This window comes from Salvelinus namaycush, chromosome 8 (genome assembly GCF_016432855.1).
Source record: "Salvelinus namaycush isolate Seneca chromosome 8, SaNama_1.0, whole genome shotgun sequence".
Taxonomy (NCBI): Eukaryota; Metazoa; Chordata; class Actinopteri; order Salmoniformes; family Salmonidae; genus Salvelinus; species Salvelinus namaycush.
This window is the reverse complement of record NC_052314.1, coordinates 13,861,875-13,924,415: the sequence shown is the minus strand read 5'-3', so window position 1 is coordinate 13,924,415 and position 62,541 is coordinate 13,861,875. Positions and strand designations below refer to the sequence as shown.

General features: G+C 42.9%; 1 pseudogene; it reads right to left on the bottom strand.

Moving 5' to 3' along the window:
• Positions 1-2,304: 2,304 nt before the first annotated feature.
• LOC120052020 lies at positions 2,305-14,061 on the bottom strand (annotated as a pseudogene).
• Positions 14,062-62,541: the final 48,480 nt, after the last annotated feature.

The following is a 62,541-nucleotide window of genomic DNA, read 5'->3' as shown; positions in this document are numbered from 1 at the left end:
GCCTCAGACAAGCACCAGTTCAACTGACCACCACCCCGTAGCCCTGGTTAGAAGCAGGGCAGGATGCCCAGCAACACCATCGCACCCCAGAGCTCTACTCAGGGCACGATTCATCATCACATCCACCCCCTCCTCCACCGTAATGCTCACCTTGGGGACCTATGCCCCCACCACAGCTGCCCCTACATCACCCAGACCAAACATGCCTATTCAGGGGTGGTCTGAAAAGACCGGGGACCATTAGTGGTGTAGATAGTCCTGCAACTTATTTTCATGTAACTGTATCGCTAACTATATTTGTGTTCTTGGTGAGATGAGCTGCATGGAGAATGAATTGAAGCACATGTCAAAACTGTAAGATCAAATTTGCTGTGAGGATTGTGGTTACCGTTGTGAGGTAATAGCTTGAGACTTGGAGTAACTGCTGATGCATTTTGAGGTCACTTGCCTCAAGATTTTAATTTGATTAAAAAAAAAAAATGGCAGATTGTTGAATGCGTCCTTTCAGTAGGGTGCTTCTCTTTCTCTCCCTTAGCCAGAGGGGAGAAGGGGATGGGGTTGAAGCCACGAAGGAGGGGAAGGGGGGCTGGTTGGTAATACAGTAAAAATCTGTTCAATGATCTAAAAAGCACTTGTTTAAATAACATTAAGAACTTAGCCCAAATTTCCAAACTTGACAAAAAGAACGCTTTTCATTTGTTTTACATTGGATAATAGCATAACATGTATTGGATAATTGTATTACAGAAATATTAAGAGGTCAATTTGTCAAATATTTCACAAAAGACAGTTACAGGCATCAAATGCTGTGTGGTGAAATCAGAGAGGTTGGTCTCTTTGCACCAGTCAACATCAGGGTGTAGAAATGACATTCTGGTCTTTGTACTACACTACCTTTAACTACACTGTCCCACGATTGGACCTGAAGTGATAACGCTTCAAAACTGTTCACATGGTGAGAAGGTGGCTGTGCTTAAAACAGTCAGTTGCTTAAACTATGCTTAACACAACCACGTGATGTCTTCCTGAGCCAGAGAGGGGGGTTTAGGTGTCCCGAATATTGAGTGGATTTACACTGCTACCAGACTGACTCACCTGTTGAACATTCTCAATATAGTGACGATGTGACAGTTAGGGAGTTAGCCAGAGTCTCCCTACTTCTGGACCTATGGAGGTTCCACTGGCCAGGGACACAGGACAACTTCCTGGGCTTAAGGATTAAGGCCAATGGAAAATTGAACACTCGTGATGTGGGTTTTGTAGTCTGGTCCGACTGGCTGGACCTCAACGACCTGTGGAACTGGACTGGAGTTCAGGTGGACACGGACTGATATGCAAACTAAGCCAGTGACTTCCTCTGATGCAGTTGTGGTAGATTGCGGTGTTGATGTGGAGGCTTCTGTCACCCATGATGGAACATCTCATCCTACATCCAGGACAACACTCCTCGGTATTAGACGGATGCAGCTACTGTAACACTGGACTGGCCTGAGGCTGCAGGGGAAACTCACTGCTCTGGACTCTGCTAATCACCGTCTCCCATTCCATGTACCAGAATGCTGCCATTGGCGAGGACATTCTCACCTTTACTGTTAAGGCTGCAAGTTCTACCAACAAAATATAATCTAGCATTCTGGTACCCTGCAAACCATGAGCCATTTTGTATTCTACATGAGTCAAATGTAATGGAGTCCATTGTTGTTGTGAAGGGCTGTTGTTCATACAAGGATTTGTACAATGCTTGACATGACACGCCTTGTTGACCTGATAGCCAGCGAGGTGAGACAGTCTCACCAACAGCACACATGCAGAAACATTGTTGTGTAAGGGGGAAGCTGGTTTGATGTTGATGTGTTTTCATGTGTGCCAACTACTCCAGATATTGTTGTTGTGGGGAGGAGACGCTCATTTTGGAAGTGGGCTGCTCATTTGACGGCTACATGGAGCAGACCTTTGCTGAGAAGCTTGCTTAAATACCAGTCCCTCGTGGCACACCGGGACAGCCTCGGGTGGAGGTGCATGCTGGTTGCACTGATATTTGGCAATCTCGGCCACGTACACAGGCTTGCAGTGCGGGGCCTCCAGATTGAGGGCCTGACAAAAACTAAGGCAAAGCAATTGGCTAAGTACTGCTCTGTTTCAGCTGTTGTGGGCAGCCTAGCTGTATGGAGAAGGAGGTGCTTTCTGTACCTTTGAGTGCCATGCATACAGGGACCTTTGAAATGTTTGGATCTTTTTTTAATAAATTTGATTGGTGGATTCAAATAAAGTATTTAGTGTGTGTGTGTGTGTGTATTAGACATATTAGAGGTTCAGTAGTTTCTTCACAGCTTCTCTGTACTGGAGCACGCTGCCCTCACTCTCTCCCTCGTTCTTCAGTCTGGTCACAGAGTCCCTGTACCTCTGGCTTTCCCAGCAGTTCCTCCCTCACCGCCTCTCCCTCCCCTGCTAACCTCATGCGGACCAACGTGGACAGGGCGTTCTTCTGAGAGGGGCGGTTCTCCCAGCTGTACCCCTCCATGTCTGCCACAGTCTTCTCAGACTCCCAGGCCTCCACTTTCTAGACAGAGTAAGTGGAACAGCACAACATTGTCCGCTACATAAGCTCAAACAAAATGCTAACCAGGATTCATCAGTTTATGACGAAACATTAAGATAAGGGTCTGTGATTGCTCTGTCCCCAAACCCACAATCCCAAGAGGGGCAGTGTGGAACCCCTTGAGTGCCCTGGTCAGTTCTGCTCTCCTCTCAAAGAGATAGGGTTTCTCCATACGTGGTGCGGAGTTCCTCCATCACAGCCTGTCTCTCTCCGATCACATTCCCCAGAGGACAATAGGCCCGTTGTGTGGGAGCTTAAAGCAGGGGCAGTCACAGCCTCATCAGATCCCCTGCAGCCCTGGTGTTTGGGGTTGACCCTCATTACATCTATATGGTTCCTAATATCCAGGCAGGCTGAGGGCCAACCCCTCCAGCGGACAGGGTGGTAGGATGGGGATGGCTGGAGAAGAGAGTCTCTCCTCTTTAGCCTGACTGTCAGGGTCATTACACCATCTTCACAGGGTCAACTAGTGTTGCAGTCCCTTTCAATCACATCGATTCAGTTAGTTTGCTTTAGAATCTAAGCCATTTGATTCAGCATACAGTAGTTCACGTTTTAATCAATCCTAGTTAAAACAGGTAGGTGACCATTGGTCCGACAGACTCCATATCTCCTATTGCTTTCGTCTCCACAGGGTGTAGCCCAGTGAATGAGACGAGGGTGATGACAGGGCGGCAGGTAGCCTAGCGGTTAGAGCGTTGTGCCAGTAAGGTTGCTGGGTCGAATACCCAAGCCAACAAGGTGAAACATCTCCCGATGTGCCATTGAGCAAGGCATTTAACCCTAATTTGCTCCAGGGATGCAATACTACTATGGCTAACCCTGTAAAACAAGACATTTCACTGCACCTATCCAGTGTATCTGACACATTTTTTACTATTTTTTTTAGACAGTGATGTTAACAGATTAACAGACACCTGTTTTACAGGAGGACATTTGTGGGTTTTATTAATGGAGTGGAGCACAGAGTACTGGAGCACTCAAATAAGAGATGGACAGATGAAATAGTCTCTTGGGGATTGGAGTGCCTCTAGTGCCCAGCAGGGGAGATGGTCCACTACCTGCTGTGCTGTGGTGGAGGACTGTGCTCTGTCACAGTGGAGCACCGGTTTGGGTCAACAGCCCACAGAGGAATTAGCAACAGGCCCAGAGAGTCCGTCTCACTGAGTGAATAGACAGAATCACCCAAGCGGTGGCTAACAAGCGGCCTCTTTGTGGGCTAGCGTTACTACCTGAGCACAGCTTCCCCCGACCGGCGGGCTGCACTGTGCCTTCCATTGTGTATGCAAAGGGCAGCGGACAGTGTTCCGCTTCCTGGCTTGTACGCCATTTCCCAGAGAGACAAAAAGCCAAGGCTTTTTAACCAGCTAAACCCTGCTGCCTTGGTGAGAGAACTCCCAATGGCACAACAGGGAGAGCCATTAAGTCCCTTGTGGCTGTACTCATGTGAAAACAGCCTGTGCTGGTGACCCTGACAGTGGATTTCTCAGGTGTTGGTTGGAGTGCTGTGAATAAGTGGCAGGGTCAGCATCAGATACTGGAGTCTGTTTTCTCCTTTTTAGAGGGGAAACGCCAGTGGTGACAATGCTGCTGTATGCCATCCCTCTGCCTATTCTCCTCATGCATCATGCCTCCCTTATGGCCTTACTCTTTCACACGAAGGGGAGAAAGGATGATTCACTTGAATAGTGAATCCCTGAAATTACTTGGATGAAAGGCAACAAAAGCCTGTAACGCTCTTTCTATTTACAAAGCCCTAATGTATATCCAAGCCCTTTACCTGTAGGGATGGTTTAAGGTATCATGCATCTCTTTCCTAGTCCATTAGGGGTCTCTGATGCTTTGCACAGTGATGGCCCTGGCTGCCTGACCATCTGTCCACTCATAGCAGATGGGCTGGCTGGGTGGTGAGGTTAGGCGGAGGATCATGACTACTCAAGCTCTTTGGTACTGACCAGGGTCGCGTTTGGGAGCATGCAACATACTGAACGGAGCAGCTAGACATGTCATGAATAGAGCTGGGAATATATTGTACATCTGACCTTTCCATATTCTGCCCTGCTGAGCACGTCTCTGGACTTGACTAGTCAGAGTAGTAGAATTAGACACTTACCCACGACTCGTGATAGAGGACAGTCAGGAGGTACATGGCATAGTCATAATTCTGCTGTCTCACAGGGCAGCTGAAGTAGCAAAGGGGAGAAAAAGAAAAACATTTATCAGAAAAGTGTTAGTTGAAATAAAGCCTCCATTTAAAAGATATTACTGTAAAGCAACTGTAGTGAACACCTTATTGGTAACAGCACATTGAACAACAGGGGTGCTGCTTACCTGTCAGTGGTGATGGTGAGTGTGTCTCTTTGCAGTACCTCTCTCCTACCAGTTTAACCATCTTCTTCCTGGCATGGTCGTCCAAGTTCAGACTGGAGAGCTTCACCTGAGTGGACAAAGACACATAAATCTGACATTATAATACTGAAACTTATTGGCTTTGGCAAATTGATTCAAATAAAACCATAAACAATAGATGCAGTCATCCCTCAATCTGAAATAATATGCACTGTGCCACACTAAATGTTGAAACTCTGCAGCGGTAAGTCAGTTAATGTTTAAACTCAAAGTCTACTGAATGGAATTTAAATCATGAAAAATGACAAGCAGATATGGTTCATGCTGCAGAAAACATTCTTCCCCCTTACAGCTTTGTGACAGCTGAAGTTCATGGAAGAGAAGAAGTGAATAATGAGACGTGAAGAGGCTTTTCAGGAGAAGGATTATAGGCTGTTCTCTCACATTGTTCCAGCACAATGTCAACCAAAACAAAACCTTAAAAAGGTCACATTTCTCATTATTGAGACTAAGACCCTTACCCCCATTGGTCAAATCCCCTTACTTTCATCAGATTAGTCACATAGTTATTCAAAGAGAGGCCATGCTACTGAGTGATCAGTAAGCCCTTTGCAGATTGGGTGGAAAACAAAAGATTACTGCAGGTCTTAACGGACATCGCGCTGCTTGCTTAGCAAGTACCACTTCCTTCTGATTTGGCTCATACGGACACTCAAACACAGGACCTCTGCCTTGCAAACACATGTAACCACCCTCCTGAAGTGTCTTACAATCAATGTCATGCGTTTTCTAAAGCCCTTTTTACAGCAGTTGTCACAAAGTGAAATACAGATACCGAGCCTAAAACCCCAAAGCAATGCATAAGCAGTGGCTAGGAAAAACTCCCTAGAAAGGCAGGAACCTAGGAAGAAACCAGAGAATTTTCACGCCTCGGAGAAGCTAGCTATTCGGCAGCGCAAGTGGGAACACTTCAGGCTTAGGAATGGGTTTCACACATACATGTACCTCACATGGGAGAGTTTATACACAAGGCTCGCCATATCACATAACAAGTATATTATAGAAATGTTACATGTACACACGTGTGCATGTTCTACAACTGTATGTGAGAGAGAGAACCGGTTATCACGTGTGTTGACAGGAAATGCGTGTACATACAGTGCCTTGAAAAAGTATTCAGATCCCTTGGATTTCTTCACATTTTACTGTGTTATAAAGTGAGATTCAAATTGATTTATCATTTTGTCAACAATTTACACAAAATACTCTGTCAAAGTGGAAGAATGCACTTTTGTTTTTAACATGAACAGAAATGAATTAACTAAAATAGTCATTGCATAAGTATTTCGCTTCCTGAGTCAATACATGTTAGAAATGCCTTTGGCATTGTTTACAGCTGTAAATTTTCATGGGTAAGTCTATAAGAACTTTGCACACCTGGATTGTGCAATATGTTCCCATTATTCTTTTTTTTTTAAACTCAAGAATTTACTGTCTACTTGGTAAGCACCTCCAGTGTAGATTTGACCTTTCGTTGTAGGTTATTGTCCTGCTGAAAGGTGAATTCCTCTCCCGGTCTCTGTTGTAAAGCAGATTGAAGCAGGTTTTCCTCTAGGATTATGCTTTTTAATCCTTAAACAATCCCCAGTATTTGATGATGTTAAGCATACCCATACCATGATGGTACCAACAGGCTTGAAAATTAGGAAGTTACTCAGTGATGTGTTGGATTTACCCCAAACATAAGGCTTTGCATTTAGGCTGTGTATTTTTTGTAGAATTACTTTAGTGCCTTGTTGCATACAACATGCAAGTTCTGTAATATTTATCATCTGTATATTTGTATTCTTTTCACTGTGTAATAAATTAAAATGTGAAGAAATCCAAGGGGTCCGAATACTTTTGCAAGGCAATGTATATACAGTGCATTCGGAAAGTATTCAGACCCCTTGACTTTTCCCACATTTTGTTACATTTTAGAATGAGGCTGTAACGTATTAAAATTGTCCCCCCAATCTATACACAATACATCAGAATGACAAAGCAAAAACTGTTTAGAAAATTTGGCAAACTGAAATATCACATTTACACACACTACCGTTCAAAAGTTTGGGGTAACTTAGAAATTTCCTTGTTTGAAAGAAAAGCACATTTTTTGTCCATTAAAATAACATCAAATTGATCAGAAATAGTGTAGACATTGTTAATGACTATTGTAGCTGGAAACGGCAGATTTAAAAAAAAAAATGGAATATCTACATAGGCGTACAGAGGCCCATTATCAGCAACCATCACTCCTGTGTTCCAATGGCACGTTGTGTTAGCTAATCCAAGTTGATAATTTTAAAAGGCTAATTGATCATTAGAAAACCCTTTTGCAATTATGTTAGCACAGCTGAAAACTGTTGCTCTGATTACAGAAGCAATAAAACTGGCCTTCTTTAGACTAGTTGAGTATCTGGAGCATCAGCCTTTGTGGGTTCGATTACAGGCTCAAAATTGCCAGAAACAAATAACTTTCTTCTTGTTCTGAGAAATGAAGGCTATTCCATGGGAGAAATTGCCAAGAAACTGAAGATCTCATACAACGATGTGTACTACTCCCTTCACAGAACACCACAAACTGTCTAACCAGAATAGAAAGAGTGGGAGGCCCCAGGCAACAACTGAGCGAGAGGACAAGTACATTAGAGTGTCTAGTTTGAGAAACAGACGCCTCACAAGTCCTCAACTGGAAGCTTCATTAAATAGTACCTGCATAACACCAGTCTCAACGGCAACAGTGAAGAGGCGACTCCGGGATGCTGGCCTTCTAGGCAGAGTTCCTCTGTCCAGTCTGTGTTCTTTTGCCCATCTTAATCTTTTCTTTTTATTGGCCAGTCTGAGATATTGCTTTTTCTTTGCAACTCTGCCTAGAAGGCCAGCATTCCGGAGTCGCCTCTTCACTGTTGACGTTGAAACTGGTGTTTTGAAGGTACTATTTAAATGAAGCTAACAGTTGAGGACTTCTGTTTCTCAAAAACAAGAACATTTCTAAGTGACCCCAAACTTCTGAACAGTAGTGTAAGTATTCAGACCCTTGACTCAGTACATTGTTGAAGCACCTTTGGCAGCGATTACAGCCTCGAGTCTTCTTGGGTATGATGCTACAAACTTGGCACGCCTGTATTTGGGGAGTTTCTCCCATTCTTCTCTGCAGATCAGGTTGGATGGGGAGCATCGCTGCACAGCTATTGTCAGGTCTCTCCAGAGATGTTTGATCAAGTTCAAGTCCGGGCTCTGGCTGGGCCACAACTCCTGCATTGTCTTGGCTATGCGCTTAGGGTCATTGTCCTGTTGGAAGGTGAACCTTCGCCCCCAGTCTGAGGTACTGAGCGCCCTGGAGCAGCTTTTCATCAAGGATCTCTGTACTCTGCTCCGTTCATCTTTACCTCGATCCTGACTAGTCTCCCAGTCCCTGCCGCTGAAAAACAACCCCATAACATAATGCTGCCAACACAGTTCACTGAAGGGATGGTGCCAGGTTTCCTGCAGACGTGACGCTTGGCATTTAGGCAGAGTGTTTAATCTTGGTTTCATCAGACCAGAGAATCTTGTTTCTCAGGGTCTGAGTCCATTAGATGCCTTTTGGCAAACTCCAAGCGGGCTGTCATGTGCCTTTTATTGAGGAGTTGCTTCCGTCTGGCCACTCTACCATAAAGACCTGATTGGTGGAGTGCTGCAGAGATGGTTGTCCTTCTGGAAGGTCTTCCATTTCCACAGAGGAACTCTGGAGCTCTGTCAGTGACCATCGGATTTTTGGTCACCTCCCTGACCAAGGCACTTCTCCCCTGATTGCCCAGTTTGGCCGGGAGGCCAGCTCTAGGAAGAGTCTTGGTGGTCCCAAATTTATTCCATTTATAAAATGGAGGCCACTGTGTTCTTGGGGACCTTCAATGCAGCAGAAATGTTTTGGTACCCTTCCCCAGATCTGTGCCTCGAAACAATCTTGTCTCTGAGCTCCATAGACAATTCCTTTGACCTCATGGCTTGGTTTCTGCTCTGACATGCCCTGTCAACTGTGGGACATTATATAGATGGGCATGTGCCTTTCCAAATCATGTCCAATCAATTGAATTTACCACAGGTGGACTCCAATCAAGTTGTAGAACACTCAAGGATGACCAATGGAAACAGGATGCAGCTGAGAGTCTCATAGTAAAGAGTCGGAATACTTAGTTGGATAGCAACTAAGAGGGATGCAAGAGTATTATCTTTTCATTCAGATTATATCATAAAACTGGGAGTTGTGTGGCAAGGCTGAGAACAGTGGGCTGAAATGGTATCAGTCTTTCGGCTGTATCCTGTATCCTGCTTATCCTGCAATCTAGCTTTGATTCTCATGCTAATCCAGGGGGATTAATGGCTAAATAATTCCTGTGTCGAGGTCGTAATCTAAGGGAAAAGTGTCAGTGGAGCAGATGGCTGGCGATTAATCACAAATCTTCTAGGCATAACTGTCAATTGTTTTTAGGTTCCATGCCTATTGCCGTTCTCTATTTGTGACAAGTATGTTCATATGATGGAATATTGCAATCATACAGCGCTATGAAAAAGGTATGCATTGTAGAAGTATCTTAGAGCAGCGTTTCATAGGCTTAAAGGAAAGATTCACCCATTTTGAATGTTATTGCTTTTATGCATCTGAGTAATGTCCTATCGATTCCCTAGGTCATTTCATGTTTATCGGAGGTATTGGCCTTCAAGCAGGCAGAAATTTGGCCGGTATGAAGTAGCATTACGATAAAGCCACTCTCACTACACTGGAAGTTAATAGAAATAAGACTTTTAGATTGTGAAATTGTCTATCATACATGTCAGATTTCAATACTGGCCAATGTCAACTCGCAAGGTTGTCTTCTCTCGAATGAGCCATTGATCATATTCTTGCGTTATTCCAACCTCAAGAACTGTGTAATTTAACAGAGGATCTAGCACATTTCTCCTATGTCTGCCTCTTCAGTCCAGGGTGCATTGCATGGTGTCATTGCAAATTTCAGAGTCCACTCTGTGGCACATCGATCTGCAAGTTGAACATGGATGCTGGGCAGAGTTGCAAAGAAAAAGCCATCTCTCAGACTTGCCAATAAAAAGAAAAGATGGGCAAAAGAACAGACACTGGACAGAGAAACTCTGCCTAGAAGGCCAGCATCCCGGAGTCGCCTCATCACTGTTGACGTTGAGACTGGTGTTTGCGGGTACTATTTAATGAAGCTGCCAGTTGAGGACTTGAGGCATCTGTTTCTCAAACTAGACACTAATGTACTTGTCCTCTTGCTCAGTTGTGCACCAGGACCTCCCACTTTTTTTTAAAGAGCCAGTTTGTGCTGTTCTCTGAACGGAGTAGTTCACAGTGTTGTACAAGATCTTCAGTTTCTTGGCAATTTCTCACATGGAATAGCCTTCATTTCTCAGAACAAGAAGAAAGTTCTTTGTTTCTGGCCATTTTGAGCCTGTAATCGAACCCACAAATGCTGATGCTCCAGATACTCAACTAGTCTAAAGGCCAGTTTTATTGCTTCTTTAATAAGCAAAACAGTTTTCAGCTGTGCTAACATAATTGCAAAAGGTGTTTCTAATGATCAATTAGCCTTTTAAAACGATAAACTTGGATTAGCTAACACAACGTGCTGTGCTATTGGAACACAGGAGTGATGGTTGCTGATAATAGGCCTCTGTACGCTTATGTAGATATACCATTAAAGATTAGATGTATTTATAAAGCCCTTTTTACATCAGCTGATGTCACAAAGTGCTGTACAGAAACTCAGCCTAAAACCCCAACAGCAAGCAATGCAGAAGTAGAAGCACGGTGGCTAGGGAAAAAATTAATCTACCGTTTCCAGCTACAATAGTCATTTACAACATTAACAATGTCTGCACTATATTTCTGATCAATTTGATGTTATTTTAATGGATGCATTTTTTAAAACTTTTCGAACACAAGGACATTTCTAAGTGACCCCAAACTTTTGAATGGTAGTGTATAAAAATGATGCCGATTCATGAGGCGCAGGTAGCCTGGTGGTTAGAGCGTTGGACTAGTAACCAAAAGGTTGCAAGATTGAATCCCCGAGCTGACAAGGTAAAGAAAATCTGTTGTTCTGTCCCTGAAAAAGGCAGTTAACCCACTGTTTCTAGGCCGTCATTGAAAATAAGAATTTGTTCTTAACTGACTTGCCTAGTTCATTAAAAGGAAAAATAAAAAATGATTTCGACTGGCTGAGAATCTGCTGTCTGTCGTCCTGACACAATCAGAACTACAGGACAGCTGGAGGTCGAATTTCAATATTGAAACAATGTTGCAAATGTTGGAGACAAAGTTAATACAAATCTCCGCTGTTGAAAACCAAACGCTAGTCTAAAAAAAAAAAAGTGAGATAATATCTCGATGCTTTTCTACAGTGGAGATCTAGTATATAACATGCCTGGCTGGGCTGATGAGACAGTGGATTGCGCAGTCAGATGGAATAGTGAATAGGCATTTCAACTTCATACCCTTAGCCGGTGGTATCTTGTGTAATAGACACCGGCTGGAACGCGGTTTTAACCAAATCAACATCCAGGATTAGACCCACCCGTTGTATAATTGTTAATTAAATACTACCACTCAATAAGCACTTTGTGACTTACGCTTTAGAGCTTCGCAGTGTTTCTTTATGGCTGCTGGAGTTAAATGCAAAAAGTTTGGAATCTGAAACAGACAAGAGTTTTCATAAATGCCTGTATGATCTGACAGCACAATACAATATGCCTTAAATGGTACAAATTATTTCCATCCCAATGCATAATCAAAAGCTCTGACATGGCAGGTTGGAGGTGAGGAACTGACCTTGATGAGCTCTAGGTTGCCCTTCTTCTCCGGAGGAACCCCTCTCTTCACTGGGAAGCCCATGCGGACAGGCAGGGGCACAGAGCCCTGTCTGAAGGGGGCAGCGGTCGGGTACACTGCTGTCCAGTCCTGGTCTACAGGCATCCTATCTGTCCTGGGGTCACCCGCCTGACACACCATGGAGACAGGGAACAGAGAAAAAGACGACTAATTAGAGATGTCACAACAACTTCAAAATATAGCTTTATTTCTGTCAATATACAGCTTCGTCTAAACTTGATAATACATTCCTCAGAATTAGTTTTATTGGTAAATTATCTGGGCTGATTTCATGACGTGAGCCTCTACCCAGGGACCATAATGTGCTGTAGCCAGAAAGAGTCATGTTGGCGTGCTTGTTGGGTTGTGTAGTCTATATATTTTTAATGTCTTTGTATATTTCCACTTAATTTGTACACTAGAGGGCACTATGTTGGGTCATGGGTCACTGTTTACTTCAGCACACAGGTAGCAATGATGGCTTGTGAGACTAGCACACAAGTGACAAGAAAATTGTGGATGCCGCCCAGGTATGGAGTGCAAACAATTCTCACCATTTACACCTTGGAACTATGATAACGTTATTCACTTATGGTAATTAGCTAACTTGTACGGCTACGTCTGCCAGTATGTAATGTTTTTAATCTTTACTGCTATAAAATGGGCAAATGACCCAACCAAAAATCTACATTTGGATTAGTTAAGATTGTAACGAGCTAATGTGAAAGTGGTACTGTTTGGCGTTGCACAGAGAATGTTCGACCAACATTAATTTGGCGATACACCTTCGTTCTTGATTTGGCCAAACGTACAGTATCTTCAAAAACATGTCCCTGTCTAGTTGCAGGTGGTTCGTCAGACTTTTGAAAATGCTCAGTTATTATTATGTTATCTGTAACATTACAAGTAAAAGTCTAAATTGTTAATATACATTTAAAATGTCTAGTTGCGGGACGAAGCTATCGCTCTTTAAGGTTGCTCAAACATTTTCTGTGGTACACCAAACAGACCGCGGTAGACAGTTTCAGGTTGGATATTCGACGGATATTCGCGCTTTCAAACCTCAATAGCTTCCAAACCACTTGAGCCACAGACTCCAAATAAAGTGTCATGATACCGGAAAAATTGCGCACAACATTGCACAGGTATTATTTTCACGATTTTGACATTAATTAGCTTTCCAAAGCGAATAAACATGTGGAAATGTGAGCAGCATTTTGTATTCCTAGTTGAATTAGTTAGGGAGCGTAAACAAAGTACAAACTTTTTTTTTTTTTTACATTCGAATTTCAATAGTTCATTGGCTCAAACAAGGTTCAGAATGTCCACTGACTACCCTTTTATATTGCACACCCTTTGGTTTGTCCATTTTCATCTCACACATTTTTACATACATTTTTCAAACTTTCTAATTTCAATAGCTCCTTAGTAATATGACCTACTGGACTCAAACAAGATTCAGAATGTCCACGGACTGGCGGAGATGGGCGCCGCGAGGCATCCAGTGTGGTAACGCGACCGATCCCGGAGAAGCTGACGGGAGCCCCGGGGAGAGTTCTCTTTTCTTTGTGAAGGGCAGGGCACCCTGGAATGGGTTCGCCCCGAGAGAGGGGCCCAAGCCCTGGAAAGTGTTGTAGTTTCGGCGCCGTCCGGTGAGCTCTCCCTGGCCCTTGAAAATCAGAGCGAGAGGTTTTAAATCTCATGCCGGGCCGTACACATATCCGCAGCAGGTCTCCAAGGTGAACAGCCTCTGGCATGTTATAACAATGTAGGTAAGGGAAGTTGGCAAAAGAGATTCGTAACTTCGGGATAAAGATTGGCTCTAAGGGCTGGGTCGGTCAGGCTGGGGTGCGAAGTGGGGCTGGGCTCGAGCCGCCTCTAGGGGAGCAGTCGCTCCGTCGCCCTCCTCTCACCACCATTGGAAGCTCGTTGTGCGGCCCATCTCGTGGTCTCTCGTGTGTGGTCTCACAAGGGGCTGCGTGCGAGAGTTCGTCGGGGTGGTGTCAGTCAGTGGGCCGAAGGCAGACCGGTGGGGGATTGGGTCCGGCAGCGGCAACTCTAGACGCTCGCCAGGCCCTTCTCGTGGATCTCCCCAGCCCCACACATTGTAGGTGGGGAGGTCTCCTCTACGCTCACTAGACTTGAGGCGGATACTAAACCCATTGGCCCCGCAATGATAGGGCATTGCATGGATCTGGCTCATGCCCTACGAAGTGGGAAGAGGTATCGCCAGCTTATCTGGGGAGGGAGGCCTACATCTGATGTGGGTAGTACCATCCACACCCATTGATTTGCTACGGAACCATAAAACAGATGGAAGAAGCCTAGGTTCCCACTGGGCACGGATCCCTGAATGTCAACTTGATGAAATTCAAAGGAGCGTACCCACCTGTCGTGGTCACACTCAAAATCACCCGTGGGGTGACTGTGACCCCCCCCCTCATGTCAAAGTGAGGAATATCAATGAAGCGCTGGTAAAGGTGGTTCCTATGGTTCTGTCCCGGAGGGCTGACTGGGCAAGCAATTGATTGAAAGGGGATGATTATTATTTTCTGTTGCCGCTAGATACTGTGAGGGGTATTTGGTTCTCAAGCCTATAAGTATTGCACTGGCACTTCACGCAGATTGGGTGTAAAAAATAAACAGTTCAAGTCTGCTGAAGGTTAGTAGTGGCAACTGATGTCCAGTTTGTAAGACAGAAAAGCCTCCGATGATACCACTGGGCGTTACTCAGGGGCCGGGCGCAGTACTCAGGCTGTGGAGGTTGGGGACTTAGTCTATGAGCGGATAAAAGCGTGCGGGTCACCAGGTGCACAGAGCTTGTTTCAGGTTACTAGGTGCACAAGGAGGCCTCCATCAAGGCGGGTGGCACTGAGTCCAAGCAGGGGTGGCCGGACTCAGGGGCAGCACTCAGGCCATGGAGGTTGGAGTGGGGACTTAGTCTGTGAGCAGAAAAAAGTGGGCGGGTCACCAGGCGCACGTGGTTCCTGACAGTGGGACTATAGATTTCTTAGTAATTCCAGGGAGTAAGCTATACTCTAAGGCCAGGGGAGAGGGGTGCTGACCAGGTAGGGAGAGTAGGTGTGGAGGCCTGGAGGTCTGTAGTAGAGGTCGACCGATTATGATTTTTCAATGCCGATACCAATACCGATTATTGGAGGACAAAAAAAGCCGATCAGCTGATTTAGATTTTTTTTTTTTTAAATGTTTTTAATATATATATATATATATCATACACACACACATTTTTGTAATAATGACAATTGCAACAATACTGAATGCACAATGAACACTTTTATTTTAACTTAATGTAATACATAAATACACACACAGCTCTGAAGTGACAATGATACTGAAGAGTCTGCTTAGGAGACAAATACTCTCAACTGTTTGAATAAAAATAGAGTTTAAGTTACCTGTGATGAATGTTGAAAACAAAAACTTTAATTTCTATATGTAGGAAATCCTATTTTAATAATGGGCATGGTAAGAATTGACAACCAAAGTGCGAGTCATAATTCCCATGACACCTTCTAGCAAAATCTGAAAAGCGGTTCCTTCATTTATTTCATAGGATATTTTTTAGATTAACTTAAAATAAGGTCTGTGTTTCGTGTAGGCTTACACCACCGTGCCAATTTTATAACTGTGTAGATATCCATAGGACAAGGTAACTCTGATCAATATTGGCTAAATATAAGCGAAGATAAAAAAAAATTGTAGAGTGGATTTATGAAAATATGTTGACAAACGTTACCCATGTAAATCTCACTAGGATAAGGTAACGTTTGTCAACATATTTTCATAAATCCACTCTACAAAAAAATGTATCTTCGCTTATATTTAGCCAATATTGATCAGAGTTACCTTGTCCTATGGATATCTACACAGTTATAAAATTGGCACGGTGGTGTAAGCCTACACGAAACACAGACCTTATTTGAAGTAGATCAAGACATTCTCTATGGAAGACATGAACGGTAAAATAACGAAGGAACCCCTTTTAAATTCAGCCGCAAGTTATTACAGGATTTATAACGCGTCGACTATTTCTCTCTAAACCATATACCTTTGACTAATCCGGAAACTACCACCTCGAAAACAAAACGTTTATTCCGTTCCGTATTTTATCTAACGGGTGGCATCCATGAGTCTAAATATTCCTGTTACATTGCACAACCTTCAATGTTGTCATAATTACGTAAAATTCTGGCAAATTAGTTCGCAGAGCCAGGCGGCCCAAACTGTTGCATATACCCTGACTCTGCGTGCAATGAACGCAAGAGAAATGACTATTTCACCTGGTTAATATTGCTTGCTAACCTGGATTTCTTTTAGCTAAATATGCAGGTTTAAAAATCTATACTTGTGTATTGATTTTAAGAAAGGCATTGATGTTTATGGTTAAGTACACATTGGAGCAATGACAGTCATTGATTGATTGTTTTTTATAAGATAAGTTTAATGCTAGCTAGCAACTTACCTTAGCTTACTGCATTCGCTAACAGGCAGGCTCCTCGTGGAGTGCAATGTAATCAGGTGTTAGAGCATTGGACTAGTTAACTGTAAGATTGCAAGATTGGATCCCCCGAGCTGACAAGGTTAAAAATCTGTTCCTAGGCAGTCATTGAAAATAAGAATGTGTTCTTAACTGACTTGCCTAGTTAAATAAAGATTAAATAAAGGTGTAAAAAAAATATTTAAAAAAATAGGCAAATCGGGCCCAAAAATACCGATTTCCGATTGTTATGAAAACTTGAAATCGGTCGACCTCTAGTCTGTAGTTCCAGGGAGTAAGCTACACACTCTCAGGCCCAGGGCAGGCAGGCGGGCAGGGAGTGTAGGCCTAGAGGCCAGGAGTCAGAGGTCACCAGGTCAATGTGGGCCTACCTGGAGGTCAGGAAGGCCCCAGGGAGAAGGCCCAAGTGAACAAGTGTGTGAGTGACACTGTCCTTCAGTGGGGCAGAGTAGGCAAATTCATGTAAAATCGTGTGATATGAAAATGGACACACTAAAGGATGTGCAATGTGTAGGCCCACTGAGTAGACATTCTGAACCATGTTTGAAGTCAGTATGTCACATGACCAAGGAGCTATTGAAATGTAACATTTTGAATAATTAATGTAAAATCGTGTGAGATGAAAATGGACAAACTAAAGGGTGTGCAATATAGAAGGGTAGTCAGTGGACATTCTGAACCTTGTTTGTGGTCAGTAGGTCACATGACCAAGAAGCTATTGATATTAGAAACATTGCAAAACATGGAAAATTGCATGAGATGAAAATGGACAAACTAAAGGGTGTGCAACGTGTAGGTCCGCTGAGTGTACATTCTGACCCTTGTTTTAAGTCAGTAGGTCACATGACCAAAGAGCTATTAAATTTTAAATGTAAATAAATAATTTAAAATAGTGTGAGATGTAAATCGACAAAAAAAAACGTGTGCGCAATGTGGTTGCCACCGGGTTAGCTAGAACCAGTTTTGAACGTTTTAGGAATAATGGTTAAAGAGCTATTGAAATGTGAAAAATGTGATGTGTCACTATGTTGACGGTCCCTAACTGCTGTTGGTGGACGCAAGGAAAACTACAGGTGAATATCCAACCTGAAACTGTCTTTACCTCCGTACCAAACAGCACCTATCCTGTAACTGCTAATGGAGCATCCATCACATTAGCCCGTTACAATCCGCTAGCTACGCTTGGATTGGAAAATATTTGTTTTGCACACGTTTATAAACATTTGCAATCCCACCTGTGTTCGAGTGAGTATCATGAACGTTGACTCGTTACAACAAACATTACTTGTTCCTCACCTCTCTCCGTGGGCTTCTGTTAGGAAAGTCTAAAATTGATATTGATTGTGTCAGAAAAACATATCCAATTTCATTGGGCTCCCGAGTAGCGCATCGGTCTAAGGCACTGCATTTCAGTGCTGGAGACATCACTACAAACACACTGGTTCGATTCCAGGCTGTATCACAACCGGCCGTGATTGTAAATAAGAATTTGTTCTTAACGGCCTAGTAAAATAAAGGTTACATTAAAAAAAGTTTTTAAATGAAGCTAACCATGTTGTCTAATTTTCTTAGGAAACAATTAGACAATCGGGACCATGTTAGCAGGTTCCTCGTCGTGACAGCATATTGCATGTAAACTCACCTTTATTCTGACGAGAATTATTAGTAGACAAGGCCGTCGCGCATGTAGCCCTATTTAACGGGTTAAGCACATGAATTCCATAAATGAGACCATTTATTTGTCCTAAGGACAAAATGGATTTGTTCATTGTGTGTGCAGCCATGTTTGACCATGTAATGTCAACCTATGGCAAGTCGAGAGGGACCGTTTTTTTAGCGAAACAGAACGCGCAGACAAGATTGGTATCAGTGCCCCCCTTTGATATAGATAATGAACTGCAATTTGCGAACAGGTGAAAGCATTTAGCCAACAAAGGTTTACTGTATTATGTATTTCGTAAAATGTATGCCTATTTTAGAATTTCCGAATTTCTTTATCTGTTAGACTACATTTTAAGAGCTCATATAACATTTAATTGTGTTTATGTAGTTTGAGTACCAGTCTCCTCAGCTAACATTCCACTCTTGTTCATGCCACTCCTTACCAAAGATACTGGCCTTTCAGCAATCTCAATGTTCAATATGTGCTGGATTTGAATTGCTCATTGGTTGTTGGATATAACATGACTATTTTCCATGACAACATGTCAAGCCTAGAAAATATAATTAGAATGTATAACAACGTCAAAAACAAACATTTACCAGTTAGCTAGGCAAGTTGTTGTATTTCGAGACTTAAAATCAAACCTAAGACGTTTTCTGGTTGGAATTGCAGTATGTATTTAGTTTGAGAATTTAGACATGAGTTAGCAACTTTTGACAGACTGGTTTCATCTCTGGACAAACAGAAAATGGTTGCTATAGCAACCGGATACCAACGTGTTCTGTGAAGAAAAAAAGGGTGTTCCAATATTTGCATAATCGTTGTGATTGGAGGATAGGTGTGAGGTTTATCGAATAGGATTAATATTTAATCAGAATATTCATATTTGAAGTTGGCAGACTAAAGTCAGTTTCTTTGGCACATGACATGGAGTACAGGGAGTGGATTAGCTAAAGAGACTGGTACCCAGGCTAGTGTTTATGGACTATTTAGGCCATTCAACTGTTAAACTTGGGATATCCTAGCTCTCATGATCATTATCTAAAAAAGTACGCTAGTGTTTCTGATTGTATTCATAATCTTACTTGGCTCATCCTTGGTAGACAATACAATTTATTTGCGCCGCTGAGGTCACGTGCGTCAGGTGGATAATGTTGAGCACAAGATGAAAGGTTCCAGTGTATTTCAGCAGCATCCCTGCCGCCGTGCGCGTACTGCCACCAGCTGTTGCTTTTAGCAAGCACAACACTATCCAGTTTGTGACAGACGCACTTCAGAGACAAGCTGCGAAAGGATAGAAACAACTACCTGATTTCTGTATTCTAATGTTCCCTTTTTCCATGGTGTCCACTGTAATTTACGCACAAACACGTCTTACATCTGGGTACCACTTTGAAGGGAACTGAATGTCCTCAGCTGAAAGGTAAGTTCACTTTTATTTTTATTTTAACATTAAATTAATTTGGGCTATCTGAAATGATTACTTTTTTACAATAAAATATGTTAAGAGTTATATCCCTATAGGACATTTGAAATAACTAATAGCTGAAATGGAAACATCCTAATATTCCATTGCAAATATTTCTGTATTTTGTGTTGTCTGGCAGATACATGTTTTTGAAAGCTCATCCAACACATCTGATCTGTTAGTTTGATGGCTCAAAACATACATTTATAGGTCGGTTGTCAGTTTCTTATACAGGTAAAGAGAAACAGATTTACAGATTTGCTCTAATCATCATTGTTACAGTGGCTCAAATAGCTTCTAATTCACTTCCAAGACCATTTTCAACAAACGTGTTTTGCATAAACCATGTTTGGTCCTAAATATTTGAATATTCAAAGTAATAAGATGCTACTGTAAGGTTAAGAAGATGATAACTGAAGGTAACTCCTATGCCCAAGGACTCCAATGCCTGACAGAGTTTTTGTGTGTTTGATGGTTGTCCAGCGTAGCAGAGAAACTCAATCTATGGCCTGGTGACAGCAGCAGTGTTTGTGAGAACAGACTGTCATCACATTATCTGCTGTGGAGGACAGGCACGGTGGAGGGTTGCTAGCTCCTGTTACGTTCTAGCCTCACACCACAAAGACTTGTTTCCGACGGATTTAGTGACCATGATCCGTTCACTTTTCAGACCCAGGTCAATTTCCTTAAGGAAAAGGTTTTGACACCTACTGAATAGTGGCCATGATTTTTATGGTGGATGATGCTGGTCTATAGAGAATAAGAAGGAAAGGGAGAGAGAGGGGGTAGAGGAGCTTGGACATGATGGACTATGGCCTAAATTCAGTCAATGCTATCAGGGTGGTATTTCACCTGAGGTAAAGCTCTTGTGTGACCCTCTATAAATGTGTTGTAGACCTTGTGTGTGGTGACCTCTGGTCTTTACCATTGGCTAAGGAATCTATCATGCAGGGTGACACACACACACACACACACACACACACACACACACACACACACACACGTTATCTGTTACCAAGATGGTCTAATGCCTCTCAACTTTGGACCGCTTGACATCCATCATCATTACCAGTTTGAGATAAGTTACCAGTATTGTGTCTGTTGGTTGTGTTGATGTAAACAGATCACATGTGAAAGGAGATAGCTATAATGATGACGCATAGAGATGACACACTTCTCCAAATCCATAGTCACAATGGTAATCCCCTGTCCGTCCTCATCCCCTTGCAACATTAATGGACCAGAATCCTCTGTGTGAGCTCTCAGGGCTCAGGCCTGGGATGTGACTTCTACTTAAGTACAGGCACAAGTCGTCAGATTCATATTTGAACTTTGGACAAAAACAGAACATTCTGAGATTCTGAGACCTGGAAGTGTTAATGTCTGATTTCCCATTGTAAACAAGTGAGTTATAGCAACGGCACATATGAAGGATGAATACAAGGTAAGATATGCCATCTCAGGCATAGTCTATCATATCCAAGCTCCTTTACCCTCTGTCTCTCCATCTCCTTCTCTAGCATCATCCACCAGAAAAGGAAAATGCACTAATTACACTGAACAAAAATTAACGCAACATGCAACAATTTCAAAGATTTTACTGAATTACAGTTCATATAAGAAAATCTGTCAATTGAAATGAATTCATTAGGCCCTAATCTATGGATTTCACATCACTGGGAATACAGATATGCATATGTTGGTCATAGATACCTTTAAAAGAAAGTAGTGGCGTGGATCAGAAAACCAGTCAGTATCTGTTGGGACCACCATTTACCTCAAGCAGCGTGACACATCACCTTCGCATTGAGTTGATCAGGCTGTTGATTGTGTCCTGTGGAATGTTGTCCCACTCCTCTTCAATGGCTGTGCGAAGTTGCTGGATATTGGCGGGAACTGGAACATGCAGTCGTACACGTCGATCAAGAGCATCCCAAACTTGTGTACAGATCCTTGTGACATGGGGCTGTGCATTATCATGCTGAAACATGAAGTCGATAAAATGCAATTGTGTTCGTTGTCCGTAGCTTATGCCTGCACATACCATAACCCCACCACTACCATGGGGCACTCTGTTCAAAACATTGACATCAGAAAACCGCTCGCCCACACGACGCCATACATGCTGTCTGCCATCTTCCCGGTACAGTTGAAATCGGGATTAATCCGTGAAGAGCACACTTCTCGGTTACGACGCCGAACTGCATTTAGGTCAAGACCTTGGTGAGGACGACGAGCATGCAGATGAGCTTCCATGAGACGGTTTCTGACAGTTTGTGCAGAAATTCCTGGTTGTGCAAACCCACAGTTTCATCAGCTGTCCAGGTGGCTGGTCTCAGATGATCCCACAGGTGAAGAAGCCAGATGTGGAGTTCCTGGGCTGGCGTGGTTACACGTGGTCTGTGTTTTTGAGGCCGGTTGAACGTGCTGACAAATTCTCTAAAATGACTTTGGGGGCGGATTATGGTAGAGAAATTAACATTCAATGCTCTAGTAACAGCTCTGGTGGACATTCCTGCAGTCAGCATGCCAATTGCACGCTCCCTCAACTTGAGACATCTGTGGCATTGTGTTGTGTGACAAAACTGCACATTTTAGAGTGGCCTTTTATTGTCCCTAGCACAAGGTGCACCTGTGTAATGACCATGCTGTTTAATCGGCTTCTTGATATGCCACACCTGTCAGGTGGCTAGATTATCTTGGCAAAGGAGAAATGCTGACTAACAGGGATGTAAACAAATTTGTGCACAACATTTGAGAGAAATAACCTTTTTGTCCCTATGCAACATTTCTGGGATCTTTTATTTCAGCTCATGGAACATGGGACCAATACTTTACATGTTGCGTTTATATTATTGTTCAGTATAGTAGGGGTAATACCTTTTCCTTAAGGAGACTGACCTGGGTCTTAAAAGTGGGGAACAGATTATGGAAACAAGTCCTTGTCGTCGGAGGCTGAAAGGCTGTTCCTGGAGAGCTACATGTTGTGGCTGTCAGCTTTTGCTTCAGTGCAGCACAAACACCCTATTTCATCTAATCAAGGTCTTAATGATTATTTCATTAGTTGCTGTTTAGGGTTTAAGTGTCGGGCTTGGTCAGAACCAAAGCATGCAAAGTGCCAACCATCTCAGAGGGTTGGTGACTGGTACTGTACTGTGTTACAGGGTTCAACTGTCACTGTGATCACCCTGCCCATTAGATCTAACCTATTTGATCTCCTCTTCTCCTCTGCAGTTCTGTAGCCTAACAAAGAGCGCTTTAGCCTCTGGGGTGGACGTGCCTCGTCATTAGCTGTTTATCTCCTCCCACCTGGACCTGTCTGACCTTTAACCCAGCCCCCTGCTCCTTTGAACCGGACTGTTCTCTTTGACAGTATGAGCGAGAAGAGAGGATGTCCCTTTCAACTGCTGAACCGTGCGCACAGAGACTACGGTGGTAGTGGTGGTGGAGGATCCAAGACCTTCGGGCCAAATTGTCATGCCACCACCAGCCTTACCAACCCGGGACCGAGCCCCATGGGTAGGAGCCAAGGCATGGGCACCATGGACAGTGACAGGTCCCTGGCCCTGGATGAGGCTGCCGCTGCTGCTGCTGACAGTACACGCTACTCTCCTGTTTCACTGAAACTGGAGCCTACAGCGGTGAATAATGGATCAAACACTCCCTGCAGCGGGCAGACGGACACAAAGGACCCACCGCTGCAGATCGACGGCCGGCCCCCTGCCTACTGCCCTAACTCTCCTCTCCCTCCAGCCAGCCGGCTGCGCTCCACCATACACTCCCAGAGCCCCTACGTCACCAAGACTAGCATGCAGGGGGATGTCTACAACTTCCTAGAGAGACCCGCTGGATTGAGATGCTTCCTCTACCACTTCTTGGTGTGAGTACCTACAGTACATTTTCATCCTTTGCTGGTCACTTTAACATACATGTAGGCAGCTAAAGGGCTACCCACTTGGCACACACTGGTTGAATCAACATTGTTTCCACGTCATTTCAATGAAATTACATTGAACCAACGTGGAATAGATGTTGAATTGACGTCTGTGCCCAGTGTGTAGACAGCTTCTCTAGCTCAGTGGTTTTCAACTGGTGTGCCTTGAGGAACTCTCAGGTGTGCCGTACATTTTTTGCTACTCTTGATAAAAAAAAATGTATCTCACAAATGTGACCTGTGGAATGTACATGTCATTTTGACTTGGGAGCACCAGTGCCGCTCAGATAATACATTTTACGGCGCATGGTTACATCTGTATCATTGTTTCAGGTCTGTTGTGCTCAGGCTGTTACATTTGAATCATCTGAGGGGGGCGCATCAAGAGCAAAGTAATTTGTATAATTTTACGTCACCTGTGAGAATCATTAGCATATGCAAGTCTGACTAGGTTTAGCTATACTACAGTCTCTGCCATAGATAAAAAACAGAGCATGGCCTTGTGTCCGTGGTTGCACCTTTTACAATGCAGAAAACCTTTCATCTCTAGCTCAAACTGTTCAAAACTGAAGACATATTTTAACAGAGCTAAAAGAAAATCTTTCTGGTGTGGATTGCAGGACACTCTTAAAGGGGTACACACAAATTAATCACCATGAGTAAGGAACTATGCAAACTATTAAAATAGTTCAAATAAACACTATTTCATCTATTAAAAGTTTGTCACAGAAAATAGATAATTTGCAGTATGCTTCAGATGAGATGGAGGTCATTACCACAAAATAAATTAATAAGGACATTTTAGGTGTGCCGCAGAATATTCTATATCAAGGTGTGTCATGGTTCAAAAAAGTTTGGGAACCACTGCCCTAAAAAACACAAATTCCTAAACATAACATGAAATATATCTTTATGAATAATATTAACATTTACATTTTCTGCAAAGTTTGAAAGCCACACATTTTCTATTTGAACCCCCCTCCACATTTGCATAGGGAGTGACGTGTCACATTTTCTGGCCTATCCAGACAAAGGAACAATTTCCTGTGCCTGTGACACTCACAGCTGCGCTTGCAATAGCGCATATGAAACAGTCTTGACATGAAAAAATACTTAATCATTTAATAGAATTGAAACAAGATCCATTTCTCTTGGTCACAGATGGACGAAATCACTTTGTGCTTAAAGCTGAAGTTGTAACGAGTCTGCACACATTTGAATGGGGTCTCTGAGTTGCTCAGTGGATGTTGTCGTCAGTTATATGAAATAGTGTCAATATTGTACTGTCACTAAGTATGATCATATTTGTTTTACAGTTATGACAAAGGTGAAATCTTATAGTAAGTATTTTATAATTTGATTGTTAATACATTTAGAGGGCGTTTCAGTAATTAAAATTCCTATTTCCCCACATTTGTTGAATAGTAAAAAAATTATGTATGATTTTTCATATTTTTGTAATATTTGTACTATGTACTTGAGCTTGTGTCCTCAAAAGTGAGTGCACCTTAACAATCTTTAGAACTATTTTTCTCAGAAAGGTGAGTTCCAGACCTTTCTAAAACTAGGCAACTTTACCAATTATTGTTGATGGCCATCTCATGAAAAATATTTACATTTGGGTATGTCTATTTAGGCGGGATCCTAATTGTTGCCCTATCATTCAAGAGGTTGGACAATACCACTTCTACTGTTTATTGACTTAAACAAGTGGGTGTTGAACTTGAGGTTAAAACCTCTACAGGATCGGTGTCCCCCCCGCGGGACGGTTGAGCTAACGTGCGCGCAGGTAGCCTAGTGATTAGAGCGTTGGGCCAGTAACCGGAAGGTTGCTGGATCGAATCCCCGAGCTGACAAGGTAAAAATCTGTCATTCTGGCCCTGGGCAAGGCAGTTAACCCACTGTTCCCCGGGCGCCGCTCCACTCCTCTCCACTCTGCTCCGCTCCATCAGGCCTTCCAGGACACACACGAGAGGAGAAAAAAGAAGGATGTGTAAAGGGCTGTGTACAGCAACCATGACAGGCTAATAGGCCTGCTCTTCATTATGATGACACAGATAGATAGGCAGGCAGAGAGGGAGAAGGGTGAGTGGTTCTGTACCTGGCTGACAGTGTTTCCAGCCCTATCCATCACTCCTCTTGTCTGGCTGGTCAAGACCAGAGTCAGGGACAGGCACTACGTAGTGAGAAGGAGAAGAAACAGACTGAACCCATGCCACGTTATCAGCTCAGAAATGACATCCGCCTCCGGGCCACACACGGACATGGACTCACATGCACGCACATAGTGACAGGTACAAAGACATGTCTCTGTATCTCTCTCACACACACAAACACACAGATAAATATAGTCTAGTACGGAAGAAATCCCTTGGGCTACCCACAGCGTACTCGGACAGGGTCCATAAATCCCCTGGGCTCCCGAGTGGCGCAGCAGTCTAAGGCACTGCATCTCAGTGCAAGAGGCGTCACTACAGTCCCTGGTTTGAATCCAGGCTGAATCACATCCCACCATGATTAGGAGTCCCATAGGGTGGAGCACAATTGTCCCAGCGTCGTTCGGGTTTGGCCGGGGTAGGCCGTCATTGTAAATAAGAATTTGCTCTTAACTGACTTGCCTAGTTAAATAAAAAAATAAAAAAGAATAAAGAGTGTTATGCAGTGCTGTCAGCAGGTGCTACAGGCTCACCAGAGAACAGACACCCTGGATCTCTGACGAACATGTCTTGTACCCAGTAGATTAGAGTTTTTTATATAACATTATCTGGGGATAAGGCATGTGTTACCTCAGCCTCACTCAGTTCCTCAGACAACAGGCTCCTTTGATCCGTGGCTTGCCAAGCCTCACACTTTCCTCAATGGCAGGGGACTGACGTAGCCCCCAATGGGGAAATGCAATCAGTGGTAGAAAAAGTACCCAATTGTCATACTTGAGTAAAAGTAAAGATACCTTAATAGAAAATGACTCAAGTAAAAGTAAATATACTTAGGCATCAAAAGTAAATGTAATTGCAAAAATATACTTAAGAATCAGAAGTAAAAGTATAAATAATTTCAAATTGCTTCTATTAAGCAAACCCGACAGCACAATTTAGTATTTTAATTTTAATTTACAGATAGCCAGGGGCACACTACAACACGCAAACATCCTTTACAAATGAAACATTTGTGTTTAATGAGTCCGCCAGATCAGAGGCAGGGGATGCCCAGGGATGTTCTCTTGATAACTGTGTGAATTGGGCCATTTTCCTGTCCTGCTAAGCATTCAAAATGTAACGAGTACTTTTGGGTGTCAAGGAAAATGAATGGAGTAAAAAGTACATTATTTTCTATAGGAATGTGGTGAAGTAAAAGTAAAGTAGTCAAAAATATAAATAGTAAAGTAAAGTACAGCTACTGCAACAAACGACTTAAGTAGTATTTTCTAAATATTTTTACTTAAGTACTTTACACCACTGAATGCAGTTTACTGACTAAAGTCAGACAGCTTTACTGATTTTATATTCTGTTAATATTCCACCATACACAGCAGATACAACCACACACAGCTGATACAACCACACACAGCTGATACAACCACACACAGCTGATACAACCACACACAGCTGATACAACCACACACAGCTGATACAACCACACACAGCTGATACAACCACACACAGCTGATACAACCACACACAGCTGATACAACCACACACAGCAGATACAACCACACACAGCTGATACAACCACACACAGCTGATACAACCACACACAGCTGATACAACCACACACAGCAGATACAACCACACACAGCTGATACAACCACACACAGCTGATACAACCACACACAGCTGATACAACCACACACAGCTAATTATTGTTTTTTACCTATGAGGTTGGCTGGCTGTGAACCGTGATGCTGCTTATCTCTGATGATCTTTCCATCTATTCATCTTCAGCTACATAACTAAGCGAGGAGGATTCTTCTGTTGCTGTGGACACTGAGGTATCCTGCCTAAACCCATGGTGGATGGGTGAGGGCCTGTCAGAGCAGGCTGCTGGTCAGATGTTATGATCACAATAGGCATACACTATTTCATAGTCAGCTTGCAGGTTTGAACCTGAGTAATGTTAGGCAAAACACACACAGACACTCTGTAGAACATTGTTTCAGTTGAGTAATATGGTATTTCTATAAACTAGGGTAGCATTGAGGATTTCCTACACTGGGCAACTTGTTACAGCTGTTGATAAGTAATTGATAGTAATCTGCAAAAAAATGTAATGTCATTACATTTAGGTATAAGAGGGGACCATAGCTACTATATATTCAGTAAAATTCATGAGTTGATTTAAAACCTGGATCGTCTCAGACCAGCCACCCGGACAGCTGATGAAACTGTAGGTTTGCACAACCAAAGAATTTCTGAAACCGGCTCATCTGCGTGTTCGTCGTCTGCGTGTTCGTTGTCCTCGCCAGGGTCTTGACCTGACTGCAGTTCGGTGTCGTAACCAAAGACCTTGAAGCTCTCAACCCATTCTACTACAGCCCCATTGATGTGAATGAGGGCGTGCTCAGCCCTGCATTTCCTGTAGTTGTCACTGGTCTAGAGAGGAGTAGGCAGGAGGCAGTCGCAGGTTTAGAACTACTGAATTTATTTAAGCACCAGAGATCAAAACGTAACGAAACCCAAACGCTGTGGTGATCAAAAAGTATATCTCCATAAACAAAAAGGCCACTAGCCTGAGGAGAGATACATGAAATGAGGGTGAGATACGGTAATTGACGGGAGCTGTAGTCACCTCATTGACTCTCCTCAGGACTTTGAGCGGCCCCACAAACTGCGGGCTCAGCTTCCAGCAGGGCAGGCGGAGGGGCAGGTCCTTCGTAGAAAGCCAGACCCTGTCAACGGGGTGAAAGACCGGGGCCACACTGCTGTGACGATCGGACGTTGCGTTGGAGGCGGGTATGCGCGGTGTTCCATACCTCCTCGGCGCGCCGAAAGCAATCGTCCACTGCAGGAGCTTCGATCTGACTCCGGTGCCAGGGTGCCACACTGAAAGGGAGGTTAGTGGAGGAGTGATGGAGGGAGTTTTGTGCATATTCTGCCCAAGGCAGAAATGCAGCCCACTCCCCCGGCCGGTCCTGACAGTAACTACGAAGGTACCTACCCAGTTCCTGATTTACCCTTTCCACCTGCCCATTTGATTGGGGACGGTACCCAGAGGTGAGTCTGACCGTGATCCCCAGTCGTTCCATGAAGGCCTTCCAGACACGGGTGAACTGAGGACAACGGTCAGACACAATGTCCTCCGGGATCCCGTAGTGCCAGTGAAGACACTTGCCAGCTGACCTAGCATTATCTTATTGTATCTCAGTATCTTTTCAGTTACATAAGCTGATTCATAATTTGACACTTTGATTAAGAAATCCTCATTTGGAAAAAGCTGTAATTTATTAGGGAGATAGCCGTTGATGGATGTCCCTAATAATCTATTGCTCAGATGCAATAGGCTACATTTATTACTAGGGCTGTGACGGTCTTGGCATTTGAGGTTGTACACGGTCACCGACATAACCGTTCAATAAAGGGGAGGTCACAATTCTGTTTGTACACTTGTTTACATGGATATTTGAAACAAGCCATTACACTTCATTATTATCATGGCATTTCATTATTATTATTATTCAGGTTATTACTTAGAAATATTTATCAACAAATGAAGAAATGCCAGGTTGGAGAGGATCTCCCATATTCGTATTGACACATTAACGGAGTCAAAATAAATATATATTTCTACCTTGTCTTTGTCTGTTGGCTTTTCTGCATAATAAAAAAAAAATACAGATCCTATTTCAAAGCACAAAACCATTCGAATGAAGTCTGATGGGTTTTCACCCATTTTTCCTGAAATATTTGCAAATCTTCACAAACCCTGCTGCGGTCATTCAATGGCAGTGGCATTGGCATTATGTTCTTCAAAGAGAGGACTCCGCAATGAGAGAAGTAATGTAGCCTAAGCTACTGAAAATAGTCATTTTACAAGATTAAATCATGATCGGAACATTTGATTCTTATTAAAGACAGGCTACTTTAGGAAACTTTCTGAATTACTTTTCGATTTTTAAACAACTAATTGTTCAATTAGTTATTTTTTTAGCTCAATGCGCACATTGCACAGTTTCTCTAGAGATAAATCAGACCCAGCCTGATGCTTTGCCCAGGTATCTCTACCTGAAAATACATGATCTAAATTATTGATATTTGGTGTTCAGCAGTCATAAAAGTATGCCTTATTTACTTTGAAGAAATACAAAATAGTGATTTTGTCAGACAGCATAGGCAGCAGCCCTATAGAGATGAGATGATGACTTGGAATGAAATAATAAAGTCATCAAATAAAAATGTAATATAGGCTACACAACAACTGCAATATTTTATTAAAGTAAAGTAATGTGAATAAATGATGGTTAATAAGTGATAAGCAGTAATGGGCAGTCACTACCATCACGGGACCTATATCAATTGTTTTATTCTGTGTTGCATAGTGCATTTAATGTTTTTTTTAAATGATTAATTATCAGAAAACCGTGATTATTTTTCAACAAACCGACCTCAAAAAGCAATAATTGCCTAGCACTACTTTTTCTACATATGGTTGTGTTGCAGCCTGCATTTAACATGGATTCCATTTAGATGTTTCTATACCTGGCCTACACACAATACCCCATAATGTCAAAGCGGAATGATCTTTTTTGAAATGTTTACAAATTAATACAAAATGAAAAGCTGAAATGTCTTGAGTCAATAAGTATTGAACCCCTTTGTTATGGCAAGCCCAGTAGTAAAAATGAGCTTAACAAGTCACATAATGAGTTGCATGGATTCACTCTGTGTGCAATAATAGTTTAACATGTTTTTTTATGACTACCTCATCTCTGTACCCCACACATACAATTATCTGTAAGGTCCCTTAGTCAAGCAGTGAATTTCAAACAAAGATTCAACCACAAAGACCAGTGATGTTTTCCAAAGCCTTGCAAAGAAAGGCACCTATTGGTAGATGGGTAAAAAAATAAATAAGTAGACACCGAATATCCCTTAGAACATGGTGAAGTTATTCATTCAAGTTTGGATGGTTTTTCAATACACTAAGTCACTCCAAAAATACAGGCGTCCTTCTTAACTTAGTTGCCAGAGAGGAAGGAAACCGCTCAGAGGGCAATGGTGATTTTAAAACAGAAAACTGAGGATGGATCAACAACATTGTAGTTACTCCACAATACTAACCTAATTGACAGAGTGAAAAGAAAGAAGCCTGTACAGAATAAAAACATTACAAAACAGGCATCCTATTTGCAACAATTAACATTTTGTCCTGAATACAAAGTGTTATATTTGGGGCAAATCCAATACAACACATTACTGAGTACAACTCTCCATATTTTCAAGCATAGTGGTGGCTGCATCATGTTATGGGTATTTGTCTCGCCCTGACCTTAGAGAGCCTTTTTATGTCTCTATTTGGTTTGGTCAGGGTGTGATTTGGGGTGGGCATTCTATGCTTTGTTTTCTATGTTTCTTTATTTCTATGTTTTGGCCAGGTATGGTTCTCAATCAGGGACAGCTGTCTATTGTTGTCTCTGATTGGGATTCATACTTAGGTAGCCCTTTTTCCCTCCTTTCAGTGTGGGTAGTTAACTTTGTTTGTGGCACTATAGCCCTGTAAGCTTCACGGTTGTTTCTTTCGTTTGTTGTTTTGTTGGCGACATTTTAAATAAAAAGGTAAAATATACGCTCACCACGCTGCACCTTGGTCCACTTCTTTCAACGGCCGTGACAGTATGCTTGTAATTGTTAAGGACTGGAGAGTTTTTCAGGATATAAAATAAATGGAATGGAGTTAAGCACAGGCAAAATCCTAGAGGAAAACCTGGTTCAGTCTGCTTTCCACCTGACACTGGGAGATTAATTCATCTTTCAGCAGGACAATAACCTAAAACACAAGGCCAAATCTACACTGGAGTGACTTACCAAGAAGACAGTGAATGTTCATGAGTGGCTGAGTTACAGATTTGAAAATCTATGGCAAGACCTGAAAATGGTTGTCTAGCAATGATCAACAACAATTTGACAGAGCTCGAAGAATTTTGAAAAGATTACTGGGCAAATGTTGCACAATCCAGCTGTGGAAAGCTCTTTAATATGGCTGGGGGGCAGTATTGAGTAGCTTGGATGAATAAGGTGCCCAGAGTAAACTGCCTGCTACTCAGGCCCAGAAGCTAAGATATGCATATTATTAGTAGATTCAGATAGAAAACACTCTGAAGTTTCTAAAACTGTTTGAATGATGTCTGTGAGTATAACAGAACTCATATGGCAGGCAAAAACCTGAGAAAAAATCCAACCAGGAAGTGGGAAATCTGAGGTTTGTAGTTTTTCAACTCTTTACCTATCCAAGATACAGTGTAAATTTGGTCCGAATGCACTTCCTAAGGCTTCCACTAGATGTCAACAGTCTTTAGAACCTTGTCTGATGCTTCTACTGTGAAGGGGGAGAGAATGAGAGCTGTTTCAACCAGAGGTCTGGCAGAGTGCCATGAGCTCAGTCTCGCGCACGCCCGTGAGAGTTAGCTGCGTTCCATTGCATTCCTTTCTACAAAGGAATTTTCCGGTTGAAACATTATTGAAAATTTATGTTAAAAACATCCTAAAGATTGATTCCATACATCATTTGACATGTTTCTACAAACTGTAACGGAACATTTAGACTTTTCGTCTGGACCTAGTGCTCGCGCCTCATGAATATGGATTTGTGACCTAAACGCAAGGTATTTGGACATAAATGATGGACTTTATCGAACAAAACAAACATTTATTGTGGAACTGGGATTCCTGGGAGTGCATTCTGATGAAGATCATCAAAGGTAAGTGAATATTTATAATGCTATTTCTGACTTCTGTTGACTCCACAACATGGCGGGTACCTGTATGGCTTGTTTTTGTGTCTGAGCGCTGTACTCAGATTATTGCATGTGCGTGTGCTTTTTCCGTAAAGTTTTTTGAAATCTGACACAGCAGTTGCGTTAAGGAGAAGTGGATCTATAATTCCATGTATAACACTTGTATTTTCATCCACATTTATGATAAGTATTTCTGTAAATTGATGTGACTCTCTGCAAAATCACTGGATGTTTTGGAAGCAAAACATTACTGACCATAACGCGCCAATGTAAACTGAGATTTTTGGATATAAATATGAACTTTATCGAACAAAACATACATGTATTGTGTAACATGAAGTCCTATGAGTGTCATCTGATGAATATCATCAAAGGTTAGTGATTAATTTTATCTCTATTTCTGCTTTTTGTGACTATCTCTTTGGCTGGAAAAATGGCTGTGTTTTTCTGTGATTAGTTGCTGACCTAACATAATCGTTTGGTGTGCTTTCGTCGTAAAGCCTTTTTGAAATCGGACACTGTGGTGCGATTAACAACAAGTTTATTTTTTAAATGGTGTAAAATACTTGTATGTTTGAGGAATTTTAATTATGAGATTTCTGTTGTTTGAATTTGGTGCCCTGCACTTCCACTGGCTGTTGTCATATCGATCCCGTAAGCGGGATTTCAGCCGTAAGAAGTTTAAAGACTTACCCAGAAAGAATCACAGTTGTAATCGCTGCCAAAAGTGCTTCTACAAAGTATTGACTTAGGCTTGTGAATACTTACACAAATTATATATTTCTGTATTTCATTTTAAATAAATGTGCATACATTTCTTAATAGCAAGTTTTCACTTTGTCATTATGCGGTATAATGTGTAGATGGGTGAGACAATAAAAAAAAAATTGAGGCTGTAACACAACAAAATGTGGAAAAAGTCAAGGGCACACACGCACACCCCTATAAAAGCACCCGTCAATCAAAGCCACCAGTGTATGTCAGACACAAGAGCAATATTTATCCTTTCCATAAAACATTAAAAAACCTAGCCCTACCTGAGGATTTTTGGAAGTATTCTATAAGATAATGAATTGACAAGGAAAGTATGAAGGGGACAGCTATGCTATAGTATGAAGATAGCCTAGGCTACTATTGTACTGTGCGGGGATAGGACCATGGCAATTTTTTTTGCCTCGCCTAGGGGGGCATATCAGCCAGAACCGGGCCTGATCAGCGTTTGATTAGTCTATAAATTAAAAAAGATTCTGTATTAAATTATACCATGCCAGTTTGGAGAAGACTGACGCATTGTCTATTGGACACAACATTATCGCATTATAGGCCTCAGAGCCAGATCAACCTTGTCGACTGCTGTTGAATAATTCATATATAATCAGACACATTCAACCTTTTTTTAAAGACCAATTTATTTATTTACTCGCAAGCAATGAAAACATGCATTGTATAAAATAATGTCCACGCATCAAATTTTTTTTTACTGAAGTGCCATAGCCTATAGCGCTTTACATCCCCGTGCAACTAGCAGATCAGCTGGTCGAACATCAAAGGAGAGTTGGAAAGATGAGATGTTTTAAGGGAAACGTCACCCCTCCACTATTTAACTATATATGTCCATATATGTCCATGTCATAAAAATTTTGAATTTCCTCACTTCACGCAAATACCCACCTAGTGTTCAACCTTCCCAATTCTCCCATGTCACCGCGCACCTCCGCACACTCCACTGGCTTCCAGTCAAAGCTCGAATTCACTACAAGACCATGGTACTTGCCTACGGAGCAGCAAGAGGAACTTTCAGGCTATGCTCAAACCCTACACCCGTACCCGAGCACTCCGTTCTGCCACCTCTGGTCCCTTGGTCCTCCCACCCCTACAGGAGTGCAGCTCCCACTCAGCCCAGTCCAAACTCTTCTCTGTCCTGGCACCCGATTGGTGGAACCAGCTTCACTCAGAAGCTAGGACAGCAGAGTCCCTGGCCCATTGTCCGAAAACATCTGAAACCCTACCTCTTCATAGAGTATCTTAAATAATCCCACAGCTTTTGTGAACTAACACTCAACTTTTTGACCCCCTTACTAGTTCTGACTTTGCTGATAGCTACTTTTTTGAGGTAAAATGTACTTTACATTTTTATTTTTGTAACCTTTATTTAACTAGGCAAGTCAGTTATGAACAAATTCTTATTTTACAATGACGGCCTACTCTGGCCAAACCCTAACCCGGACGACGCTGGGCCAATTGTGCGTCGCCCTATGGGACTCCCAATCACAGCCGGTTGTCAAACCAGGGTCTGTAGGGACGCCTCTAGCACTAAGATGCAGTGCCTTAGACCGCTGCGCCACTCGTGAGCCCACTATGACTGTGATATGTGGCCCACCTAGTTTCTTAAGATGAATGCACTAACTGTATATCATTCTGGATAAGAGCTTCTGCTAAATGTAAAAACGAGCGTTTCTGCATCTCACCAGTAGAAACGGGCCAGATACACTTCCTGGTTGTAAGCAAACCACAATATCCAGAATTCAATGTGTATTTCAAGACGTTGAGGACTGCCCCGTGGATGTGTATACAATTGATGTGAGAAATGTCAAAATGTCTGTGTTTGTAGCTGCCATTACCCAACACAAGAAGAGGTTCACCAGCTGAAGAACATTCTGGAACATTCAATCAACACAACATCCATATTCAGTTAGACTGATGTTGTAGTATAATTTAGAATGCCTTGTATGCTCACAATTGCATTGTGGTATAGAAATTGCAACCTGTTGTACATATGTACACTACCGTTCAAAAGTTTGTGGTCACTTAGAAATGTCCTTGTTTTTGAAAGAAAAACAAATGTTTGGTCCATTAAAATAACATCAAATTGATCATAAATACAGTGTAGACATTGTTAATGTTGTAAATGACTATTGTAGCTGGAAACGGCAGATTTTTTTTATGGAATATCTACATAGGTGTACAGAGGCCCATTATCAGCAACCATCACTCCTGTGTTCCAATGGCACGTTGTGTTAGCTAATCCAAGTTGATCATTTTCAAAGGCTAATTGATCATTAGACAACCCTTTTGAAATTATGTTAGCATAGCTGAAAACAGTTAATAAAACTGTCCTTTTTTAGACTAGTTGAGTATCTGGAGCATCAGCATTTGTGGGTTTGATTACAGTCTCAAAATGGCCAGAAACAAAGAACTTTCTTCTGAAACTTGTCAGTCTATTCTTGTTCTGAGAAATGAAGGCTATTCCATGTGAGAAATTGCCAAGAAACTGAAGATCTCTACTACTCCTTTCACAGAACAGCACAAACTGGCTCTTCTCAGAATAGAAAGAGGAGTGGGAGGCCCCGGTGCACAACTGAGCAAGAGTGTACAAGTACATAAGAGTGTCTAGTTTGAGAATCAGACGCCTCACAAGTCCTCAACTGGCAGCTTCATTAATTAGTACCCGCAAAACACCAGTCTCAACGTCAACAGTGAAGAGGCGACTCCAGGATGCTGGCCTTCAAGGCAGAGTTCCTCTGTCCAGTGTCTGTGTTCTTTTTTATATTTTTTATTTTACTTTTTATCCCCAATTTCGTGGTATCCAATTGTTAGTAGTTACTGTCTTGTCTCATCGCTACAACTCCAGTACGGACTCGGGAGAGACGAAGGTCGAGAGCCATGCGTCCTCCGAAACACAACCCAATCAAGCCGCACTGCTTCTTAATGCAGCGCGCATCCAACCCGGAAGCCAGCCACACCAATGTGTTCGGAGGAAACACCGTACACCTAGCGACCTGGTCAGCGTGCACTGCGCCTGGCCCGCCACAGGAGTCGCTAGTGCGTAATGAGACAAGGATATCCCTACTGGCCAAACCCTCCCTAACCCGGACGACGCTAGGCCAATTGTGCGTCGCCCCGTGGACCTCCCAGTCGCGGCCGGCTGCGACAGAGCCTGGGCTCGAACCCAGAGTCTCTGGTGGCACAGCTAGCACTGCGAAGCAGTGCCTTAGACCACTGCGCCACCCGGGAGACCCGTGTTTGTGTTCTTTTGCCCATCTTAATCTTTTCTTTTTATTGGCCGGTCTGAGATGTGGCTTTTTCTTTGCAACTCTGCCTAGAAGGCCATCATCCCGGAGTCACCTCTTCACTGTTGTCGTTGAGACTGGTGTTTTGCGGGTACTATTTAATCTGGAACATGCTAACATCTCTGTTGACGAGTCTACGATACGTAAAACACTAAACACAAATGGTGTTCATGGGAGGACACCACGGAGAAGCCACTGCTGTCCAAAAAAACATTGCTGCACGTCTGAAGTTCGCTAAAGAGCACCTGGATGTTCCACAGCGCTACTGCCAAAATATTCTGTGGACAGATTAAACTTAAATTGAGTCGTTTGGAAGGCCCACTCAACACTATGTGTTGAGAAAAAAAGGCACAGCACACCAACATCAAAACCTCATCCCAACTGTAAAGTATGGTGGAGGGAGCATCATGGTTTGGGGCTGCCTTAGGGCCTGGACAGCTTGCTATCATCGGAAAAATGAATTCCCAAGGTAATCAAAACATTTTGCACTGTGGATGTTTACACGTGTGTTCAGTAAAGACATGAAAACGTATAATTGTTTGTGTGTTATTAGTTTAAGATGACTGTGTTTTTCTATTGTTTTGACTTAGATGAAGATAAGATCACATTTTATGACCAGTTTATGCAGAAATCCAGGTAATTCCAAAGGGTTCACATACTTTTTCTTGCCACTGTAATCATTAGTAAACACGCTACTAGGTAAAGTTTATCTTCAGGAAAATAAAGTTAATAAAACTTTAAATGTAATCCTAAAATGAATGTTTATTTTATTTTCATGATGATCTTCATCCATAACCATCAGTAACATGGTTATTCAAATACGTCACAGCCCTATTTATTAGGTATACCACCATACACACAGCACAGGCATCGCAACCCCACAGGAATACTCCTCTTCTGTGAAACACACATACACAGAAAGAAATGTTTTTGTCATGGTTCATATTGAAGGGGGGGATTAGGACTCCACTGCACCCTCTCTGTAGTGGGTCTGAGGGATATGCAGTTATTGTAATAACGCTGGATCAACCACCAGCTGTTTTGTTTTAATCAGATCCCAGGGGTTTTGTCCTTCCAATCAGGTTCTCTAATGGTTGTGACCTGGTTTGTCCCAAAGCTAAAACCTCCTGGGGCGTCAGGATACACACAGAGAGGCTTTAGGTCCTTTAGGATATTACTGTAGGAGGAATACACAGTACCTCCGTCTAGCTGCTATTGATTTATTGATTTTTTAAAATTTATTAGATCATTAAAAGTAGTAGGCTGCTCCAGCCGGAGACAACATTACATACATAAAAAAATGATTGAAGATAAAAACACAATACAGTCCGGAAGCTTATTTCCATTGTGGTCCCCATTTTTGGCAGTGAGATGGCAGGTGGGCAAGACTGACACTTCACATGCATTCAATGCAATTAAATGAAACAGTAAAATTCCATTGTATAACAATCACAAAGTGCTACAGTATGTAGAATCCGCAGTAGGGGAAACAGCGCCACTGTCTACCCCACGGTCATTGGTATTTTTTTGTTGACAACGCAGAGGTGAGGAGCATCTTGCCACCCAGTAAAGAAAGAAATGAAGTACATATTCTGCTGTTCTGTCACTGCTGCAATGACGCCCGCATGGGAAAGAAACACTGTTTTTGTTGTTTGCATAGCTTCTTTGTTGTTGTAATGTGGCAGTTTCACCAGTAAGGATTCCAGCTTAAAAATTATATAAATGATAAACAAATAATAATACATAGTGTTTTTATGGTGCTTTTCTGGAACCCAAATATGCTTTATTCAGAGTTTGAGAATTAAAACAGGACAGTTTGTCTTATGTAATTGTGATTGTTTTGGGGTTTTGGCATGGGACCTTGGTCAGGAGGATTTGTTTTCTGTTTTTGCTTTTTTAAGTCTTATGGTCTTCTGTATTTGTATACATGAGTGATTTTAGAGTGTATGAACTCTGGATACACGTCGGGTTTGAAGTCTGGTTTTACTCTGTGTAGTACTTCAGTATCGTACTCTGCATTTATGCTGTTACCAGATGTCACTCAGAGGTTTGGAAGTAGCTACATATTTGGCTCCAGTGGATAAGTGTTATTGATATTGCTGAGGTCAGGAATCGGTCGTTTTCTCTTCCACGTCCCATCAATTTATCACTTTACTACAGTAGCTAGTAGCTACCTTCATTTTGTTCTTCCAAGAGCTTTGACTGGCCTATCAGACACATTTCTTTATTCATTTGTGTTGTTTTGTATTGATACTCTTGCAGGTATTACTACACACCAGGAAATGTCAGCAGTCTACAGTACAAATCATTTTTGGGAAATTAGAGTCAGAAATAACATCGAAAGGATACGCCGTGTTTCATATTGCTGCGTCACATCATTTTCTCAGGGGAATTGTGTTTTTGCAGAAAATGTACACTTGCGTAAAACCTGATTAACAATGACATATGACATCATATTTGTATTTTTATAAATCTAGTTAAGATGATCCTGTGTTATGACAAGAGAAAGGGATTATTTTTAATTTCAGTTTTTCACTTCCTCCCCAGATGTTAGGAAATACACAAATTACACCAAGAGATGAAACCACAACAATGACTTTGTTCACAATATTCCTGTACTAGGGCAAGGGTATTGAAGGACAGGGATTTTCAGATTACAGAAATGCTTTATTCTCTTTTCATGATTCCTCCATAAGTGTGTTTATTAATCCCAACATCAGTAAATGTATAAAACCATACATGTTTGATGAAAATTCATCATAGCCTAAATACTGGAATGCTACTTCCATGTTCTGTTCAGTTCATAGGATTTACAATGGCTACAACTCAGCACTTGGAGAATTTAGCATTGCCTTTAGCAGTATTCTAGTCCCCCCTTTCTCTCTGATCAAGAGCTTGAAAATATAAGGTTCTATCTGCATTTTTGTCAAAAATGTATTTATCGACATAGCCTTGATCTACCTACAGTGCAATCGGAAAGTATTCAGACCCCTTGACTTTTTCCATATTTTGTTACATTTCAGCTTTATTCTAATATTGATTACATTATTTTCCCCCCTCATCAATATACACTTTCCCCCCTCATAATGACTAAGCAAAAACAGGTTTTTATACAGTTTTGCAAATGTATTAAAAATAAAAAACTGAAATATTACATTTACATAAGTAGTCAGACCCTTTACTCAGTAATTACATTTACATTTACATTTAAGTCATTTAGCAGACGCTCTTATCCAGAGCGACTTACAAATTGGTGCATTCACCTTATGATATCCAGTGGAACAGCCACTTTACAATAGTGCATCTAAATCTTTTAAGGGGGGGGGGGGGTTAGAAGGATTACTTTATCCTATCCTAGGTATTCCTTAAAGAGGTGGGGTTTCAGGTGTCTCCGGAAGGTGGTGATTGACTCCGCTGTCCTGGCGTCGTGAGGGAGTTTGTTCCACCATTGGGGTGCCAGAGCAGCGAACAGTTTTGACTGGGCTGAGCGGGAACTGTACTTCCTCAGAGGTAGGGAGGCGAGCAGGCCAGAGGTGGATGAACGCAGTGCCCTTGTTTGGGTGTAGGGCCTGATCAGAGCCTGAAGGTACGGAGGTGCCGTTCCCCTCACAGCTCCGTAAGCAAGCACCATGGTCTTGTAGCGGATGCGAGCTTCAACTGGAAGCCAGTGGAGAGAGCGGAGGAGCGGGGTGACGTGAGAGAACTTGGGAAGGTTGAACACCAGACGGGCTGCGGCGTTCTGGATGAGTTGTAGGGGTTTAATGGCACAGGCAGGGAGCCCAGCCAACAGCGAGTTGCAGTAATCCAGGCGGGAGATGACAAGTGCCTGGATTAGGACCTGCGCCGCTTCCTGTGTGAGGCAGGGTCGTACTCTGCGGATGTTGTAGAGCATGAACCTACAGGAACGGGCCACCGCCTTGATGTTAGTTGAGAACGACAGGGTGTTGTCCAGGATCACGCCAAGGTTCTTAGCGCTCTGGGAGGAGGACACAATGGAGTTGTCAACCGTGATGGCGAGATCATGGAACGGGCAGTCCTTCCCCGGGAGGAAGAGCAGCTCCGTCTTGCCGAGGTTCAGCTTGAGGTGGTGATCCGTCATCCACACTGATATGTCTGCCAGACATGCAGAGATGCGATTCGCCACCTGGTTATCAGAAGGGGGAAAGGAGAAGATTAATTGTGTGTCGTCTGCATAGCAATGATAGGAGAGACCATGTGAGGTTATGACAGAGCCAAGTGACTTGGTGTATAGCGAGAATAGGAGAGGGCCTAGAACAGAGCCCTGGGGGACACCAGTGGTGAGAGCACGTGGTGAGGAGACAGATTCTCGCCACGCCACCTGGTAGGAGCGACCTGTCAGGTAGGACGCAATCCAAGCGTGGGCCGCGCCGGAGATGCCCAACTCGGAGAGGGTGGAGAGGAGGATCTGATGGTTCACAGTATCAAAGGCAGCCGATAGGTCTAGAAGGATGAGAGCAGAGGAGAGAGAGTTAGCTTTAGCAGTGCGGAGCGCCTCCGTGACACAGAGAAGAGCAGTCTCAGTTGAATGACTAGTCTTGAAACCTGACTGATTTGGATCAAGAAGGTCATTCTGAGAGAGATAGCAGGAGAGCTGGCCAAGGACGGCACGTTCAAGAGTTTTGGAGAGAAAAGAAAGAAGGGATACTGGTCTGTAGTTGTTGACATCGGAGGGATCGAGTGTAGGTTTTTTCAGAAGGGGTGCAACTCTCGCTCTCTTGAAGACGGAAGGGACGTAGCCAGTGGTCAGGGATGAGTTGATGAGCGAGGTGAGGTAAGGGAGAAGGTCTCCGGAAATGGTCTGGAGAAGAGAGGAGGGGATAGGGTCAAGCGGGCAGGTTGTTGGGCGGCCGGCCGTCACAAGACGCGAGATTTCATCTGGGGAGAGAGGGGAGAAAGAGGTCAAAGCACAGGGTAGGGCAGTGTGAGCAGAACCAGCGGTGTCGTTTGACTTAGCGAACGAGGATCGGATGTCGTCAACCTTCTTTTCAAAATGGTTGACGAAGTCATCCGCAGAGAGGGAGGAGGGGGGGGGGAGGGGGAGGAGGATTCAGGAGGGAGGAGAAGGTGGCAAAGAGCTTCCTAGGGTTAGAGGCAGATGCTTGGAATTTAGAGTGGTAGAAAGTGGCTTTAGCAGCAGAGACAGAAGAGGAAAATGTAGAGAGGAGGGAGTGAAAGGATGCCAGGTCCGCAGGGAGGCGAGTTCTCCTCCATTTCCGCTCGGCTGCCCGGAGCCCTGTTCTGTGAGCTCGCAATGAGTCGTCGAGCCACGGGGCAGGGGGGGAGGACCGAGCCGGCCTGGAGGATAGGGGACATAGAGAGTCAAAGGATGCAGAAAGGGAGGAGAGGAGGGTTGAGGAGGCAGAATCAGGAGATAGGTTGGAGAAGGTTTGAGCAGAGGGAAGAGATGATAGGATGGAAGAGGAGAGAGTAGCGGGGGAGAGAGAGCGAAGGTTTGGACGGCGCGATACCATCCGAGTAGGGGCAGAGTGGGAAGTGTTGGATGAGAGCGAGAGGGAAAAGGATACAAGGTAGTGGTCGGAGACTTGGAGGGGAGTTGCAATGAGATTAGTGGAAGAACAGCATCTAGTAAAGATGAGGTCAAGCGTATTGCCTGCCTTGTGAGTAGGGGGGGAAGGTGAGAGGGTGAGGTCAAAAGAGGAGAGGAGTGGAAAGAGGGAGGCAGAGAGGAATGAGTCAAAGGTAGACGTGGGGAGGTTAAAGTCACCCAGAACTGTGAGAGGTGAGCCATCCTCAGGGAAGGAACTTATCAAGGCGTCAAGCTCATTGATGAACTCTCCAAGGGAACCTGGAGGGCGATAAATGATAAATAGTTGAAGTATCTTTGGCAGCGATTACAGCCTTGAGTCTTTTTGGGTATGACGCTACAAGCTTGGCACACCTGTATTTGTGGATTTTCTCCCATTCTTCTCTGCAGATCCTCTCAAGCTCTGTCAGGTTGGATGGGGAGCGTCGCTGCACAGCTTTTTTTCAGGTCTCTCCAGAGATGTTCGATCGAGTTCAAGTCCGGGTTCTGGCTGGGCCACTCAAGGACATTCAGAGACTTGTCCCAAAGCCACTCTTGCATTGTCTTGGCTATGTGCTTAGGGTAGTTGTCCTGTTGGAAGGTGAACTTTCGCCCCAGTCTGAGGCCCTGAGCACTCTGGAATAGGTTTTCATCTCTGTACTTTGCTCCATTCATCTTTCCCACGATCCTGACTAGTCTCCCAGTGCATGCCGCTGAAAAACTTCCCCACAGCATGATGCTGCCACCACCATGCGTCACCATTGGAATGGTGCCAGGTTTCCTCGAGACGTGATGCTTGGGATTCAGGCCAAAGAGTTCAATCTTGGTTTCATCAGACCAGAGAATCTTGTTTCTCATGGTCTGAGAGTCCTTTAGGTGCCTTTTGGCAAACTCCAAGCGAGCTGTCATGTACCTTTTACTGAGGAGTGGCTTCACTCTGGCCCGGATCTGTGCAATGACACAATCCTGTCTCGTAGCTCTACGGACAACTCCTTTGACCTCATGGCTTGGTTTTTGCTCTGACATGTTCTGTCAACTGTGGGACAGGTGTGCTCCTTTCTAAATCATGTCCAATCAATTGAATTCACCACAGGTGGACTCCAATCAAGTTGTAGAAACATCTCAAGGATGATCAACGGAAACAGGATGCACCTGAGCTACATTTTGAGTCTCATAGCAAAGGGTCTGAATACTTATGTAAATAAGGTATTTCTGTATTTTCAAAAAACTTGTTTTCACTTTGTCGTTATGTGCTATTGTGTGTAGATTGATGAGGGAAAAAAACAATTGAAATAATTTTAGAATAAGGCTGTAATGTAACAAAATGTTGAAAAAGTCAAGTGGTCTGAATACTTTCTGAATGCATTATATATAGTATAGTACCTCTTAATACCCCAAATCATGTTAAGTTAAAAAAGTTACAATACTCTCACAATTTAACTTGATGAGGGTTTAGATCTTTAAAGCCAATTATCTCCGAATAGTTTTTTGCCGATAGAACCTTATAATTCTAAGGTCACGGGATTATGTTTCAACTATATTTAATTTGATAATTTTCATACTCCAACAAACCTGCATGCACAATAAAGTTAGTCATTTCCAAATGAAACCACTTTCATAATTATCCCTAACGTCTATATGTTGGAGTTCAGGCTTTATTTGAAAAGCTGTCCCCCAGTGTTAGTTATGAAGGCGAGATGTTAATTAAGCAATACAGACCAAATGTAAGTATCTTGAGTTGTGTTTGTGTGTTCTTCAGTCTTGTTAAGATAGATGGGTAGGGCCTCCCGAGTGGCGCGGTGATCTAAGGCACTGCATCACAGTGCTAGCTGTGCCACTAGAGATTCTGTGTTCGAGTCCAGGCTCTGTCGCAGCCGGCCGGCAGGGATGTCCCTGTACCATTGCGCACTAGCGACTCCTGTGGCGTGCCGGGCGACACATTGGTGCGGCTGGCTTCTGGGTTAAGTGGGCATTGTGTCAAGAAGCAGTGCGGCTTGGTTGGGTTGTGTTTCAGAGGACGTACGGCTCTGAACCTTCACCTCTCCCGCCGTACAGGAGTTGCAGCGAAGATACAAGACTGTAAATACTAATTGGGGAGATAAAGGGATAGAAAAAAGGTGACTGGGCCTGGCAATGCAACATCCATAAAGGTTTTTAGGAAACGTTTTTGTAAACCAATCAATCAGGTCATCTTGAAACTTTCATCAATGTTTTATATGTTATACTGTATAATTGGTATACTGTATAATTGTATAATCTCTTTTCATTGTCAGTATCCTATTTCAGCGTTATGATATCCGTAACATACATAACAGTTGTGGATGTGATGGATATTAATGTATCATATCTTAGCTTCAGAAGCTTGGGCATTCAATACATTTGATGTGCTTGTTCTGGAATGTATACGTCAGACTTTTACTGAAGCATGTGTTGATATCTTGAAATGTACAGTACCAGTCAAAAATTTGGGCACACCAACTCATTTAAGGGTTTTTCTTTATTTTTACTATTTTCTACATTGCAGAATAATAGTGAAGACATCAAAACTATGAAATAACACAAGGAATCATGTAGTAACCAAAAAAGTGTTAAACAAATCAGAATAGATTTTAGATTTTAGATTCTTCAAAGTAGCCACCCTTTGGCTTGATGACAGCTTTGCACACGCTTGGTATTCTCTTCTCTCTTGAAGGAGTTCCCACATATCCTGAGCACTGGTTGGCTGCTTTTCCTTCACTCTGCTGTCCAACTCATCCCTGATTCACGCAGTCTCCTCTGAACAGTTGATGTTGAGATGTGTCTGTTGCTTGAACTTTGTGAAGCATTTACAGTGGGGCAAAAAAGTATTTAGTCAGCCACCAATTGTGCAAGTTCTCCCACTTAAAAAGATGAGAGAGGCCTGTAATGTTCATCATAGGTACACTTCAACTATGACAGACAAAATGAGGAAAAAAAATCCAGAAAATCACATTGTAGGATTTTTAATGAATTTATTTGCAAATTATGGTGGAAAATAAGTATTTGGTCAATAACAAAAGTTTATCTCAATACTTTGTTATATACCCTTTGTTGGCAATGACAGAGGTCAAACGTTTTCTGTAAGTCTTCACAAGGTTTTCACACACTGTTGCTGGTATTTTGGCCCATTCCTCCATGCAGATCTCCTCTAGAGCAGTGATGTTTTTGGGCTGTTGCTGGGCAACACGGACTTTCAACTCCCTCCAAAGATTTTCTATGGGGTTGAGATCTGGAGACTGGCTAGGCCACTCCAGGACCTTGAAATGCTTCTTACGAAGCCACTCCTTCGTTGCCCGGGCGGTGTGTTTGGGATCATTGTCATGCTGAAAGACCCAGCCACGTTTCATCTTCAATGCCATTGCTGATGGAAGGAGGTTTTCACTCAAAATCTCACGATACATGGCCCCATTCATTCTTTCCTTTACACGGATCAATCGTCCTGGTCCCTTTGCAGAAAAACAGCCCCAAAGCATGATGTTTCCACCCCCATGCTTCACAGTAGGTATGGTGTTCTTTGGATGCAACTCAGCATTCTTTGCCTTTCTCATCTTTTTAAGTGGGAGAACTTGCACAATTGGTGGCTGACTAAATACTTTTTTGCCCCACTGTATTTGGGCTGCAATTTCTGAGGCTGGTTACTCTAATGAACTTATCCTGTGCAGCAGAGGTAACTCTGGGTCTTCCTTTCCTGTGGCAGTCCTCATGAGAGCCAGTTTCATCATAGCGCTTGATGGTTTTTGCGACTGCACTTGAAGAAACTTTAAAAGTTCTTGAAATGTTCCAGATTGACTGACCTTCATGTCTTAAAGTAATGATGGACTGTCGTTTCTCTTTGCTTATTTGAGCTGTTCTTGCCATAATATGGACTTAGGGCTATATCTGTATACCACCCCTGGCTCGAACGCATTAAGAAGGAAAGAAATTCCACAAATTAACTTTTAACAAGGCACACCTGTTAATAGAAATGCATTCCAGGTGACTACCTCATGAAGCCGGTTGAGAGAATGCCAACAGTGTGCAAAGTTGTCATCAAGGCAAAGGGTGGCTACTTTGAAGAATTTCAAATTTCAAATATATATTTTTTTAACACTTGTTTTATTACTACATTATTCCATATGTGTTATTTCATAGTTTTGATGTCTTAACTGTTGTTCTACAATGTAGAAAATAGTAATAATAATGAAAAACTCTTGAATGAGTTGGTGTGCCCAAACTTTTGACTGGTAATGTATATACATATATATAATTTATCAGTCAAAAAATGGATGTAGCAACTACAGATTGCCCCTAAAGTCTATCAAAAGGGTTTGAGCATGTGTTCATTAGGCCTATGGATTTTTTTGATCAGTATGAATTAGATTGAACAAGAAAATCCCCACTTGTTTTCAATAGGCTGGGATCCGCACTATGCAGCTGTTGCAAGAGCGCATTTTTCACTGGCTGTCCACAGGTTTCAAAAACAATGATTGATAAGCAGCTTAAACTTCTTGAATTCAACCATTATGGGGTTCAAATACACATTTAGATTTGTGAACAGCCATCCACAACAACCACAATCCGTAAGGCGCAAATAGCTAAATGAGAGAGAATGCAGTGTGATTCACATCAATGCGCTATGTAGATATCAATAATAAGTGATATCCGTATCGCCGTAGACTACACCACTGCTGTCATCCTTACCTCCAAGCGTTTATTCAAGTTGGATAATCTTTGGATGCCGACAGCAGTCATACGATTGGAAGACATAGCTTGGACTGTAGCCTACAAAAGCCTATTCCTGCTCTTTTCCCTCCATCCAGCAAACACATTTGGTGTGTCATCATAGTGGTCTCTCACTCGCTCAGGTGGAACAAACTTAAACTTGTGCCTTTTTTCAATGCTGATTTTGAATGTCATTGACAAAACAGAGAAGGGACAAATATTTTTTCTCGCAAACATCCTGAATTTCTACATAATTCTGAAAGTAAATATCAATTTTTTCAAAAGTATCTGTAATCCAATTACAATATTTTTGTTAACGTTACGGATTACAGTTGCCGTTTAAAAAAAAAAAAATCTGTTACTCCCCAACCCTGATTACATGTACTGTTGAAGTTGGAAGTTTACATACACTTATGTTGGAGTCATTAAAACTTGTTTTTCAACCACTCCACAAATGTCTTGTTAACAAACTATAGTTTTGGCAAGTCGGTTAGGATATCTACTTTGTGCATGACACAAGTAATTTTTCCAACAATTGTTTACAGACAGATTATTTCACTTATAATTCAATGTATCACAATTCCAGTGGGTCAGAAGTTTACATACACTAAGTTGACTGTGCCTTTAAACAGCTTGGAAAATTACAGAAAATTATGTCATGTCTTTAGAAGCTTCTGATAGGCTAATTGACATCATTTGAGTCAATTGGAGGTGTACCTGTGGATGAATTTCAAGGCCTACCTCCAAACTCAGTGCCTCTTTGCTTGACATCATGGGAAAATCCAAAGAAATCAGCCAAGACCTCAGAAAAAAAATTGTAGACCTCCACAAGTCTGGTTCATCCTTGCGAGCAATTTTCAAACGCCTGAAGGTACCATGTTCATCTGTACAAACAATAGTATGCAAGTATAAACACCATGGGACCACGCAGCTGTCATACCGCTCAGGAAGGAGACGCGTTCTGTCTGGTGCGAAAAGTGCAAATCAATCCCAGAACAACAGCAAAGGACCTTGTGAAGATGCTGGAGGAAACAGGTACAAAAGTATCTATATACACAGTAAAACGAGTCCTATATCGACATAACCTGAAAGGCCGCTCAGCAAGGAAGAAGCCACTGCTCCAAAACCGCTATAAAAAAGCCAGACTACGGTTTGCAACTGCACATGGGGACAAAGATCGTACTTTTTGGAGAAATGTCCTGTGGTCTGATGAAACAAAATAGAACTGTTTGGCCATAATGACCATCGTTATGTTTGGAGGAAAAAGAGGGATGCTTGCAAGCCGAAGAACACCATCCTAACCGTGAAGTACGGGGGTGGCAGCATCATGTTATTTGGGTGCTTTGCTGCAGGAGGGACTGGTGCATTTCACAAAATAGATGTCATCATGAGAAAGGAAAATTATGTGGATATATTGAAGCAACATCTCAAGACATCAGTCAGGAAGTTAAAGCTTGGTCGCAAATGGGTCTTTCAAATGGACAATGACCTCAACCATACTTCCAAAGTTGTGTCAAAATGGCTTAAGGACAACAAAGTCAAGGTATTGGAGTGGCCATCACAAAGCCCTGACCTCAATCCTATAGAAAATGTGTGGGCAGAACTGAAAAAGCGTGTGCGAGCAAGGAGGCCTACAAACCTGACTCAGTTACACCAGCTCTGTCAAGAGGAATGGGCCAAATTTCACCCAACTTATTGTGGGAAGCTTGTGGAAGGCTGCCCGAAATGTTTGACCCAAGTTAAACAATTTAAAGGCAATGCTACCAAATACCAATTGAGTGTATGTAAACTTCTGACCCACTGGGAATATGATGAAAAATATAAAAGCTGAAAAATATCATTATCTCTACTATTATTCTGACATTTCACATTCTTAAAATAAAGTGGTGATCCTAACTGACCTAAAACAGGGATTTTTTACTAGGATTAAATGTCAGGAATTGTGAAAAACTGAGTTTAAATGTATTTGGCTAAGGTGTATGTAAACTTCCGACTTCAACTGTATATGTGATTCTAAGTTTGACATGTGTTTCTTCCCTCCACAGTTTCCTCTTGGTCCTGGTATGCCTTATCTTCAGTGTCCTGTCCACCATAGAACACTATGCCGACTTTGCCAGCGGAACACTCTTCGTGATGGTGAGTGGATTTGGGATGGATTCACCAAATCAGTGACCTACCTTTGATTTTGTTTTATTGCAATACCATCCACATCCACATGATGGGAGTAGAACATATTGAGTGGGATGCAGACTATCCTCCATCTTAAATTCAACTGACTTCGAGCTCAGTGTTCAACAGTATTATAAAATAGTGAACCTCAAATGAAATGGAAAGGGTCTATATAGGTGCATGAGACTATATCTATTGGTCATTGGCATGCTTCAGAGCTTACTGTTGGGGATTTTGGTTGATGGAGGTTATATTGGCTACTCAGTGTTGTTACTCTCAGTGCTATCAGTCCTATTCTCACAGGTAGAGAAATACTGATATGGGGCAGGATAAAGACATTGCATCATGCTTTGCATATAAACACACACACACACACACACACACACACACACACACACACACACACACACACACACACACACACACACACACACACACACACACACACACACACACACACACACACTCACCTCACCAGTGTGGGGGCAATCAGAAGACAGGACTGTACAGAGTGTTCTCTAAACTTTTGGCCAGTGCTTTTTGGAGGATTCCCTGGCTGCTGAGTTATTCATTTATTACACTCTGGAAGAAGAGCTCTCCTATCAGCAGCCTGGTTAGATCTAGAACAGTAGGTAGTAACCCAGTGGGTAGGACAGAAGACAGACAGTTAGAACAGTAGGTAGTAACCCAGTGGGTATGACAGAAGACAGACAGTTAGAACAGTAGGTAGTAACCCAGTGGGTAGGACAGAAGACAGACAGTTAGAACAGTAGGTAGTAACCCAGTGGGTAGGACAGAAGACAGACAGTTAGAACAGTAGGTAGTAACCCAGTGGGTAGGACAGAAGACAGACAGTTAGAACAGTAGGTAGTAACCCAGTGGGTAGGACAGAAGACAGACAGTTAGAACAGTAGGTAGTAACCCAGTGGGTATGACAGAAGACAGACAGTTAGAACAGTAGGTAGTAACCCAGTGGGTAGGACAGAAGACAGACAGTTAGAACAGTAGGTAGTAACCCAGTGGGTAGGACAGAAGACAGACAGTTAGAACAGTAGGTAGTAACCCAGTGGGTAGGACAGAAGACAGACAGTTAGAACAGTAGGTAGTAACCCAGTGGGTAGGACAGAAGACAGACAGTTAGAACAGTAGGTAGTAACCCAGTGGGTAGGACAGAAGACAGACAGTTAGAACAGTAGGTAGTAACCCAGTGGGTAGGACAGAAGACAGACAGTTAGAACAGTAGGTAGTAACCCAGTGGGTAGGACAGAAGACAGACAGTTAGAACAGTAGGTAGTAACCCAGTGGGTATGACAGAAGACAGACAGTTAGAACAGTAGGTAGTAACCCAGTGGGTAGGACAGAAGACAGACAGTTAGAACAGTAGGTAGTAACCCAGTGGGTAGGACAGAAGACAGACAGTTAGAACAGTAGGTAGTAACCCAGTGGGTAGGACAGAAGACAGACAGTTAGAACAGTAGGTAGTAACCCAGTGGGTAGGACAGAAGACAGACAGTTAGAACAGTAGGTAGTAACCCAGTGGGTATGACAGAAGACAGACAGTTAGAACAGTAGGTAGTAACCCAGTGGGTAGGACAGAAGACAGACAGTTAGAACAGTAGGTAGTAACCCAGTGGGTAGGACAGAAGACAGACAGTTAGAACAGTAGGTAGTAACCCAGTGGGTATGACAGAAGACAGACAGTTAGAACAGTAGGTAGTAACCCAGTGGGTAGGACAGAAGACAGACAGTTAGAACAGTAGGTAGTAACCCAGTGGGTAGGACAGAAGAAAGCTATAACAGATGAGCTAGAAAGCAGTAGTTACATTAGAGCATTAGAGGTAGAGTTACCCATTGTAACAAAACGTTTGTAACTCAAAACATGAGAGTTACAAAACCTACAAGATAATTTAAGGAAGACAGGTGGCAATGTCCTGAGGGGAATATTTCACTTACTAAACTGTTCAACCCCATTGTATGTGCACCTGCATGTGTGTGTATGATGTAATAGTGTTTGTGTATTTCATATATTCTGTGTGTGTTTGCGTGTATGTGTGTGTGCGTGCGTGAGTGAGTGAGAGACAGTCTATGGCATCATGGCACGTATTTGTGGTGAAGTGGCTATACTTAGCGAGTTCAGGGTTAGCTGACATCCATGAATCTGTGTGCTTGTTTTGGATGGCAGAGAGGACATTAGTCCTTAAGGATATTTGGCTTTCAAGGCAGCTGCCAAAGTAAAGTTAGCCAGGCCCAGCAGGACGCACCGACATCCATCACGTGTCACACGCTCTCGTCTCTCGCTCCTGTCCTGCCCTCCAGTCTACTTCAGGTCCACTGATGTCACAGCTATGTGGCACAGTAGCACCACCAAACATCTGATCAGAAACTGGCCTCCACCATCATTCCACCATATTAACACAGAGCTCCCTCAAACATTTCCGAATGGCCCAATCCATCTCTAATCTATCTAATTACATTCAGATTGCTAATACCCAGGCCTATGAATCAGCTCCGTCCTAGTTTTATGAGATTAGGGAACACTACAAAATGAAACTATTAGCCGTTTTCTGCAAACTTCTAGTTACCCGTTCGTGACACCAAAATCATTCGGACATCCAGGTGAACCATTTTAGAATTTTGGGGATTTATTGTAATCCGATTTGATTTCCATGTTCACCTGGTTTTACCTGGAAATGTCATGGTCAAATAGTTGTTATGTTATAATGTAATTATTTGATAGTGAAGAACCAGAAAGTACCCATTTCTTGTATATAGTTTATACATAACATCAGGTAAACACGAGGTGAAATAGGACTGTACAATAAAACATTACCCAGTTTTTATTCTCACTCAGCACTGACCTGACCTGGTAGTTCATCTACGTTTTCCTGTTGTTGTTCATGTTGCTGTTCCAGTCACGTATCCCCACTCTAGCTTGGGCTCCTTTAAATCTCAAAACAAGACTTATCTCCTACACTCTTAGAAAAAAGGATTCCAAAAGGGTTATTTGGCTGTCTCCATAGGAGAACCCTTTTTGGTTCCTGGTGGAACCCTCTGTGGAAAGGGTTCTACATGGAACCCAAGAGTACCCATCATGTATCATGGCGCCGGAGAAGATGGCTGACGTTTTACGTGCTCCTAACCAACTGTGGGTTTTTTTCTTCATTTTTTTGCGTTCTTTGTAACTTATTTTGTAACTTATTTTGTACATAATATTGCTGCTACCGTCTCTTATTACTGAAAATAACTTCTGTACATCAGAACTGAGATTACTCACCATGATCTGGCAGAAGCTTTTTTTTCCTTTAACGAGTCTGACGAGCCCGACGTGAATGACATACTGCTTTCCCAGGAACAGGCCCTAATCCCCATTTGTGTGAAGAGAAGACGGATAAAAAGAGGGCGGAGGTTGGGCTGCCTTCTGAGAATTCGTAGGCGATCGAATAAGACCCCACTGCCTTCCGTTCTACTAGCTAACGTGCAATCATTGGAAAATAAAATTTATGACCTACGAGGAAGTTTAAACTACAACGGGACATTAACAACTGTAATTCTTATGCTTCACGGAGTCGTAGCTGAGCGACGACATTATCAACATACAGCTGGCTGGTTATACGCTGTATCGGCAGTATAGAACAGCGGTGTCTGGTAAGACAATGGGTGGCGGTCTATGTATATTTGTAAACAACAGCTGGTGCACGATATCTAAGAAGTCTCAAGGTTTTGCTCGCGTGGGGTAGAGTATCTCATGATGAGCTGTAGACCACACTATCTACCTAGAGAGTTTTCATCTGTATATTTTGTAGCTGTCTACAAGCCACCACAGACTGAGGCTGGCACTAAGACCGCACTCAATGAGCTGTATTCCACCATAAGCAAACAGGAAAACGCTCATCCAGAGGCAGCGCTCCTAGTGGCCGGGGACTTTAATGCTGGGAAACTTAAATGAGTTTTACCAAATTTCTACCAGCATGTTAAATGTGCAATTAGTGGTAAAATAACTCTAGACCACCTTTACTCCACACACAGAGACGCATACAAAGCTCTCCCTCACCTTCCATTTGGCAAATCTGACCATAACTCTATCCTCCTGGTTCCTGCTTACAAGCAAAAATTTAAGTAGTAAGCACCACGAAGCCATGAAGTGCTTTGAAAGGCTGGTCATGGGTCACATCAACACCATTATCCCAGAAAGCCTAGACCCACTCCAATTTGCATACCGCCCTAACAGATCCACAGATGATACAATCTCTATTGCTCTCCACACTGACCTTTCCCACCTGGACAAAAGGAACACCTACGTGAGAATGCTATTCATTGACTACAGCTCAGCGTTCAACACCATAGTGCCCTCAAAGCTCATCACTAAGCTATGGACCCTGGGACTAAACACCTCCCTCTGCAACTGTATCCTGGACTTCCTGACGGGCCGCCCCCAGGTGGTAAGGGTAGGTAACAACACATCCGCCAAGCTGATCCTCAACACAGGGGCCCCTCAGGGGTGCCTGCTCAGCCCCCTCCTGTACTCCCTGTTCCCTCATGACGGCACGGCCAGGCACAACTCCAACACCATCATTAAGTGTGCCGATGACACAACAGTGGTAGGCCTCATCACCGACAATGACGAGACAGCCTATAGGGAAGAAGTCAGAGACCTGGCCGTGTGGTGCCAGGACAACAACCTCTCCCTCAACGTGATCAAGACAAAGGAGATGATTGTGGACTATAGGAAACGGAAGACCGAACACACCCCCATTCTCATCGACAGGGCTGTAGTGGAGCAGGTTGAGAGCTTCAAGTTTCTTGGTGTCCACATCACCAACAAACTAACATGGTCCAAGTACACCAAGACAGTCGTGAAGAGAGCACAACAAAACCCACTCCCCCTCAGGAGACTGAAAAGATTTGGCATGGGTCCTCAGATCCTCAAAAGGTTCTACAGCTGCACCATCGAGAGCGTCCTGACCAGTTGCATCACTGCCTGGTATGGCAACTGCTCGACCTCCGACCGCAAGGCACTACAGAGGGTAGTGCGTACGGCCAAGTACATCACTGGGGCTAAGCTTCCTGCCATCCTAGATCTCTATACCAGGCGGTGTCTGAGGAAGGCCCTAAAAATTGTCAAAGACTCCAGCCACCCAAGTCATAGACTGTTCTCGCTGCTACCACACGGCAAGCGGTACCGGAGCACCAAGTCTAGGTCCAAGAGGCCTCTAAACAGCTTCTACCCCCAAGGCATAAAACTTCTGAACATCTAATCAAATGGCTACCCAGACTATTTGCATTGCCCTCCCCATTTTACGCCGCTGCTACTCTCTGTTATTGTCTATGCATAGTCACTTTCATAACTTTACCTACATGTACATATTACCTCAATTATCTCGACTAACCGGTGCCCTAGCACTTTGACTCTGTACCGGTACTCCCTGTATATATTCTCGCTATTGTTATTTTACTGCTGCTCTTTAATTACTTGTTCCTTTTTTGTCTTGTTCTGATTTGTATTTTTTAAACAGCATTGTTGGTTAGGGGCTTGTAAGTAAGCATTTCACTGTAAGGTCTACTACACCTGTTGTATTCGGTGCATGTGACTAATACAATTAGATTTGATTTGAATAGGGTTATACCTGGAATAAAAAATGTTTTTTCCTGGAACCAAAAATATTTCTTCAAATGGTTCTCCTATGGGGACATCCAAATAACCTTTTTAAGTTCTAGATAGCACCTTTTTTGTGTAGAGGTGCTGGCCACTGGGGAGCAGTTTGGACAGGTGTGGGAAAATAGCCTTGGCCAACTTTTAGACACAAATACCCACAAATAGTGCAATGTTATATAGACACAGCACAGAGCCATGAAATTTGGTCTCTCACTCTCTCCGCGGTATACACAAGTAGGGCTGTGCCTGGTCGGTCAAGTCCAACTAAAATAGATGTTATTAACCCACTTCTCACTTTTTCCCTCAGTCACAAACACGGTAGCTATTTATGTTAAATCCACACAAAAGTGCTACTTGTTCCTGTAAGATCAGTCCAACCCACAGTATTATTAAGGAAAGGAAGGACACTGTCACTGCATTCGCAGTAAGTGAATGTGTCTATAGGGTGAGTGACAGCCAGGGGATTGTTTTTGTGACTATGGAGCTATGTTGTTGCAGCAGGGCCTGTGGTATTAGATTTCAAAAGGGGAGGGAGGGGTGCTGGTAGAGCAGCCAATTCAAGCAAGCAATGGGATGGCCACCCACACTAAGACAGCTATTACTGAGTGTTAGGTGGCAAAATATTATGGAGACATGGTGCTAATGAAAAAGATATTGGTTCATGAAGAATTATCACACACACACACAAACAAACACACTCCCCCCGCCCCACCATACACACAATATTTGCACTGTGGCAAAATGTCACCTATTATATTTTAACCACCCAACAGATGTGTAAAGGGCTCCAACACAACCCAGCTGATTTAGTATTTATCCTACCTGCACATCCTGCTGAGGCACTGTCACAGCCATGAGGCTCAAATCACTGAGCCATTGACCCTGGCTCAGTATGCTCTGTCATCAGAGATGCTATCTAACCTTCTTCTGGGTGGGCTGGTGTGAATGGTTCCCTTACTACTAGACCACCTCAGCCTCTCTCTGTCAGCACACCTGTCAAGGCCCAGTCCCACCAAGCTCTTATCAAGCCTGACATCTCAATGCATTGCTTGGCACTGGACTTGGAAAAACACTCATATTACTTTCATAGTTTGAAATGGTAGATAGATAGTGTGTGTGTAGTCGTCTTAGTAAAATGTGATAGTAATATGCTTTGGTCTTAATGAACTCTCCCCTTCTTCCCCAGCCTTGTTCTCCTAATTGTTGTCTGTAACTGCTTGTGTTCTGGTCCACAGGAGATTGTCCTGGTGCTGTTCTTTGGGACAGAGTATGTGGTGCGGCTCTGGTCTGCCGGCTGCAGGAGCAAATATGTGGGGATCAAGGGACGACTCCGCTTCATCAGGAAACCCATTTCTATCATAGGTGCACCTGGCTTATCCTTTATTAAATCTCACACAGCCATGCCACATGCAGTCAGACACCGTTGTTACATGTTTTTACCCCTTCTTTTTTGGGGTCAAATTTTATTACTTCTGCTATTATGTCTACTAGGGGAGAACCGGGATGAAAGTAACACTTTTTGTTTCTTAATTACTCACAGATCAATAGTGCTAGAGAGACTATATTTTATGACAAACAACTTTTTGTCATGTGTATGTCCTCTACCATTAGCAACTGTAATTTCATTTCTGAGGTATGTGAGTTGAAATTAAATAGACTACCGCATAGTTACTTTTGCACCTGCCGGCGGGGCTGGAGTAACACAGCCTTGGGACGGAAGTAACATCTGGCGAGACGTGCACAATATCTGTCTTATCTCCATGTTTCTGCTTTGTAATGCTCTTTACTTTCAACAAAAGTACTATCAGCCATCATTTCATGAATAATTCCTGCTATAGGTTAGAAATGTATGGAAGGAGCCATCTCAATGTTGCGCAACCACAATATTTGGCCTTACAATATTAATCAGACTAAAATGGATCACATAATAGCTACATTAACCATAGTAGGAGATGTTTTTCAACATTTTCAATGATTCATGCTTAGCCCTACCAATCAGCTGTGCTCCAGTTGTCCTTGTCATGCGCGCTCCTCGTGTCTTGATAGAGTAAACGTTTGTATTATTTTCCCAAACTGCAAAGTAATCAGGCTAATCACATTTCCATGGCTTGACACAAGGTAATTAACCCCCAGAATCATATATATTTTTAACCACTAACCTCTCGATAAAAGCTTATGTCGGAAGCTGATCCATCAGGTCATTTGATTAAGGCATAATTCTAATGATGTCATATGTAATTTTCTAACATTCAGTCACCTGTTGATATTTTGCTAACATTATAAAAGCAATATAAACTAGAGGAGACAATGGCCTGTGCTTAATTTTTTTAATTTATTCCAGGGAGTTGCAGGGAGCAGCGTGTTACTTTTGCCCTGTATTACTTTCGTCCTGGCTCTCTTCTTACTTCTTCTACTATCATTACTTCTACTATTATGTCTAATACTTTTGTTGTTCAATGGCAACTTAAACATTTGAAGATTATGAGCTAGATGCCAATGCTAATGTACAGGTGTATCCCTGTATCCCCCAGATCTGATAGTGGTTATTGCCTCCGTCGTAGTGCTGGGTGTAGGCTCCAATGGCCAAGTGTTTGCAACATCTGCTATCAGGTACTGGGTGTGGTACAAATCAGATGCAAAATTCTGGGAACTTTGAATATTTTACCTGGTTTTCCAGAAATCCTGGTTGGAGGATCCCAGATATCCTGCTTATTCACCTCCTGATTGCGGGACGCCTCCAAACGGGATTTAGGGAAAACCAGGAAATGTATTGAAAGTTCCTGGAATTTTGCAACCATAATTACAAATAATATTGTTATATAAGTGTAACATTTTGTGTTGTACTGTAATTGTGTTTTCGTTGCATAGTAAAACAGGTGGAAGAGAGTAGAGGTTTAGTAGGCTAAGGTTTGATTGACATTGGTTGCCTTTTGTCTCCATGATTACAGGGGAATCCGCTTCCTCCAGATTCTACGCATGCTGCACGTGGATCGTCAGGGAGGAACATGGAGGCTTCTTGGATCGGTAGTCTTCATGCATAGACAGGTGGAGATCCCTTTACATCTGTTGGCTCATTTCATATCATAATTATGTGCAGTATGAGCTTACATGAAGTTAAATATCAAAAGGTAATCTGGAGTATAATGCTGTTTTTAGTAGAGTGAATTAATCTAACTTGATCTAACTTGATCTACTTGTCTACTGTACCCTGAGTAGGCTTCTCATAAATCCTCAGGCAATCAAGTAGATGAAAATAAAAAAGCAAGGTAGATGAGATGGCTAAAGACGTGGTTAGTCATGGCTTTGAAAATAAAAGATAAAACAACTATTGTTGGACATTTCTTAACCAAATAAGGACACTGTGGTCAGATGATGGGTGCACATTGCTGCCATTTCTTCCAAAGGGTTAGTGCACTTGTTCTGTCTGAGTTGCCCTGCCTTCTGCCTCCTGCCTTCTGCCTCCTGCCTCCTGCCTAGCTTATCTGGTTATGGGTAGACTGAGGCAGACGTCTGTCCATGTTGTCCATGCTATATTGCCACCAGTGATTATCACAGGGCCCGTTGCACAATCACAGATTCCTCTGATACTCTCACTAGGACCTGCAAGGCTTTATAAGGAGAGAGAGGTAGAGTCAGGTTTAACAGCTTTCCTTTCTACCTCTTCATGTGTTTCCCCCTCTTTGTTTGTACTCTAATTTCAGTCATCTGGGGTTCTTTTGAAGACCAACTCTTCTGTTTTTTTTCTATCTTTAACAGGAAGCTGTGGGTTATTTCTCTGTGATGTGCAATGGGTCTGCTGCTATTATTTTAGGGTTGAGGGTTTATATAAATAGGGGAGATTTGGAATTTGGTATTTTATTAGGATCCCCATTAGCTGTTGGGAAAGCAGCAGCTACTCTTCCTAAAGATGAAGTCTTCTGTCTGTGTGAAATGATAGAGAGAGAGTCATATGCCTCCTCTTTCTTTGTAGTCATTGCACGCTCTAGTCTTGATCTGACTACGTGTTGTAATGATTGATGTTATGGACAGATATCATTTTAGTTTGATTCACACCTGCAATGTAACATGTGTAAATAATGTAAAGAAATACATGTAACACCTATACATGGTCTACTGCACATTACAAGTGACATACTCGACTCTCTATCTGCATTTCCTCTGTTGTAGGAGCTGATCACCACGCTGTACATCGGCTTCCTGGGGCTGATTTTCTCCTCCTACTTTGTGTACCTGGCGGAGAAGGATGCTGTGGACGAGGAGGGCAAGACTGGCTTCTCCAGCTACGCTGATGCCCTGTGGTGGGGCGTGGTAAGCAGAAGAGGCTGGTGAGGGAGGATGGCTCAAAATAATCAATGGAATGGCATCAAACACATGGAAACCAACCATTACTATGAGCCCGTCCTCCCCATTTAAAGTGCCACCAGCCACCACTGGTGGTAAGGCATAGTAATGGGATAGTACTGTATATAGCAGACACGTTTATCCAAGGAAACTTACAGAACAGTGATATACAGTGCATTATTTTTAATACATTTGTAAAAATGTCTAAAAACCTGTTTTTGCTTTGTTATTATGGGGTATTGTGTGTAGATTAATGAGGAACATTTTTAATTTCATCCATTTTAGAATAATGCTGTAATGTCACAAAATGTGGGGAAGGGGTCTGAATACTTTCCGAATGCACTGCACATTTTAGTATATGTGACCCAAGTGGGAATCAAACCCACAACCCTAGATTGAATCTCCGCTTTTTCAAATCAAATCAAATCAAAGTTTATTTGTCACGTGCACCGAATACAACAGGTGTAGACCTTACAGTGAAATGCTTACTTACAGGCTCTAACCAATAGTGCAAGGTGTGTGTGTGTGTGTGTGTGTGTGTGTGTGTGTGTGTGTGTGTGTGTGTGTGTGTGTGTGTGTGTGTGTGTGTGTGTGTGTGTGTGTGTGTGTGTGTAAAGAAATAAAAAATACATTTCCACCATTGCGCTTGTTTTGTGGTGTGTATCTGTCGGGGTCCTCCTCTAGCTTGAGTGGTTCTGGAATACCATAAAGAAACAAGTTGCTAATCCGGTTTCAGTTACACAAAGCTACTTTTACACAAAACAGGTAGGCCAGTTGAGAACAAGTTCTCATTTACAACTGCGACCTTGCCAAGATAAAGCAAAGCAGTGCGACAAAAACAACAGCACAGAGTGACACATAAACAAATGTACAGTCAATAACATAATAGAAAAGAAAAATAGAAAAATATATGTACAGTGTGTGCAAATGTAGAAGAGTAGGGAGGTAGGCGATAAATAGGCCATAGACGCCTATTTATTAATTACAATTTAGCATTAATACTGGAGTGATAGATGTGCAGATGATGATGTGTAAGTAGAGATACTGGGGTGCAAGAGGGTAAGTAATAATATGGGGATGAGGTAGTTGTGTGTGCTATTTACAGATTGGCTGTGTAGAGGTACAGTGATCGGTAAGCTGCTCTGACAGCTGATGCTTAACGTTAGAGAGGGAGATATAAGACTTATAAGATATAAGAGATTTTTGCAATTCGTTCCAGTCATTGGCAGCAGAGAACTGGAAAGAAAGGCGGCCAAAGGTAGTGTTGGCTTTGGGGATTACCAGTGCAATATACCTGCTGGAGCGCGTGCAACGGGTGGGTGTTGCTATAGTGATCAGTGAGCTGAGATAAGGCGGGGCTTTACCTAGCAAATACTTATAGACTTATATAGATGACTTATATAGAAGACTTATATAGATGACCTGGAGCCAGTGGGTTTGGCGACGGATATGTAGTGAGGGCCAGCCAACGAGAGCATACAGGTCGCAGTGGTGAGTAGTATATGGGGCTTTGGTGACAAAATGGATGGCACTGTGATAGACTACATCCAGTTTGCTGAGTAGAGTGTTGGGGGCTATTTTGTAAATGACATCGCCGAAGTCAAGGATCGGTAGGATAGTCAGTTTTATTAGGGTATGTTTGGCAGCGTGAGTGAAGGAGGCTTTGTTGCGAAATTGGAAGCAGATTCTAGATTTAATTTTGGATTGGAGATGCTTAATGTGAGTCTGGAAGGAGAGTTTACAGTCTAACCAGACACCTAGGTATTTGTAGTTGTCCATATGTTGTAGGTCAGAACCGTCTTGAGTAGTGATGCTAGTCGGGCTGGAGAGTACGGGCAGCAATCGGTTGAAGAGCATGCACTTAGTTTTACTTGCATTTAAGAGCAGTTGGAGGACATGGAAGGAGTGTTGTATGGCGTTGAAGCTCGTTTGGAGGTTTGTTAGCACAGTGTCCAAAAAAGGGCCAGATGTATACAGAATGGTGTCGTCTGCGTAGAGGTGGATCAGAGAATCACCAGCAGCAAGAGCGACATCATTGATATATACAGAGAAAAGAGTCGGCCCGAGAATTGAACCCTGTGGCACCCCCATAGAGACTGCCAGAGGTCCGGACAACAGGCCCTCCGATTTGACACACTGAACTCTGTCTGAGAAGTAGTTGGTGAACCAGGTGAGGCAGTCATTTGAGAAGTGAAGGCTATTGAGTCTGCCGATAAGAATGTGGTGATTGACAGAGTCGAAAGCCTTGGCCAGGTCGATGAAGACGGCTGCACAGTACTGTCTTTTATCGATGGCGGTTATGATATCGTTTAGGACCTTGAGCGAGGCTGAGGTGCACCCATGATCAGCTCGGAAACCAGATTTCATAGTGGAGAAGGTATGATGGGATTCGAAATGGTCGGTGATCTGTTTGTAAACTTGGCTTTCGAAGATTTTAGAAAGGCAGGGCAGGATGGATATAGGTCTATAATAGTTTGGGTCTAGAGTGTCTCCCCCTTTGAAGAGGGGGATGACCGCGTCAGCTTTTCAATCTTTGGGGATCTCAGACGATACGAAAGAGATGTTGAATAGGCTAGTAATAGGGGTTGCAACAATTTCGGCTGATCATTTTAGAAAGAGAAGGTCCAGATTGTCTAGCCCAGCTGATTTGTAGGGATCCAGATTTTGCAGCTCTTTCAGAAAATCAGCTGTCTGGATTTGGGTGAAGGAGAAGCGGGGGGGCTTGGACAAGTTTCTGCAGGGAGTGCTGTGATGTTGGCCGGGGTAGGGGTAGCCAGGTGGAAAGGATGGCCAGCCGTAGGAAAATGCTTATTGAAATGATTGATTATCGTTGAAATGATCGATTATCGTAAACACTGGTGACAGTGTTTCCTATCCTCAGTGCAGTGGGCAGCTGGGAGGAGGTGCTCTTATTCGCCATGGACTTTACAATGCCCCAAAACTTTTTGGAATTATTGCTACAGGAAGCAAATTTCTGTTTGAAAAAGCTATCCTTAGCTTTCCTAACTGACTGAGTATATTGGTTTCTGACTTCCCTGAAAAGTTGCATATCGCGGGGGCTATTCGATGCTAATGCAGAACGCCACAGGATGTTTTTGTGCTGGTCAAGGGAAGTCTGGGGTGAACCAAGGGCTATATCTGTTCTTAGTTCTACATTTTTTGAATAGGGCCTGCTAATTTAAGATGGAGATGAAAGTACTTTTGAAAAGAAACCAGGCATCCTCTACTGACGGGATGAGGTCAATATCCCTCCAGGATACCCGGGCCAGGTTGCTTAGAAAGGCCTGCTCTCTGAAGTGTTTTAGGGAGCGTTTGACAGTGATGAGGGGTGGTCATTTGACCGCAGACCCATTACGCACGCAGGCAATGAGGCAGTGATCGCTGAGATCCTGCTTGAAGACAACAGAGGTGTATTTAGAGGGCAAGTTGGTCAGAATGATATCTAAGAGGGTGCCCATGGTTACGGATTTAGGCTTCTACCTGGTAGGTTCCTTGATAATTTGTACCCTTACAGACAAACTAACATGCTGTAGCCGAGGCGCTTTCAAGGGTATATGACTGTGATATATATAACTTCATGGCCTGGCCCTTGCGGTCATACATACTTAAAGGACCATTATTCTGCATTATGAATTGATGTAGAATTTTATTCTTT